The sequence below is a fragment of the Camelus dromedarius genome, chromosome 2 (assembly GCF_036321535.1).
Source record: "Camelus dromedarius isolate mCamDro1 chromosome 2, mCamDro1.pat, whole genome shotgun sequence".
In the NCBI taxonomy this organism is placed as follows: Eukaryota; Metazoa; Chordata; class Mammalia; order Artiodactyla; family Camelidae; genus Camelus; species Camelus dromedarius.
This window is the reverse complement of record NC_087437.1, coordinates 23,213,523-23,285,611: the sequence shown is the minus strand read 5'-3', so window position 1 is coordinate 23,285,611 and position 72,089 is coordinate 23,213,523. Positions and strand designations below refer to the sequence as shown.

The window sequence follows — 72,089 nt, the reverse complement described above, 5'->3', positions numbered from 1 at the left end:
CTTACTCTGCACCAAGAGAAGGTGAACTGATTTTTTTTTTCTTTAAGCCACTTCTGAGGTCTTCCAAGAGATTCCTGCTGAATTCCTCTCTCGGGGCTCCATGGTTCCAGATGAATGTCTTTCCATTCCTAGAGGTCACTATCCCCTGAGCTTCTTGCTGTACTTCTGCCCTGGTTTTCTGCTGAGTTATGCTCACCTCACCAGGCAGCTCTATTGAGCAAGACTCAAGAAAACCCTACATCAGTTCTTTTCCCTCGTTTTCCATTTTGTCTGCATCGGGTTTATAGGAAACACTGCATCCCTTGTTCCAACAAAGTTTTCAAATGCATGAGAGATGCATTAGAAATGCATTTCAAACATTAGAGAACCCACCTTTCACCTACTAAAAATAGAAACTTTAACCTGCATATATTAACCACCACCAGGCCCCACTGCTTAGCACACACCTAGACCAGAGGAGATACACAACAAACTTCCTTCACACAACAAACTGACTACAGGATACATAATCTTATAAAATTAAATGTTATTGAATTTCTACAAAAAAGATTTGGCTACTGATCTATCATTAAGATAATTTGGGTTGTTTTCTAATAGTCAATTTTTTTATACTAATAAACACTCACATTGTTAGTTTTGTCAACTGGCCATCTGTTTGTGACATAGTTCAGGCATCTGAAGTATTATCTGAGGCAATGTGTCAACGTGGAGCTCATTTTGTCTATTTCGAGCTAAAATCCATAAACTTGAACTAATTTGAATCAAACTTTCCCACTAACTGGTCAAAGAAACTGGATAAAGGATTTATGTATTTATTTATTTTTATTCATCTATTTTGTTAAATATATTAACTAATATTTGTCTCCCGTAATTAGTCCTATATTACATCAGTTATCTACCACTGATCTAAAACTTAAAGAACTGGAGAATTGCGGTTCTAAAAGGTATTTAGACAACTTTGATATCAAAAGAAATACTGGTATAGAGAAGTCAAATAGTAGTTAGCAGAACTGGAAAAACTTAGCTATCTCAACTTTAGCCCAGTTTCCTTATTACAGTGTCCTGATTAATATGTAAAACATATACATACTAATGTTTACTTGGGAAATTGCTCAGAAGATAAAATAGAATTTTGCAACATTAATTAGATGGAGCCTAGAAGACTTCAGCAATAATTAAAGAAGCCCAGTTCTAGAAGCCAAAAAAAGACCAATAACCCAAAGGTCAAGAGCAAACAAATGATGGCTCATGGTTGAGATGGAGATAAAGAGATTGGTTGCGGATTATGAAAAAGAAATAGCTTTAAATGAAAATCAACCAAGAAAAACAGAGAGGATTGCAGGGCAGGGAAATGTTACAAGCTCTATCTCCAGAAATTTTAATAAATGAAATAAAGTAAAAAGCTGAAGAAAGAAGATACTAGACTGTTCTAGCTGCATTTCATGTATAATTAAAATATGTAAATACTATATAAATGGGGTTTTTCTAAACATTTGTAATTTTTCTAATATTTTATTATTTTCAAAAATTCCCTATTGCTCTATAATAAATAGGTCACATGTACACGTTTCAATACCAGAAAAGGAAGCCTATGGTAGGATTTTATTCCACAGTTAACCTTGGAAAGAAGAACATTAACAACAGGGGGTGGGCTATCAAAATCACAGGAAACAGGATTGAACTACAGAAAATTTAGGCTGAAAGCCAAAGATCCACATTCTAGCCCCAAGATGCTGGTAAGTACCCGTGCGACTTAATTTAATTATAGTAACTCTGTTCCTCAATTTATTCATGAATAGACCAGGGGGCTGGCAGAGATGCCTAAGGGCCCCTATGATTTTATCTTTCAATGATTTTGCTAATTGTAACTAGAGTAATATATGCCACATTAGCCAGTGTTAAAACTTATTAACAAAATACTCATTTCAACCTTTCTTAATAGGACAGTTTCAAGTATAGATTTAATGTATTTAAAGCTTTTCCCCAATATATTTTCTACATTTGAGAAATGTGCTATGTTTGACATGTCCATGTTGAAAATAGCTTATAGTGACTTGGTAAGTTCAAGGGAACTTCCCCCTTTTCATTTCCAATTCTCCTTTGTCCTCACCATTCTCTGCTTATCTTCCTCACCTTGACAAAGAATTTAACTTCTGTCTCATGCAGTTGATCTATTTGCTCCCTCCTCCAAGATTTCCTTAATATTCCTTAATAATAATTTCCTTAATAATTTCCTTAATAAAATATATTTTATTTTCAAAGTTCTGCTATTAGTTTTACAGTTTTTTAAATGTCTAAATAAGTTTAAAAAATGTTGAAAAAGCCTATGAAGTGTAACTTTCAGGAATTTATTTTCCAACTTGCAAATGACACTGGATAGGATCTATTTCATTGGGCAGTTCTAAAGGCTAAATGTGTATGCATGGAAAAGAACATAGCCCAGTGAATAACACTCAACAATAGATGTGGTTTTTCCTATTCTTTAAGAAGTCAGACAGAAATCCAGTTCTAAAATATGAGATCAGTACCGTATCACTGAATTCCCAGAAATTTAGAAAAAGATAGCTCACAGTGTCAGTGTTCTTCCTGAAAGATGACCCCCAGACCTATGAAGATACAATTCTCATAACTTTTCATATTATATTATTCCCTTCTCCATGATAAGTTTTTATTTGACCTTACTCTCTCATATAAAGAAGAATTAGAAGTAAGGATAAACATCTTGCCTGTTTCTGGGCTAATTACTTCATTATCTGGGCTTTCTTCATTATCCAGCTGATCTTTAATAACAAAGCAAGACAAATCTTGAGGCTGTTTAGCTTAAGCTAATTACTAAGCACTCCTTCATCTGGTTCTTGCTCAGAGGAGGCCAGTAACTGGGACACAGAGCATTAGCTTTTCTTTGGCAGCCACTGCCAGCCACACCAGCTACTAACTGACAAGCCCAAATCTGGTGGGGGAAGGATTTTACCTGACTAGTTAAGCTGAGCCTCAGGACTTCTTAAAAGCAAGCTCCTGCTGTGATTTCTTACAGTAAGCCCAGGATTTAACCAAAATGCCAGAGATTGTCACTCACAGGGACTGTAAAAAGATTCAGTGTGCTGGGAATTTTCCACTTCTTAGCCTGTGCAAGTGACAGTGTTCCAAGTTGCCCACAGTTGCCTACAGTTACTCAGGTTGATAATTAACATTTCAGCTATGGTTAATTAAAAAAAAAAATAACCAGAAAATGAAAAATTTATTAGCATGACACCAATGGACCAACCTGCTCATGAAGAAAGAAAATTTGGTTGAATCTTTTTGCATGAAGTAATGAAAACATTCCCGGCCTCCAAAATTACACTAGAAACAACACATGCAGATGAAAATAGACGAATCCACAATGATAATTTGCATTTTACACACTTTCACACAAATGTCCCAGAGGCCTCCAAAAACATAAGTTAAATTTCATGGATCTCCTCCAAGGACACATTTATGATTGTTTATGAAAACAGAGTAGGAAATTGAGACATAAGTCTGGAGTGAGCAAAAAACTAGTTAGGTCCACTGAGCACATGAAAGAAAAAACTCAGTTTCAAGCCCTAAGCACTAAACCACATAAATATCTCACCCACTGGTAAAGATAAGAAGGAAAAAAATATATTAAATTCATTTGCAGATTCTTTTTATAAGCTGCAAACCTACATTTCAAAGTCATGCTAAAGGTGCATTATTTATAAAATAAAATCAAGCAGGAAAAAACCTCTTCTAATAGTGTGATCATCTTTTTTATCTATTTCTCTTTCACTTTCTTTCAACAGATACCAAATTGAGCCATCACCATACATAAGGCACTAAGCTGTGCTGATACAAAGTATAAAATGCAGTACAGTCTTTTGAAGACTTTGTCATCCTTTGTAAAGAACGGCACTCAGGTCTGGAAGGTAAAAACACCTCCATATCAGACTACGGTGAAGTGTGAAATCTATGAAAGGATTGGTATTAACATTATTCAAAAGAGAGAGAAAGTCCTGTGGCAGATGGCATTTCAGGGAGGGCTCTTCGAAGGTAAAGATAACTGAACAGACCCTTGTATAATATGAGATAAAGAAAGGGGTAAAGAGTCCAGGGAGTGGTCCTGTTAAGGGGTAAAACCAGGCTCGGGTAGAAATGAAAAATGCATGCTCACAAAACAATAAAAAGACCAGCAAGGAAGATCGGTAAAATGGGCTGAGCAGTTTGAAGTCTGATTAAGCCAGAAACGTGAATTTTACATTACAAAATATACTTTCCCAATTACTTATTTCTCAAAGAGATAGAAAGCAAATTCTTGCTTTTACCATTTTTTCAAATAAATAGCCTAAAGGGTCAAACTCTTCCCTTGAATGTTTCTTTGTGCAGAACACGGTATTTCAAATCGATTGTTTCACCACCTGTTTATGGGTTTTTGTAATGCAGCCATTTCATTTCTCACATTATTCCTCATTCAAGAAAGCCAGGAGAACCCATTAAATCCTAGGTGTCCTTAGGAATTAAATCCAAGAATATGAATTTACCTGTCCACAATGTTCTGCAAGTTCTAGCCCCAAATAGGCTGCGAGCCCAGAAGCAGCCCTTGAAAGTGGCTAAGAACTAAGATTCCAGAGTCACTCACACTGGAGGTGAGTCCACACTGTCAATCATTACCTGTACAACCTCTGGCAAATCACTTAACCTTTTTAAGGCTCAATCTCACTGTCTGTAAAATGGGGTAGATAGTCCTTCATTCTTAAAGTTGTTTGCTCATTGATGTATTCTTTTTCAACAAATACTTATCAAACATCTACTGTTTGTAAGGGACTCTCCTAGGTGCTGGGGACACCCTAGTGAATAAGACAGACAAGGATGCTTGGAAGGTTTAAATAGGATAATATCTAGCCATCATTTGGCAGAATACCTAGAAAACAATGATTAATCAATAAATGTTAATTATTAAAACTATTACGAACAGTTTGACACATAGCTTATGAATTTGAGCAAGTCTCTTTACTGCCCTGAGATTCAGATTTCTTATTTTTAAATCAAGAAAATTAGAACGTGGGACTTCTAAAACTCTTCCTAGCTTCCTCATGCTGTGAGTGTATAGCTGATAAGCTCTCTTGAGTCTTCTGAGAGACACCAGAAAAGGAAAAGAGGGTAAAAAAAGGAAAAACAAACAATCCCTGACTCATAGAAGTAGAAAATTATAAGTCAATGCTATAGTTTTTTGTACATATTTCCTTTTATATACAAAGGTGCATGCTACTATTAAATCAGAATAAATCAATCCACAAAGATTGAGAACCATAGTGTAAGCAATACAGTCACATTTAGCAGGCTTTTCTTCATTATTACTGTTTCATTTTTATTTAAAAAATTGGGTAGATGAAGAATAACTTCTTGGAAGTCTCTACATGACAGATAGCCAGATTGGGGGACAGTTGGCCCAATTACAGGTTCTAGATTAACAGCCAGTTCCTATCCAATCAACGTTCATATATGGCACACTGTACCAAGTGAATGGTAATGTTGCCAGTTTGGTGGTCTTGTATGGAGACGTTTGAAATGTCAAGGACAACAGGACTTAAGTGAAGAGTATTCTTTTATTCTGCAAATGAAAGTTTAGTAAAACATTCAGAAAATCTGTTTCAAGTCACCCCCTTAATTGATTTGTCACTTGGTGAAAATGTGTTGTTATTCATTCAGCATTAGACCTCGAATCAGTAGCATAGACATTAATTTATGATCCGAAAAATGAAGATTCAAGAGGACTACATGCATGATCACCTTGCTTTTAGAATGTGAAGTAAGTACAATAATAAAAATAGTAATAATAGAAGCTACCATTGCCTGAGGAATGTTAAGCCAGGAAGTTTACTTATAGAATTTTACTTAATCCCCACAGTAACCCATTGAGCTAGATATTATTCAGTTTGTGTTTCAGATGAAGAAGTGACTCAGAGAGTTTCAGTGTTTTTCCCAAGGTCACACAGCAAGTAAACAGCAGATGGAGCCTGAAAATTGTCACTTCTCTTTGTTTGTGACAGATGCCAGAAGACTATGCTGGAAATCTTTAGGTATAAAAGTGATTCAAAGAATATAAATGAGTCATCCCTGGACTTCTTAGCACAGAGACCTTCATTTTCTGCATTTACATTTCAAAAGACTACATGATAAAGAAATCATTTGCTATTGCTAGATAAGTGCTTCTTCAAGCAAGAAATTCAGAGCCCATTAAAAAAAGGAAAAGAAAGAAAATGCACTAGCTCTCATTTCCTCCCTACGTTAGACAAGCCTCAAAAGACACTTAAATTTCTGGCATTAAAATCAGACTGCCCGGTATTATGGCAATCTCCAAGAGTTTGCATTTTAAATGGCACAGTTGCTTCTTTGACATGAATCAAGATATTCCATAAGTTTATAAGAAATGAAAGGCCTTGTTTTACTTGTGTCCATATTGTTCATAATTTTCTGGTATATTCTGGAATGTGCATATTTCTTTTTTTCTATTTCCCCCACTAGAAATTACTTCTCTTGGAGCAGAGAGTTTTGTCTTCTTCAGCAACCTCAGTGCCCAGAAGAGGTCTTGGCATAGTAGGCATTCAGTGTCTATTTGTTCATTAATTAATGAATGAATAAATAAGCATGACTGAAAGTGGGCTGAAGAAAAAGGTGATCCAATTTATTTTTAGGGTCTTGAAACTGTCACACAACTCTTGAGCCAAATTCCTCTGAACCAGTCATCTCACCTGCTAATCTGAAAAGTCTGTATTTTCATAATATCTAGGATGAATATAATATTATTTAAAGTATTTCATTCTTTATGAAATCAGAGAAGCTAGAAGTCTAAAAGATTTATTATTATCTAGACTACATCAAGGAAAAAAAAAAAAGAACTCCTCCAGTTCTAGTTTTTCCTACTTCAAAGCATTACCTTTATAGGTTTATACATAATACATGCAAAACAAGTTTTCAAAAACAAGTGGAAACAGCTAAGCACCCAAATAGCTTAATCAATCCCTGGGAAGATTTCTTATTTTTCAACTCATCCTGTTTTTTTTTTTTTTTTTTTTTTTAAGTCATATGACCACACCTGCGGGCAAGGAGTAGGCTGGAACATGTAGCCTTTGTCTGGGAACATTTCTGGTGAAAATTCCACTGTAAGGAAGGGGTATAAATTTTTGGTTCTTGTTTTTGATGGGTGACAAGCCCTCTGCCACAGTGAGACTGGGGAGGGTATGCTGCTGGGTTACAGGTGACTATGTACAACAGACTTGTCCCTTGTCCTCTTTGAGTCTCTGTCCTTGGAATGACCCACTTTGGGCTCTCTTCTGTCTTGCGGTCAGCCCTGCAGGACAGACTCTTCCCCTGCACAGGGGCCTACAGTTGTCCAGCTGCCCTATCTGCGACTGGGTGAATGAGTTCAAATCAAATAGGGCAGGTGGAATAAGAAGCCCATTTTGGCCTCAAATTCAAGTTCATTCTTCCACCAGCTTTACCAACAATACACTTAATATTTTTCTAAGTTTCTATTTGACAGGTAGGTAGATAAACAGACATATATAGTGCATATTGGCTCAAAACTAGTAGCAGAGAAGGGGCAAGAGCCCCACAAAGCCCCATAATTATGTTAAGGAACACTCACATTTATCTTAAGTTAATTTTTCCTGAAATGATGGAATGATAGTGGTTCTTTGAGCTGGCTGAAATTTCTTAACAGAATTAACTAGCAAAAAAAATTATGAATATTTTAGAAAACAAAACTATTAAATCCTTAAAGTTCTAAATAATCGGAGTTTTTGAAATTTAAATAGGCTTCTGAAGTTTGTAAACTTAAAGGCTCAAATGGAAAATAAATGTTTAATGGTCAAATATTTGGATTCCTTTGAATTCAATGCCAGCCGTTGTTCCGTCTCCTTGGTGGATTTCCAAACAGGCCTCACCCGACTCTCCAAACTTCAAGGACTTACCTCTACAGAGTCCATCAGCCCCTACCTATGTGTGGATCACACACTTAACTTATTTTGCTGTCATGCTTCAGTATCAAAGTCAGTACTGGGTGGTCTTTCAAAGTGCTTTGGGTGGGAGTTTAAGGAGAAAAAGGCAAAACTCTCTAAGGAAGCACTTGTGTGGCCTGGCATCAAAGACAGAGGATGATTGCAAAGAGAACCAAGCAACCAATATTTCCTGGTGATCCATTCAAATGCAGCCACAGCGTTTGCACAATAAGCCTTAGCCTCAGTGGTGCAGAGAGTCCCCTCGGCTCCTGGGCGGGCTGGCGCACCAACCCTCTTTAATTGGCTGAGGAGGAACCGGCTTGCTCCAACCCAAATATGAATGAGGTATTATGTGTGAATAAGAAAAAACATTTTAAGGCATGTGTGGCCTCTTCTGTCTCCTGGCTGTTGTACAATCAATGTTTCGTTCATAGACACAGAATCACAAGTAAAATCTTATTAGTGGTTTTTAACTTCTCTGTCAGTATGGAGCCATTTGTAACAATCGTTTAGCAGCTATTTTCTTCTATTTTTCTTTCCTGCATTAACAATGCTTAAAACTAATTGAATAAAAGTCTAAATAAAATCCCATTCTATTTGCCTTCTGACAGGAGAACCTTCAAATATATTATAAAAGCAATGTCTGTATATTTAAGATTGGATAGAATATACTAACACCAAATTGTGGGTTAATCAAAAAAATTTAGTTAGAAAGATGTGCTGGTATTTGGTGTTATTTCAACAGTATGACACTGTGAAAAAAAGATTAAAAAAGGAGGGAGATAGTGTATTACTTATATATTCCAATCTAACTACCATTTTATTGTAATTTCTAGATTTCTAATGAAAAATCAGGAAAACTCAAAAATTGTCCTGTTAATTGATTTCTATCAATCTTCATATCCAACAAATTTAGCAGAAAAACTAAAACTGAACAAAAACTTAGTGCATTGTGGAGTTCCCCAGATCACCTACTTTTAAAGAGTGGTAAAATTTTATAACCATCACTTTAGGGGGTCTCTTTTCTGCTTTGTAAATCCCTGTGTGATACAATCATGTGAGGAGTCAAGTCACATTTATTTCTTGATCCCTAGAAATGATGATTAAAGTCTTTTGCTGAGAAAAAATAAATAAATGTACTCTGGACCACACAGTCTTAAGTTTAAAGACCCTCCCTCTATTGTGGTCAGTCCCTTCTGGTCAAGGCTTACAGAGGGACACTGTTAGAGCCACCACACCCTGTTCTTCTGGTCCCTTAGAGAGCAAAAGCTTGTTAAACTTTGTAGTACCTCTTTCTTTGAAAGTCTTCTCAATGACAGACATGGGGAGGAAAGGTGACTTCAGACTTGGGATCTCCCACCCCTTCCTACCAAATTAGAGGCTAGACCAGTTGTCCTCCCATCAAAAACTTATAAAACCTCAAAAAACTAAAAATGGACTTACCATATGATCTAGCAGTCCCACTCCTGGGCATATATCTGGAGGGAACTCTAATTCAAAAAGATACATGCACCTCAGTGTTCATAGCAGCACTATTTACAATAGCCAAGACATGGAAACAATCTAAATGTCCATCAACAGATGACCTGATAAAGAAGTTGTGGTATGTTTATACAATGGAATACTACTCTGCCATAAAAAATAATAAAATAATGCCATTTGCAGCTATATGGATGGACCTGGATATCGTCATTCTAAGAGAAGTAAGCCTGAAAAAGAAAGAAAAATTCCATATGATATCACTCTTATGTGAAATCTAAAAAAAAAAAAAAAAAAAAAAGACACTATGAACTCATCTACAAAAGAAACAGACTCGCAGACATAGTAAACAATCTTATGGTTACCAGGCAAAGAGGGTGGGAAGGGATAAATTTTGGAGTTTCAGATTTACAAATGTTAACCACTATATATAAAAATAGATTAAAAAAACCAACTTTCTTCTGTATAGCACAGGGAACTATATTCAATGTCTTGTAATAACCTTTAGTGAAAAAGAGTGAAAACGAATATATATACGTATATGCATGACTGGGACATTGTGCTGTACACATTGACACATTATAACTGACTATACTTCAATTAAAAAATATATATATATATTTATATATATATATATAAATATATATATATAAATATATATATATATTAAAGCTCAGAAAAGAGCAACTGTCTCTGGTTTAAAAGTTCCATAGCATATAAACTAGCAGAGTCCCAGAAATTGCCAGTGTTCGGGGACAGGCAGAGGGAGATGCTATAGCTGAGAGACGTGCTCAGGAGCTGGGGAAGGGGAGAGGTCAGCCTGCATCCCAACCACATTGCTTGGTAAGAGCAATTAAATGTCCATTAATCAAGTGAAAATGGTTGAATTTAAATCATCTTGCCGGTAACTCGTCCAAGAGGACTGACCACTGGGCCAAAAGACCTCATCAGCAAGTCCCTATAGAGACAGTCAACTCATGAAGAAGGAAGGGAGCTGGAAAAGGCATGAGTCAGACCCCTGTATCCTCCTCCAGAGGTCATCCAAGGAGGGTCTTCATGGGTCCTTGGAAGGAACTGCAAGGTGCCCCAGTAAGAGCTGGCATTTGGATGTTGGTTGCACAGAACCAAAGAGCTGTCAGGCACTGTTAGATTGAGAATAGGTAACAAGCAAAGTGGAGGAGGGCAGCCAGCTCACCAGGAGTAATTACAGAGGGAGCAGTATCTGTTTTCCCCTCGCTGCTTCCCACACTGCCTCCAGAGGAAAAGGGAAGAAGGTTGGGGTTGTGAGGGAGCAGAACATGCCCGCCATCTCATCCCAAGTCACTGGAGCCTCTGATCTAACCCCCTTGGAATGGCTGAAGGCACTGGGATTGAAGTTAAGCTGGAAATGTTAAACTGAATACTATTTTTATTGAAAAGGCTAGTCTCCAATATATAAAGAACTCTTAAGAAAAAAAAAGTTGGCAAAATAGACCCTTAAATATATGAAATGATAATCACAAAATTTATAATAAAATCTGATTTCTCATGCATCAGACTGACAAAAATATAAAAGCTAAACAATAAACTCATTAGCAGGGTTGTAGGAAAAGGGGCAAGACCGACACTGCTGGTGGGACTGCAGAATGCTATCCCTTTCTGTAGAAAAACATTGGACACTATTTCAAACATCTCTCTATGCATTCACCCATCAATTCAGCTACACTTCTAGGAAATGACCCCAAAATAAATATTAAACCACTTATATACCAGGTTATTCACTCTAGTATTATTTGTAGTAACAAGATATTAGAAGCAACACAACTGTTTATAGTTAATTATAGTTCATCTGCACAATGAACTACTGCTCAGCCACAAAAAGGAATGAGGAGACAGAGACAGGACCAAATGAGGGAAGAATGACTCCAAGGATAAAGTCAGGGATGCAGAGGCAGAGAGAGTGGAGCTAAGAATGGGGTCTGAACCCGTGGACCCAGCGGACAAAGCATCAAGGCTTATTCTCAGGCCCTGAAACCCAGTGGAATTTGCCTTGCTGGGCTGTGAACTTGCTTTAGACCAGTATCCCCTTTATTCTTCACATTTTGTTCCTTTTCAGAATAGAACTGTCTATCCTAAGCCTGTCCCAATATTGCACTTTGGAGGCAGATAACTTGTTTTCTACTTTTGCAAGTCTATAGATGGAGAGAAATTTTGCCCTAGAACGAAAGTCCTAGTCAGTTTAGGTTGCTATAATAGAATAACATACACTGTGTGGCTTAAATAGCAACTGTTTATTTCTCAGAGTTCTGGAGGCCAAGAAGTCCAGGGTCAAGAAGCCAACATACTTAGCGTATGATGAAGGCCCCCTTCTGGGTTGTAGACCACTAACTTCTCATTTTAACCTCACATGACAGAAAAGATAAGGGAGCTCTCTGAGGTCCCTGTTATCAGGGCATTAATTTCATCCATGAATTCTCCACCCTTGTGACCTAATCACCTCCCAAAGGCTTCACCTCCTAATTGGGAATTAGGATTTCAGCATATGAATTTTGGATGAGCACAAACACTCAGTTCATTGCAATGGACCATATCCAAGGTCTTACCCATACCTGATTTAGATGAATTAAAAAACAGAATCTGAAACTTTCTCAAGTTGATTCCATGTAGATAAGATTTTTAGAGTTGATGCTAGAATGGGTTAAGTCTTTTGGGGACATAGGATGAGGTGAATGTATTTTGCACATTGCAATGACATGAATTTTGGTGGTTCAGAGTAGACTACTGTGGGTTGAACAACGTCACCCAAAAAGTCATGTCCACCTGGAGCTTCAGAACGAGGCCTGATTTGGGAATAAGTTCCTTGCAGATGTAATTAGTTAGCTTGAGACCATTATGGATTAGGGTGGGCCCCAAAACCAACATGACTGGTTCCCTTCTAAGAAGGCAGAGATGAAGAGATACACCAGGAAGAAAGTCACGCGAGGACAGTGGAAGAGACTGGAGCAATGTGACCACCAGACACGGAGTGCCGAAGATTGCTGGCAGCCACCGGAAGCTAAGAGGGAAAGAAGGATCCTCCTCTAGATCCTCCAGAGGGAGCAAGGCCCTGCTGCTTCCCTGATTTCAGGCTTCTGGCCCCCAGAACTGTGATAAAATACATTTTTGTTGTTTGGAAAAAATAGAATGAGGACTATCTCTATGAACAAATATGGTTATATTTTCAAGTCAAAATAAAGAAAGATGCAAAAGAATATATAGCAGTTCTACCTTTGGTGAAAATAAAGGTGAAAATTATACACGAACACATACGCGTGCACACACACACACATATATATATATGAAAGATATACCATAAACTATAGAAATGATTACATGTGGAGCATTAGTAAAAATGAGATGGAAGGAACAGGGATGGGATTGTGGTTTCTCCAGGTATATCTCTGGATATTTTTTTTGATATTTGAACCATGTGAGTGTTTTACATATTCAATAAATAGAATTAAATCAAAACAATAAAAAAGATTCTAAAATCGATTATAAGTAGAAATAAGTAAATCTAACTTTTATCAAAGTGATAACCAAATCACAACAAAAAATTCAAGTAATTTTGGTACACAGTATCTGACTATACACGTCCAAAAAAAAAAAAATTGGCCAATTGAGAGAATTTAAATATAAGCTAGATGTCAAGAAAATATTATAGAATTATTTTTAATTTTCCATGTGTGAAAAATTTCCTCATTTCCACAACAATTCCAAAAATGTAATTATTACTCATTTTCTTAGGGTGATAATGGTATGTAGTATTCTTATTTTTAGAGATGCATTTTATGTGTTTCAGGAAAACAATGCCTTAATGCCTACAACTTACTTTTAAATAGTATATATTTATATATAGAGAGAGAAAGAGACAGAGAATTATGTATATTTTTATACAATTAGTATGCATATATAATTAATAAAGATAAATGAAAACTACATGGTAATCACTGTATTCTTTATACTTTATACTTTTGATGAGTTTTGAATATTTCCGAGCAGAGAGTTGGGAAAAAATGTAGACTCTAATTTTTATAACCTGCGCTGAGACTATTTAACAATAGAAAGCTACTGAAGAATTCTGGAATCAGGTAGGGACCATAACACTCAAAGCCAGATACTCAGAGAAAAAAAGATTTTATCAACTGGGCACAGTTAGTGGCAGTTACTGGAAAACTAAATCTAATCCTCCTTTGTACCTCCAAAGAGTGGGGCTGTTCACTGTATTTACTACATGTGGACTACTCATCCTTTCAGGGGCCTCTATGGTATCAAGTTAAAATTTTATCGAATAATTTCCTTTGTGCTGGGGATTACACTCATCCCCGGGACTAAATGATTCTAGAGAAAGGGAGGAGTCCTAGTTCCTAGCAGCCGAGTCTAACTTAACTTGTCAGTGGAAGAAGGAACAATGCAGTGCCATTAAGACACTGTAAAACTATCGTCGTAATTCATTTTCTGATGAAGCTAACACAGCGGAAATGGACCGCCTCGGAAAGTGAAAACTCAGAAAACGGAAGGGGGTGTGTCTGTCCTGAGCCGGCGGCGCGCCTGCCGCCTTTTTACTTGGCCTGCTCTGAGTTCTAACCAAGGGCGGGGCTGACACCTGTGGCTGCCTCCCTCCCCACCCCCACCCCCACTCCTGGAACAGCTGGCTTGCAGCAGATCAAGCCAAGGGAAGACTTTGGAAAGAAAGTAGAAGATAAGGGGGAGGGTGCGGGGAACCAGGATGTTTATACCCTTCTCCCTGGCTGGGCGGATCTCCCACAGCAGCTGAGCCTCCTCAGTGGATCCAGCCTCCACCAGGTAGGCTTCCGGGGTTCCAGCTCCGACTGCCGGTGCAGAGCCCCCAGGATCTACTCAGACCACTTCCCTCTTTCCCTCCAACTCAGGGGCTGCTGAAGCCCTCTACTGCTCCCAGGTTCAGGGCTGTCTCCCCGTTCTCTGCTGGCATCTCAATTCATCTATTTCCTGTTTTAAGTTATCCATTTAAAACATCTCTATGTTTTAATTATATGGAATTATTTTTTCCTACTGGGACCCTGACTGACTTAGGATTTGAGAAGGAAAAAGAGGTAAGAAAAGAATGAATTTTGACACAGTCATACATGAAGACATACACAGTAAGTAGAAAACGGCAAACATCCTAACAGAGCATTAACCAATAGACACCAGTCTCTTCCACAGAACATATAACCTATTATTTTTAACTTTGGAGCCTGATTTTGTTGCCAGATCTAACCACTAATAGCTATGTAACCCTAGGTAAGTTATTTAACATCTCTGTGCCTCAGTTTCTTCATCTGCAAAATGGGGGTTATAATAGTATCTACTGCTTACTGAGTTATAACATGAACAAAGTAAGCAGCACTCAATAAATATCCTTTAAATCATTTATTTATTTATATGTTTACCTTTACATAGCAAACTTGTGAACTGACTACTATGTGCTCTGTTACCTTTTCCATACAATTTTTTTCATGTCAGGTCACAGCTTTCAAAGTACTTTCATATGTATGGCTTCAACCCAACAATCAAGTTGATGCAGACAGAATAGGCTTTATCATTCCAGTTTTACCGATGATGAAACTGAATCTACCAGAGATCATCAGCAAGAAAGAAGCAAGATCAAAACCTAAGCCTTCTGATTGCTGGTTCTGAATTTTTCTGTGATGTCACTAATGAGAATCATTCTTGGGATCCTACCCTGCTTACCTTGAACACGTTTTCTAACCTTGTATAGCAAAAATAACATGTATAGTGTAAAAGACATTTTAAAGCCAATCATTAGAAATATTCCTGTAGGTAGTCTTGTTGAGACTGATATAGTATTGTTTTTAATAGAAAAGATAACCTACACATATATGCAATATCAGGAAAAAAGAAAACAGATTGGACAGAGTGATCAATTACAAAATTAATGAAGTAGATAACAAAAATTAAGAGATGATTACTCTACAATTTGAAATCATGTCTTTAACAGTGAATTATAAGGATCTATAGGGAAGATTGACAGCTCAAGGCAACATCACACTGAAAGGACCTAGAAGGAAAAGAGAAATGTAGGTGGGAGATAATTCATTAGCTCTGTTACCTCAGGTTAATTCAGTGTAATGAGCTATTTTAATTCATCATTGTTTCCAAGGAAACTACGGTTGACTCATCTCATAGTTTAATATCTTGGAATCACATATGCTATTTTATACCTGACATGAACATAATGGTTCTCACTCTACAATTCATCTATGGGCTTAACTCCCACATAGTATACACCTTGATAGCAGTATCCATTTTCAGTAAAACTCTGAATTTAACCTGCATAATTACCTAATATTTTTGGTCTTTTAGTATTATTTTCAGTGATCCAATGTCAAAAATAAAAACATATTCATCAACCAGGTGGCAAGATTATACTTATTTGCCTTTTCTTCCCATACTGACATAAAATATATCATTAAGAAAAACTAAAATGTAGTTTGAATCATGCGTTATCAGCCCATGCCAGACAGCACGTGTGTAAGAGCAAAGGCAAAGTTTGAAGATTTTCAAACTGGACCACATGAAAACAATATCATTTCTTTATTATATTTGCCCCAAATGCACCCAAATTATTAAGTAAAAGCTTTTTGAACGTTTAAGACATGAGATATCTGAAATCTTGTAAAAGCTGATATTCATGATGTGAAATAATTCATTTAGCTATTGAAGGTATTTAATGCCTGGCCAGACACTCCTTTACTATGACCATGGACACAATGGTCTCTGGCTTCAAGAGATAACCTTCATGGAATCGGAAAGAGGGCTGGAGGGCTTTGCAATGGTAAGGCCCAGGTGATAGAGTCAGGGCACAAAAGGGCACAAACATCATCAGCTATGCCCAAGGAGGGCAACCCAGGCAAAATGTCACTGCTTACAGAATTGTGCTTGAAGAAGACATATTTCCATTTGGTACCGATGCATGTCACACCTCTCCCCAGCTCTCTCCACTGAATTAATCTGGCTCCCTATTGCCCATGAGATAGGATCCAAAGTTTGTGGTATGGTTCCACCACACATAACACACTGAACTACTGGCAGTTCCTCAAATATACCATAATTTTGCATAACAACATGACTTTAAATATGCTGCTCCCAGCAACTAGAAACACCTTTCCTCTATGATGACTTCTTCCATATGTCTCACTATGCAACATAAGCATTGCCTTCTCTATGAAACTTTCACCTGATTACAGCAAGTGTTTACTTCCTCTATGCGTCTGTGCATATTCCTGAAACAGCACTTACGTTGCATTATGATTATGGATTCATTACTCTTACACTAGAGTGTGACCTCCCTGAAGGCAGAGATTATTGCATTTATCTTCTTGGCTCCAGTGATTGGCATAATGCTCTGCCAATAACAAAAAATAACTTTTTTATTGAATTGTTAATGATTCCAACAGTTGGAAACAACATCAATAAATTAGTTAAATAAATAACCATGTATCTGGAGACTAAAATATTTTGTAGCTTTCAAATAGAATCAACTAGTTATGAATACTGGCAAGCAAAGATCACCAAAATACAGAACAAATGTTTAAACATAATATTAAGTGAAAATAGCAAGTTACATATAGTGTGATCCAATTTTTTAAGATTTTGTTAAGAGAGTGTGTGTGTGTGTATATATATAAAATGTGTATATTATGTGAATTCTAAAAATATTCTGAAAACCATATATACCAAACTCTTAAAGATGATAATGCCTAAAAGGCAGAATTATGAAACACAGGCCTTATGTTTATAACTCTCTGTTGTTTTAAGTTTTTTAATAACGAAAAGGTAATTAATTTTGAAAGAAGAAAGTAACAATAAGGATAAATATATACAAAATTAGGCTTCATCATTAGATGAAACCTCAGACCCAGTAAAGTGAATGTCCAACTCAACTATTCTTGAATCAGACAATCTTGGAAGCTCGAGTGCCATTTAATAGCGTCTCCTTGTAAATGGAAAAAGAACGGTAGTGGTGAAAGCACAGCAAGAGGTCTATAAATGTCCCCCGAAAGCATTTTATACATTTTAAGCTGAGCTAGAGAACATTAGGGTGGGGAGCTGAAGCTGTCTTCAAATTCTTGAAGAGTTATTTTATGGCAGGGGTATTTAAATATGTCCCATTTTGGCCTGGGGGTTTTACTAAAGTGAGTATGTGAAACTTACAGCGAGAAAAATTTAGATTTGGTATAAAAGGAGACCTTTTCTATGGTCATAATTCTACAAAGATAGAAACAATCGGCTGCATGGCTTCCTCATATTCACAATTTCTGAAGTTATTCAGATACAATCTGGGAAAAACACATGTTGGAGAACTTGTGCAGAAACTCACAGTCTGCTTGAAAGGGGAGTTACATACCCTCTAGGCTCCCTTCCAGCACTGAGATTATGCTATTGTGAGACCAGAAGTTTCTGAAAGGGTTTTAAATTATTAGGACATGAAAAGCGTTTCTACTAAAAGTTATTCCTCTTATGAAATTTGGTTCAGATTACACAGCAAAATGAAAAGGAAGTCTGGAGACACAGTTCTGTTCCAAACTTTCCAGTAAATTCATTCATTCATAAATTCAAAATTTATTGAGTGTCCGCTATGTGTCAAGAGTGTACATGGGAAAAATAAAGGAAAAAAGGCATAGTCCAAGTAGTTTGTCCTCTGATGAGGATAAAAAATGTAACTATTATAATAAAAGGTAACTTGTAAATCAATAAAGGTACACACTCTGCTCTGTGGTGATCAGAGGAGAGGAAGGACCCTATCAAGGAGTTCTGAGAGGCGCAAGGGTAGAGGTATGCAGAGGCAGGCAAGGGCGAGAAAAACACGTAGACCTGAGGAAATGTAAACAGTTTAATACGGCCAGCGCTTAGAATCCACATAATTGAAGATGAAACTAAACGAATCAAAGTCAGATTAGGATGGATTTTGAATACCATTTTAAGAAATGTGGGCTTTTCTTTGAGGACAATTGGAGTCATAGAAAGAACTGTAATCAAGAAACTAATATCAGGTTTGTACTTTAGAAAGAACCACCTGTCAGCTAAATGAAGGAAGAGATAGTGGAAATTTTGATAAGAACAGAAAGGCAGTTAAGGAGTGGCCAAGGGAATAGAGACAAAAGAAAAAGAAAGGAGAGCCAATAAGAAGATAGAATCAAACAGTTTGAGTGACTAATTGGAAAGTAGCAAAATTAAGTAGGACTACAAGGAGTCTGGGCTTTGTAACAGGTGAGACTAGCCAAGATAAGGAAGGCAAAAAGAAAAAAATAAAAGTTCTTCCTGAGGAAAAGTTAGAAAACGCATACACACACACACACACACACACACACACACACACACACACACACAACAACAACAATGAACATTAACCACACAAAAACTCCTCCTGTTGGAGTTATTAAGAGAACTAACAAAGATGTCCTGGACACACTCGGAGATGCTGTTTTGGAACTCGATTTAAAGATCTGAGCTGGAGACACATATGTGGGAGTCCTCAGAACACAGATGTTAGAGGAATCAATGGCTAGAGATGATACTGGCAGAAAAAGAGACTATAACCAGACGTGGAGCATGGACTGAAATCTGTAGTCCTCATCTACGTAGGAGAAAGGAGAGGTAATGGCTAATGGGTCAGATACCACGACTAACCTTACAACTGAAAGTAACTTGCACTGCAAGACAAATCATAAGAAGCATATTTTTAAGAACTTCATTGAGAGAGAAAGAAAAACTCATCAGCAGCTAAAACAAATTGAAAGTGGGAATCTAAATGGTACATAGAAAACTGAAGCTATCTTCACTCCAAGGAAATTTGCTTAAAGCGACTGACAGGGCACTTGGCTTTTAATATCCGCTCAAGGTGCAAGGAGCAAAAAACAAAACCTAGGGCCAGCCCAATTTGGGTATTCTAGTAGACACTCCTATAAAAGCTGAGTTCTCCGGTATTCCATCCTCAGAATGACGATAAACAAAAACAATTGATCACCTCCTGAAAAAAAGCAGGCAGGAAGGAAATTTTCCATCTTCAACTTTGATGCAAAGTGGAGAAAGAGGAAAAAAAATACTCTCTTTAAGAATTCATAAGCACAACCTCGGCCTTGCTGATAATACCTAGGTGTTCCAGAGACCCCATGCTGAGGATTTAGTTTCAGATTGTTCCCAATCCCAGAAAATGAGGAGAAGCAAGTACAATCCTTTTTGGTAGAATGCACTCATCTTGGCCTTAAAGAAATCCTACTGACAAACTTCAAGAAATGAGATTAGCAACAAAAATCAAGAATGAATAAGGAAAACATATAATTATGTGAGAGCCAGAAGAAACAATGGGCAGCAGAATCAGACCTACAATACTTCATATGTTGGAATTACCAGGCACAGAACAGAAAATAGGTACAATGAAAATGGCTAAATAAGTAAAATGTTTTGAAATGGGATAAAAGAGCAAAACTCTAAAAAATGACCAGACACATTTAAAAAAAAAGAGTCAAACAAATCTTCTAGAAGCTCAACTAAAAAAATTCACTAGAGAAATTCAAATAAAGTTGACAGATTAAGTAAATGCATCTAATATCTCTCCCTTCTGAAACCTTGTGACAAGGTCCATATACCCACAAGGATGGTGAGTCCAAGAGAAGAAATGCTATCAAGATTTTGGAAAATCTGGAAAAACTGGGAAAATAGCCCAACAAATGGTAACAGCCAGAGTTGAGCCAAAAAAAAAAAAAAAAAAAAAAAAGCTGTATTTTAAATGGGAAGTGGGAAAAAAATGGAAAACTAATTCATTTTATACTTCAGAAATCCCCAAAGTGTCAAAAAATGAGTGATACCAGCTACCACTGGGAGTGAGGTGCTGCTGGAGGTATAAAACACTAATGATTTGTTGAGATATGTTAAGTAATTACTTATATTCTCCAGATTCCCTTCCCTATTTCACATAAGTGCCTTCCTTTATAAGACTGCTGAATCTCTTATCTTGGAATATTAGACATGCATATGAAGGACAGATTGGGAATTGCCAAAGAGGGAGGTGTTGGTGGGTAGGGGATAGGTGAAATGGGTGAAGGAGGTTAAAAAGTACAAGCTTCCAGCTATAAAGCAAATAAGTCATGGGGATGTAATTTACAGCATGATGACTGTAGTTAAAACACTATACTGTATATTTGAAAGTTGCTAAGAGAGTAAATATCACAAGTTCTCATCCAAAAAAATTAATTAATTAACTAATAAAAAACACAGAGAATTAAGCAAATTTAAACATGCCACTTGCCAGGAGATACCACCTTTTCCAAAACCCTTTCCCGTTCCCCACTTGAAACACTACACCTCTTACACAGCCTGCCTCCCAGAATGCTGGTAACCAGGTCTTTACTCTCCAGAAAAAGCTGGAAAATCTAACAACCTTAAATGAAAGACCTAAAATTCTGATATCAGAAGTGTCCCAAATGAAAGTCCCTAACATATCACCCTCCAATGAAGCTTATTGTCAACATTTCATCCTTCTTGACCATGTGCAGAGAACCAGCAATCAGTACACAACTTGGGAAAGCCTCTAACACAAGAGGTAGAGACAAAAGCAAATATACAGGAAGGAGTACCCTGATGGAGCAGAGAGGATGCATGGGAAGAAAACTTTAATATCCTTCAATAAATAGGAAAGATGATAAACCATAAAATAAGAATACGATGCTAAATGTAAAATGGAATGTAAAATGATTAAATATAAAAATGTAAAATGTAAAAAGAAATGTTCAGGGGAATTAAAAAAAAAGCTCTTGTGATTAGAAACATAATAGCAGAAATGAAACACTTTATAGATGTGCTGAAAGATGGAGTCAAATTAAAGTCTGAGCCAAAAAGAAAGACCAGTGCAGATGTAGCTTCCAGATGATGGAAGTTCCAAAAAGAGAGAACAGAGGAAACTGAGAGGGGAGGTAATCATCAAAATTCATTTGGGAGTATTTCCCACAACTGAGAGATATGAGTTTCTACAAAGACCTTTTAATAGCTAAATTCTCAATTCTTATCATAAGAAGCCAACAAATAATTTCTAAACTGACCAGTGATAAGGATGCACTGTAATCCTATTATTTAGAAATACAGAGACAAGTGCTGTATAATCAAGCCACTCAAGACAGTGGTTCTCTTGCTTTCTGTGCATCCCCTGCTGAACCAGTCCCTGCTTCACCTACACCCTACTCACCTGACTGACCTTCCCTCTTAATCACAGAGCCTAATCAGGAATTGCCTACTTACCTGCCCCCCTCCCCGCCCCCCTCCCCTGCCCCACCTAGTTTGTTCTAATCTTTGGATCAGAATGGCTCCACTAAACTTTGACAGTTTATCAAAAGGGCTATGAGCAATATGCCCCTCTACTGGTTTCCCTGGTAACCGATGAGCCAACCTGACATCAATTCCCCCAATAACTGGTAACCTTCCTCTCCCAGTGGGAGCAAAGACTGCTGCCATGCCCTGCCTCTCATCCACCGTACACAATGGAATGCAACTCCTGGACCTTGCTTTGGACATGTAAGGCCCCCCGTCCATCAAACCACTGACTAATCTGTTGCTGACTCTGGGTTCTTTCTTCTGGGCAGGCACAGGGCTTGCAGGCCTGCAGGGTGCAGCCCAACAAATGTGAAAATAATCAGATAAAAGAATCAAAATAACTGTTTTTGAGAATAGGGAAATGATCAGGGAGAGGCCCTAGGGACAGCTGTTTTTCATGGTTTGTGGAATTATTTGATTCTTTATGCACATTTATTAATTAGATAAAAATAAAAATGCAGAATATTACATAACCTTGAATGGCTAGGTTTAATGGCAGATTCAACCCATACAGATGAAAAAAGAACTAATTAACTAGAAAAAATTATTTGAATGTAGTACAGAGAGATAGGGATAGAAAATATGAGGAGGTTAAGACAAGGAGAAGGTATGTGAAGGTCTATTATATGTCTAGTTAGAGTCCTAGGAGAACAGAGAGGGGCTGAGGGAGAGGCAGGTTTTGATGCATTATGACAGTTTTCTGGAACTAACAGAAGACTCCAAAGCTTAGATTTAGAAATCTCAAAGAAAGGTCAGAGAGAAACCAGAAGGCAAGAGTGTCATGGAATCTAAAGAAATATATATATATATATATATATATATTTTTTTTTTAGACTAAGCCCTGGATCCACAATTCTGGATATTTTTCTATCCTGTCAGTATATCTTGACTGAAAAGTATAAACGTATTTGGTTAGATTCTTAAGAAACATGATTTACTATGCAAAACATCTCAAAGTTGAGAATCACATGTATAGACACACATAAAGTTGACAGTTTGGAGGCTAATGCTACTGGTAAACTCAACTGGAATCGATCAAGCTGATTTCTGACTATAGGCATTGCTTCATAGCTAGAAAGGAAAAAACATTTCCCTTTTGACAGTCTCCCTAGGATATGTTTGCTGAGATATAATGGAAAAGAAACTTTAAACATATTCGAGCTTGGCCCACATGAGGCCATAGCTAATTGAAGAATGGAAGCATCAGGGAATCAGGCCTTTGTTTTGCTTACACAATAAAAACCAGTCTAACTCATTCAACATATTAAATTAGTCATTTTGGCATCATGTAGACAAAAACCCTGGTTATCTAATTAGGGAGTTAATTTCCTTTTCTCTTTCCTTAGCAACCTGGTTTCTGTCTGTTGATCACCCACTCATGATTAGTTTCTACTTGGATGATCAGGTATAATTTAGGCTGTGCAAGTATCATTTCAAAATGGTTAACCCTGCATCAGACGGCAGTGAAATTCTCTTGCCCTCAAAATTTTATATGATTTAAAAAGTTAATGGGCATGGCTGTTAGAATTATGTGAAAGGTACAGGCAACAAAGAAACACAGATTAAAAAAAAAAACTGATTCATTTCTTAATTTAAAGTAGTTCTTTTGCAGTTGCCACAAGTCAATAAAACACTGCCTTAATTGGCAGCAAATGCTGCTTGTTAAAACTACCACAAACTATAGTAAAATGCAAAACATCACAATACCTGTACTAACGCAAGCAGATGTCAGGTGGGGATGGAAAATGGGAATAAGATCTGTGAACAAGCGACAAGTCTCTCTTGGAAGGAGGTTGCTAATTAAACACACTAAGTCCGCACCTTGGCAATATGATAGTTTAACGAACACTTCTTCAGTGGATATTTGATAGGGTACAGAGGCTCACTGGTGCCTTTATTTCACAACTTTTGGCTTGTCACATCTAAGTGGTGAAAGAATAGTTTTTTCATTTGCAGGAGAATATTATAAACATCACTCTCCTAAATGTTCTTCTGGAATGACCTCAGTATTACACTGGGTACCACAAATATCTCCTATTGACTTTTTAGGATAGCATCTTTTTTGGGGGGTTACCCTTCTTTTCTCATATGCTGAAAAAACCTGTATAACTTCCTTCAGGTATCTCATTGTTTATTTCTCCCTCTTCAAATCAATATGTTAAGTGTGGATGGGAGAAAACAACCCATCTTAATTCTTCTTGCTTCAGCCAGGTTCCTCCATGATGCAGAAGAGTTCACTAAATTAAACGGAAAGCTAAGAAGCACAGCAGTCTGTCTGGGGAATGCCATGTGACAGCCCCCGAGGGAACGGCAATAGGCATGAATAATGTCTATTCAATTCGAAGCTGCAGTTGAAGTAAATGGATTGTTAATGAATTTTGCTATTTATCTTTGTTTTGTTTTGGCCTCAGTCGATGAAGATAAGCAGTCAAGATGATGAGCAGTGGGTCCTGGCTGATTCTATTGAAAATCCAATTAAAAGGGTCTTCTCATCTTAGATTATATTGGAATTCTAAAACACAAGGATGCTTCCATTAGGTAGGACAACCGTAATTCAAAGCAGTGCTAGGAAGAGAAGTGGTGTTTAATTGCTTGTCAATAGGCTATTGTTTAATGTCATTCACCTCAAATCAAACTTGCCTAAAGACAAATGTTCCTGCTTTTATTAGCTGTACTCTGCGACACAGCATTCAAATAAACTAAGGACTAATAAATCAAAGTGAAGGGATTTGAACCACAGCATCTACTCTTTCTGGGCATCCATGATGTACAAATGATTACTTCTTATTAAAATCCCCAATAAATAAAAGAACATTGCTTGAAGGCATGAAAATAAATTGTTTGCCATTACTCTGAACACATCACCATTTTTAGTATTATTTTACATGTGGAAAACTAGAACTCCTCTAGACTCTCATAATTTCCAGTATTTACATTGAACCAGGTATATTATAATAATACGTGTGTCTTTGACACAAACGTTTTCCCTTAGAAATCGTATTTTATTTACTTTTGCATTCCCATTTGAAACTGTTAACATAAGCAGTTACTTAATGTGGGAAGACAGAGTGAATGGATGAATGAATGCACGGAGAGCTGGGAGTCTTGGAGGTCTGCCTGTCAGTGTCAGAAAGTCAGGCCAGGCAGACTAGCATTTGCTCCTCACTTCTGACGTAGCATCTCACTTTAGTTCTTATTTTCCCTCTTGTTTCCATGCTCCTTCACCCTCTCTTCATTTCTTCAGGCAAACGAGAGTTTATGAGCACCTATTAGGGCTATGCTAATTGTACTCACTGTTTCTTCCTCAGTAAACTTCCTTCCTGACATAGATGATGAGACAGCACAAATATGAATATTAATGTTATATCCTAAAAGTAATGCAAATGAAGTTGTATGACAGCCTCCATCTTTTCAATGACACCATTAATTTACCACATTTCCTTAATCCTAAAACAGTATTGATTTTTAAGGTGTATCAATTTAGGAACAGCATTTTGAGAGACATTATAGTAAAATGTTCACTACTCAACAACAGTATATACTTATCTTTAAAATTCCATGCCAGTTTGTCCATTAATAGCCACGTTTAAGCCATGACACGTTCTAAGTCTAAAGATAGCTCTGATGAATTTTGACCATCAGTGAATAAGCAGAGCATCACCGTGATAAGCAGTGAACATGATCCTAATCACTTTAGCAATCTTAGAAACAACAGTGTAATTTTGAAACACATCTGATAATCCTAGAGGTATTCTCCATTCACTATTTGGCTGAACTCATAGTTACTTGTTTTGTTTTCGTATGGCTGTTAATTAAATGACTGATCGTCCCTCAGGACTCAAAAATTGGTCCCAGGAACCTCATCTAGTTCTGAAAAGTCTATGATCAATTCCAAGAGTTTTGGCAACACTACTGTTCTGAATTACAAGGGATGGCAAAAGACAAGTCATCACCTAGATCCGCAGTAACTTTTCATTACAATGCTCCCTAGGGGTATAATCGTTTTGAGGACATTTTAAATAACAAATGCAGGTACAAATTTAAAATTCAAGCAGCTCTGATGGTACTGAGACAAATAACTCTTCTGTTGTTGTCTGATGAAACAGCAGTCAGATAACAGATGCCTTCAATTCTTGGCCATGTTACCGTGAGCTCAGAAATGACAATGACTTTAGAATTTACTTCACGGCCCAGCAGCATATAAGCATCTTTTGACATCAGTTATATGTTGACATCAATCAAAAGATGTTTCCCAATTTTGGCAACGTTAAAATTAAATTATTATTATTTTTTTAGAATTGAAATAAATATGATCCATAACTTGTGATTTAATAAAACTACATTCCCATTTTTATACCTGCGTAATACACTGGACACATTTCACATTTTTTGATGCACCCAGGTTGTTGCTGTACTAGACCAACAGAGTTGCACCTCTCTGATTTTGGCAAAAGTATCGATCTTCTACATAAAATCATTAGGAATCTTTCTAAGAGACCTCCCAGGGCAAGGAGGAAGGCTCAGTCTGAGTTGCTTCTTGCTCATGTAAATGCTGTACGTAAGTCAGACGTATACACACACAAAACAGGTGAAATTCCCAAGCAGCTGAACTTTGACTTGCTGATAACAACTTTCCAACTTAACTCAAGGTCTAAGTATAAAGGCAGCAGATAAATAAAAGAGAAGTTAAACATTCTGAAAATGGGTACAGGGAGTCTATGGATGCCACTAAGGACAACCACAACAAAAAGAGACCATACAAGGGACATCTCGTTCAGAAGCTGATAAATACAGGTTCAGATCTGCTCTTTTAAGGTAACAAAATAATATCCTAGGGAAAATATTTACAAGGGTTATTTGAAAATGGGATAGGTTCTGTGGCTAAAGTGGACTGTTGATAATAATTGGCAACTATTTGGAAAAGAAGAGAAGCAGTAATTGAAGCCCTAAAAACATGAATTGCTATTAAAAATAATTACCAAAAATTAAATTGGAACTTGTGTTCAAGCTTAACAAATTTTGCACATGCAGCCATCAGTCTCTTTATCAAGCACATGCTCCTTGTCTAATGTGACTAGGTCCAGCTAGCTCTGTATTGGGCACCTTGGACCACCCTTACCCTAGCCTTGTTCTCAATCACCAATCCTAAAGCACTTTGAATCCTACAATCTAATTTGTTCTGCATCTCTGCAGTTTCCGACTATATGATTTTTCTTCCCATTTATGGCCTTGCTTCTGCCTTCAGACTACAGATTCACTCCTATGCTCTTGTTGTCCAAGGCATCTATTAACGTCAATTATATTTTTTCTGTATCTATATGGTCTTCAACAGCCCTGGGTGATGACCTGCATATTTGAACCCTCTGTCTCACTGCACCTCTCCATGGGCACTGCTCTCTTCTGTTTTGGATGGACCTTCAGTGAGACCCATCTCAATGGAGTTAATAGGGGATCACTATTTCCTACAATGATGAGAATAAGATTGAGTAGTAAAAGCAAAGTTTAAATACAATAGGAAAACCTCTAAGATAAAAGAAGCTGTTCTCAAAATTTCATATATTTTCTTAATAATGTCTAGAGTATAACTCATGAATAAAGACTAAGTTCCCAAAATTTTAAAGGCATAAAAAGTGCCAGACTATGAAATATTTATCCAATATCAATCCTATCTCTGTATCATCTGCCATCATAAAATCAACAGAATGCATGGATTCTACAAAATAAATCATTCATTTAAAATTATATTGAATTAAATTTATATATAAACACACAGAGATAAACATGGCTAAGATTACTTAGCTATATTGACCTAGTATGAACAAATAAATAAAATAACTGTATATCAACAATTATAAAAGTATATGCTTAGAGAGCAAATCTTATGCAACTCTAAATAATGTTAATTGCTTGGATTTGAAATTATTAGAACAAAATAGGTTTAACTTTTTTTCTATGAAAGAATTAACTTTATTTTGAAATTTATACCATAAGTAAGTACCCCAACAGGTTTCAAACGACACCTTCAATACCTTGATTTGAAGCCTGGACTCCTTAGTCAAAAATAGCAAAATAAATCTCCAGGAGAGAAAACTCCCTTCAATTTTAGAAACTCTTATTTTGCATAAACTGCTTGTACAACATTAGTCTTAATAAGCATAGATTTTAATTTCATTCAAAATGGCATTTGTAGGAAATGCAAATATATGTTGGAAAGAGTTATCAAGCTTATAGCTTGGGCAAGTAAAAGAAAACTAAGGTTAAGTATTCTGCTCTGCTCTCAAAATAATTCCACGGGGACTAAAGTTAATTTGAAACAAAATCTGGAGGTTTGCACAGACTTGGAGAAACTGATTTCTGTAACTAGTATCACCCACCACTAGTGGCCAAGAGTCCAGATGGGTTCTAAAGTTAAACATGCTTATTCTGAGCCGTTAGTGCCGTTGCCAGACCACTAAAAATTCAGAGATAATCAGCCATTTGTTGGGAACCTCAGGCACAAACCTGTGGTTGGAGAGAGAAACAGAGAAACACATATTTCCAAATATTATCTCATAGTTATTCAGCTGCAGGTCTGGAATCACTTGATTACCTCTGAACTGAGTAAACCCTGAAGTGCTCTTATCAAATGACCACGGTGCAAAATAGGGAAGCATCCATCATCGCTCTCGCCTCTGATTTGTTTCTCATCATCCCAAAATAGAATGGGAAATGTTGCTGCATTTTAAACTAATCCATTAATAATTGATTATTATAGATAGGAATAGGGGGACTGTGTACATGTATATAAAAGGGGAATATACGTATTCCCTGAGATGGGGGAGCTGACTCTGTCATCCGACCCCCTCCACCAGGAAACATTCTCTCTTTGAACACCATGGGGGATGCCGCAGGCTGGGGATGGAGCCTGTTCCTGAATCGTCTATGAATGGTCTTGAACTGAGGAGTTTAAGTTTCAGGGAAAAAAGCCTACAATGGCGTACAAAAGGAAGGAAAATCCCATCCATTTGAAAAGAGTATAAAAGGCATATCACAATAGACCTACAGGAATAGGAAAGCTTTTAGCAGTTCAACAAGGATGAAATAGCATGCTTATCATAGGGAACAACAGAGCCGGAGAGGTTTAAGTTTAGGAAATAAGCATCCAGATGCCAGAGAGTAATAACAGCCCCCTCCAACTTCTAAGAACTGCATGCCAGGTACAGCCAATATTCCACACAGTTACACCTAATAACTCGTCTAATTTCTGCAATAATACTACGGACAAAACAGTATTAACATCACCATCATTTTACAGATGAAGAAATTAAGGCACAAGGTATTTTCCATAACTTGCCTCAGAGAACACCACTAACAAATGCAGGAGCTGGAATGTGAGCTGAGGCTGAGTGATTGTGGGGCCCATGTTCCTAACCACTAGGCTGTACTATCCCATGAGCAAACAGAAGGCCTTAAACCAGCTAAGTAGATTCAGGGTATATCATGGGGTCCTTGTTCGCCCCCTAGACTGAAGAGTTTGTACAGGCATGTCTCCGGCCGTGTGAGTTTCTGTAATACATGAGTTGAAAAGAACATGATTGAACAATCAGGGAGCAAGACTGGCACTACTCCAGCAGCTGCTGGACAGAATGTTACTGTGACTGGAAAGAAGCACCTTGCTCAGTAGAAAAATGCTATTGAGTAAACAGAGTAGGAACTCACACCTGCTTGGTGTGCAGTAAATGGAAGCTCAGCTGGCGTCCTTTCTTCTGTTTCCTGCTGGAGGTTGTAAACAGCACCGGCACTCATTTTGATTGTTCAGAGTTTGTTGATTCTTGTCTGATCTTACATGCTCTTCAGAATTTTCCCAGGGATGTTCCATTCCGCTTTAGGTTTGCCCGCTTTGATCAACCAGTGTATTATTTTTAGGTTTCCCCAAATATTACTATGGCCATTTTTTAAGATCTTTATTATCAAAATTCTTGAAGGAAATATAATTTGGTTATTGCTGGTCTCCTATAACTTCCTCCCTCAATTGCCCCCACCTCCTGCACAATTAAAACAATTAGTTTCAGGACACAATTTTTGAAAACGTGGATTGTTTTTAGTAATATTACTGGCATGTGCTAGCAAAAGAGATTTAATTCAAAATTCAGTATGTAATGTGGGAGCATTAAAGGTTTCTGAGCAGGTAAGTATTATATGAGGAATCGTGAATTAGAAAGATTAAACATCCTGTGCAGATGCTCTGCAGTGAGGAAAAAAGAAGAAACAGAGAAAAATAAGGATGAGTGAAAGATGCCTGCATTTGGAATCTATGTGTCTGGGAGAATAGCAGTGACATTAATAACCCCAACCATGAAGACATAAGGACAAATGTGATAAAAACAACATCTCAACTAACCATATTTTAAAAATACACGTAATTCTCCTGTCATGAAATTTCATTTTCTGTAACAAATTCCAATGTCACATTGTTTCCCCAAGGGGACACATTGCAGCCTGAAAAACTGCTTATAAGAAACAATTAGAATCAGCCTCTTAATAATTTAGCTGTTCCCATAGGCACCCTGTTTCTCTGTTTTCGAAGAGGCTGCACCTAAAGCTATGAATAGACAATTATGTGCAATGCCTATTTTAAAGTACCTCATGGTTAAACTCACCTCTTGCTGTGTTACCATGGAATTTAACTCTTAATAATAAAGCATAAAAGCAGTACTACAATCACACTTAAAAACTGATCTACTTATTGAAAATCTCTGTATCTCTTTGACTGATATTACTCCCCACAATATATTTTCAATAATCAAAATTAGAATTAATTCCAATTAATTCTAATTGGAGATCAAATATTAATCCTAAGGCATTTTCTCACAGCCACAGACCTTTGAAAATTAAAATTAATTATCTCATTATATCAATAACAAATCAAAGGTAAAATCTTCCATTATCAGAACAGGGTCTTTTCTATACAAGATATAATTATCAATCTATTTTCCAAGACAGAAGCGTATTCCTGGCTATGTATAAATGTGCTTTTCTCATAATTGATAAATTATGGATTAGCCTCAACTCACCTTCTGTAGATCGACAAATGTGTGGAAATCCTCAAAATGCAATAATCAATTGGAATATGTCTGAATAGTCTGAAGTTATCTCTTGACAAATTTCTTTGTTTTCTTCCAGGTTAGTTATGATGTGTGCAACCTCAGTTTGTGTCTATAGCAGACGTTTCCTATGAGGTAAGAACAGATTGCAGCATCAATGCATTGCCCAAGTTTATTTTGAATTCTAAACTTTATTCTTAAATCTTAACAAAATTATTACATTTGGTAAGGCTTATTTTACTATTTTCCAAGGCAGGAATAAATTTGATTACTCTGATAAATATCAGCTGAAAAGATTGAATAAGATTTTAATAAATGATCTGAATAGATAGATATGTGAGTAGTTTTTCCATATAAGCAAAATGTCATTGAATAATTGACAATTCAACAAAGGTTTAATGATCATTGAGGTCTTTTTTTGTTTTCAGGATTCTTTCTACTATGTCCAAATCTCTATTTACACTGAGAAAGTATACCTAGTTGCTTAACCATCTTTATTCATTTCTTCTTCCCATGGCCATAAATGCATTGTTTTATTCCAGAGTTTTATTTAGGTTCATATAAGAGATCTGTAGGATTATAGCAATATCACCTATCTCACATTCAATGAAGATAACTGTTTCCCCTAAAATAAAAAAGCTGGTGTGTGTGCCCCCCCTTCACACACACACGCCAGCTTTTTCATGTTAGAGTAAATACCACACCAAAAGATAGCTCAAGGATGACTACAAAATATGACTCTACCATAATAAGACATCAGAGTAGCCCTGGGCATACACCTACTGTAGAAAAACAGAGCTATTTTGATAAAGGGCTGTTTGAAGCAAATTGACTCTGAAGTGTTTGCTCCCTGGGGGCCAGGGCAGACTTGCCTGGTTCTCTTGGCTGCCACTGAGCCTACTTTTGGAAACAACACCTGATAAATAACCAGTCACCTGCCTTAAAGTCCCTTTGCCTTAAACAGAATTTAATCCCCTAAAATGATGGTTTTCTACTTTAGATGCATATCGAGTATCTGGGGAAATATATCTTGTTTTGGGAGTTATCCAAAACCCAATCAAATAAAAATTTCAAGATGGAAGTTGAAGCAGAATTCGGGGTGTTGTAAGAGTTGAGTTCTCTGTGGTTGAGAATCACTGCCCTAAGTCTATAAGGCCATATGTGCCCTATTCTCCTGGTCCAACTCATCTTGCTGAGTCTCAATCCTGCTTCAGTGAGATGCCCAAAGCCAACCCAAACCACCTGTTACTTGGTTTGCTGCTCCCAAGATACCAGATTGGGGCTGATGGTTGTGTTTTGATAAATACTTGTTAAAAATTAAGGATAGAGAATTTAGGGAAAGAATTAAAACATAGTCACAGAATAAAAGGACTGAAAGTAAGTTATTCTGAAACAAAGCAAGCAAACAAACAATGAAGAGTTCATGTATAATGTACAAGAGAACAGAACTAAGCCTTATTTGGGAAGCACACCATACATAGGATAGAAACCTAAATCTTTACCCAGTTGTGAGTAAGGCTCCCCCGATCCAGATATCCATCTCTAACCATCCCTGAAGAGGCTATTTAACGCAAGACTTTGTAAAGACAGATATTGATTGACAGTGACTGAATGTGTTCAGTGGGACGAGAACAACACAGAGTCTGCTTCTGGATAAACACATACACAACCTATACATGTGATGCATTTTTGTTATTAACTATGAGTTTCTCCTCTCTAACTAGTTGGTGACCTCCTTAACCTCATGAAAGCAAAGTAATTGCTTCTCATGAGCCAACTCCCATAGGTAGGCTGGAAATGACAACCTCCAGGATGAGCAGAGGAGGATTGTTGAGATGTGGTGGGATCCACAGGAAACAAAGCCCCCCATGGAATCAGCAGTCCCTGTTACAGGTGAGGGGAGAGTGTACGTTGGCACCCAGCAATGTGCTTACTGACCCTGTCCTAGCCCTGTATGGAAAACCAACACCCATGCTCCCAACCTCACTATTCTGGGTTGTTTTCCCCATCCCCTTTATCTGGTCCTACTTAATTTACTGATCCCTTTTCTATAGTCAGGAGTTCTAACACTCCTCACCATCTCACTATGAGCAGACATTTCCTCATATTTTATCTTTTAGGCTCACTGAAAAAAATTCTTAGTTATCTCCTTATTGTTAAGAGTTTAGACTCTAAGTAAACAGCCCTTAATGACTGTTTTATTTTGGGAGATGGGGGAGGGAAAGGAACTGTAGGGGAGGCAAGTTCTAAGAATTTTTGATCTTAATTTAAAAGACCTGAAGAGTGTCCCTTTCTCTTTTTTTCTAATATATTTTGGAAAATGTTTGCCACCAATAACATATTTTCCAGAAATAGCCTTGTTTTTCTTTTTGTAAAGCACTATCTCCCTGTCTTCTTCTCTCCCTACTTGGAGCTGACCTGCCATGGTGGGAAGGGATTTCTATTCTGCTTTGGGTCTGAGTGGAAAAAAGCAACTTCCAATTCAAATCTAAGTGAAAAACACACCTCCACCAGCAGCTAGGGACCCTGTGCAGACCTCCTTCTACTTAGACTACACTAAAATTATTGTGGAAATCGTGACCTGAACTCCTCCAGCATGTTTATTCAGCTATTTCGTAAGTAATAGTTAGTTTCATCCAACATAATTTTTGTCAGTATTAACATATTTCTCAGTCCCACACATAAAATCTATGAGACAGAAAAGCTGATTAAAAATACAATAGAATGGCTGTATTTTAGAAAGTGTCTGTAAATTTAATATAGAACCTACAATGAAAAACTAGGGCATACTATTTGGTACCTAAATATTCTGTATCCTGTTTCTTAAAGGATTTTTTTTCTAATGTTATTAAATTCATACAAACATGCTGTCCAAGTAAAGAATGTCATCTTCCATATTCTGGATAGAATTTAGAAGAGTTTTAAATAAATTTATGATACGAAATGAAGCTATCTTTGATTAATTAAGATGCTACGATGATGGAAATATTTTAAAGATCTAGTCTTATTGAAAAAGCAGACAAAACTGTAGCAATACTGATCAATGAAAAATGAAAAAACAGCAAATTAAATAGCATTAGGAACAAGAAATGAGTTAATCACTGTAGATTAAGTAGAGATCTCTTCAATCATAAAATAGTAGTGAGAGAAACATTATCCCAATAAATCTGAAAAAAAAAATAGATTAAGAAATAGTTTCCTGGTAAATTATACCTTACCAAAATAAAATAAGAAAGAGAAAACTTGAATTGACCTGCAATCATTTAAAGTTTGTTAAAAATGTATTTCTCATGAATTTCTGTTTAATGAAAGGCACTGTTGAGAGAATAAAAGACAAGTCATAGAAAACAAGAATGAAAAAGGAAGTCAAAGAACAGAAAATATTTGTATAAATATAATCTAAAGACCTCAAACTCAGAACATTACATATGCGTGTATATATATGTGTGTATATATGTATGTATGTGTAGTTACATTTTCCTGTAACTTTTGAGAGAAAAAAAAAAACAAACATCCAATAGAAAATAGGCAAAGTATTTGAATGAGTAGTTCAGAAAAGAGGATATCCAAATGGCCGATAAACACACAAAGGTATTTTCAGTTTCTTTAGTGATAAGGGAAATGCAAATTAAAACTTCAGTGAGATAGCACTACTCATTCACTGAGATGGTCAAAATTAAAAGACTAACAATACTAAGTGATGACAAGAATGTGAAGCAACTGGAACTCATGTACAGCTGGTGAGACTGTAAACTGGTTCAGCTTCTGTGGAAAACTGGCAGTATCCACTAAAGATTCCTTATGCATTCCCCATGGCTCAGAAATTCTACTTCTGGGCATATGCTCAACTGAAGTGTGTGCGTGTATGGTGGTCTTTATGTGTATGTGTATAAAAATACTAAAAGAACATTTATAGTAGACTGTAAGAACCATATACTAGAACAACCCAAATATCCATTAACATTAAAATAGATGAATAAATTATATTAAAAGGGCTTTGTTAGTGTTGAAATAGTCACAACATCATTGGTGACTAGCTTCCTTCCAAGTGACATAACAGCAAAGCAAATATGAAACACACATCATTTCCCTGAAGCGCTAGCATGTTGAAATCCAAAATATCACTATAGTTTCCTATTTGGAAGGAAAAGAACATAGCTTGAGTGATGAACGAATCAAATGGGATATCAGATGCCCAAAAAAACCCTATAATATATTCACACGAGGGAATATTAAAAAATTATGAAAAAGAATGAACTACAGCTCATTCAGTAATATGTATTTCATAAAAGTAACAGTGAGCAAAAGAAGCCACGGGCAAAAGAGTTCATCGTATATGATGTCACTTATATAAAGTTCAAAGCTAATCGATGGTGCTTTAAAGAAACTTTTTGTTCAACTTTGAGCACGCGCACTTGAATGTACACGCTGAACAACGCTATGCTCTGGAATTCCATACAACGCATTCTGGATTTGTTTGAAACCAGACTTCCAGGTAGCAGTAAAGTGAAACCTGGGAGTGGCCACTTGCAAAGAAGAGTTTACAAACTACCTTGTAAGCCACCCAGAGACCTGAACTCCAAAAGTTGCCTGATTTTGTACTTTCTCCTTTTTAAATCTGTATCAAGCTCTTCCAGTTTTCACACAGAGAAACTGCATTTGTACTTGAATGGTGTCTCTTCTTTGCCTAGCAAGCAAGTAAATTTAGCTTTATTTTAGATTATTATTTAGCAGTCTTTACTTTTTTTTAACTTAATGGTTGGCAGAAGTCAGGATACCGGAGGCACATAAAGGGAAGTCACACGGTGAGCTTGTGAGGTGCTGATAATATTCTAGTTTTCAATCTGTGGTGGTTACATAGCTGTGTTAATTCTATGGAAATTTTTTGGGCTCTGCATTTATAATTTTAGTGTATGTTATGATTCAACAAAAGTCACTTTAAGAAATAAGAACTGTGTAGCAGTTAAAGATGTTCTGAACAGAACAAAACAAAAACTACCTCTCAAAAGCACACCAGGCTGAGATGATTTATGGGCAAGTTCCATTAAACTTTTAAGGAACAAGTAGTTCCTAACCTTGCTTCAAAGAAAAAAACTATAAAGACTCTGCCCTTATTCATTTTATTTCCAGGTTAGTATAACCTTGATAGCAAAAACTAGACTACGTTAGGAAAGCAATTTATGAACAGATCTCACATATGAATATGACACCAAAATCTTTTTAAAAAATCTAAATTTAGCAGAAAAATGAACAAACCAGGAACACAGAAGTATTAGAGACGAAAAAAAAAAAAACAGTGAAAATTCATCTATCCAGAATCAGAATTTAGGTTCAGTACGTTTCATATATGTACCATATAATTCATATATGTAACCTCATATAATTTAGATATTCATGAATATAGTATTAGAATCTCAGAAACATCTAAAGATACATGGAAATCTTGCATTAATACTTTTCTTTAAAAAAGATCTGATTTCTCCATTACCCAATTAACCTTTTTCCTAAGAAGCAATGTGGATTAAGAGCATGGAGGGAGTGGGGCAATGCCTGGTTACTCTGTTTATCTATTCGCCATACTCCTGAAGGGAGCAAAGCCTGCCAATGAGGCTGGCTGCTCCAAATCAGAGGGAACACCTGCCTGTGCCCGGCACAGCGGTCCTCAGAGTGTGGCCGCCAGACCAGCAGCATCAGTACCACCTGGGACTTGTTAGAAATGGTATTTTCAGGCCCCAAGTAAGACTTGACTAAATCAGGAACTGAGCTGGGGCCCCAGTCATGTTTAACAAGCTCTCTGGAGATTCTGACACAATTTAAGGTCTAAGAACCACTGACCTGGAGTAACAGTCTCTGTTGCAAACAGGCAAGTTCTGTTTCTGCTGCCATATCTTCTTTCTTTCTGTTTAGTCCAGGAAACAAAACAACCGTAAAGGAAGAAAGTAGCAAAAGGAGGTGTGTCCCCCTACCAAAGCAGGATAACTTTCCAACAGAAATGGAGAGAACAGAACTCATGTCCAGCTTTTCTAACCATAGTGTGAAATAGGAAAACAACTTACGAAAATGTATTTTGAGTTACTTGGCTTCAGGCTTTTTGAGTATCAACTTTTACTATTTTTTAATTACATTCTATATATAGTAACCGTAGAAAATAAGATAATATAGATAAGGACACAAAATAAAACTATAAGCCTATAATCTCATCATCTACAGACAATATCTTTTAAATGACTTATAAATTAATTTAATAATGTTTTAATAAATGACAGGGCAAGCTATACATCATTACTCTTGTTTCATAATTGTCCTAAGTGTATTTATTATGATCCTTTGGTGATCACTCTTTCAGGTTTTAAATAAAAGCTGGTAACATACAATACCTTGATTCTGGGCTTCTGGACTCCTGAACTGGGCAAAGAACACATTTCCATTGTTTTAAGCCACCCAACTTGTGGTAATTTGTTATAAGAGCCCTCAAAAACTAATCTAGTGATGAAATTATTTTGTCTTTCAAACAGACATCAAATTGATCCAGTACCATTTATTGAAACACCATACTTCGCCCACAACTCTGCACTGTCACCTTTGTAAGGAATCAGGCAACTAAAAATTTGGGTCTGTTTCAGGATTCTCTATTCTGTTTCATTGATCTGTACCATATCATCTTAATTACTATTGTTTTATAAGAGCTATTTTTCTCCTGGAAATTTAAGTCCTTTAGCCTTGTTTTTCTCCAAGATTATCTTGTTTTTTTTCTTATGATATTCATTTCAATATAAATTTTACAATCAGCAATTTCAATAAAAAATCCTCAATTGAGAGAAGATTGGCATCTTTACAATATGAAGACTTTCAACTCATCAACAGGATATATCCTTTCATTAAGTTATATATACATTAACTGCTTTTAACAAAGTTTTGTGGATTTCAGTATAAACAGTTTGTACATTTCTTTTGGCCTAATTGTTCTATTTTTGGTCCTTTGTGATATTATCATGATGTCATTTTTAGAAATGCTCATTCTCTACTTATTGCCTAAATATACAGAAATACAAAATATTTTTACATATTGATCTTGTATCCAGTGACTTTGCTATTTTCCTTATGTAATTTTCATCCAAGATAAACTTGGATTCTCTTGAATTTCTATGACTATGATCGTGTCATCCCACAGAGTGACAGTTTTATTTCTTCATTCTCAATCTGTACAGTTTCTACTTTTTCTTGCTTTATTGTATTGGCCAGAAATCCATGAAGAGGATAAATAAAAGTGGCAATGGTGGGCAAACTTATTTTGTTTCAGCCTTTTCCCCAGCTCAAGTCTGGTATGAACCAGAATGTCTGCTCACTGAGTTCCTCTGAGTCTTCCCAGTGGAGGAAGAGGATGAGGAAGGAGGTGCAGGGAAGGTCTGCCTTGATGGGTTGTATTCTACCATTGCATTGCTCTCATCTGGTCAGAGCAGATATTCAAGTCAGACTCAGGACTCTCTGAAGATTCCTCAGCACTGATAATCTCCTCTGTCATCTCTGTAGGCAGGCAGTGCCTCCTTGGTTTGTCTACAATTCTACACAGATTTCCTCTGCTTAGCTCTCATCCTCATTCACCTTCCAGGAAGCCCTCTCGGTTCCAGCCCCTGTAAGATGGCTCTACACCAGCCCCCTTCCCATGCTTGCACCACAGGAAGTATCCATGCAGCCTTTGCCCCTTCAAACCATGGAAGGGCCAAAGGGGCCATCTCTTCTTACTCTCTCATGAAAACCACCAGCCAGCCTGTCTCTCCCTTCAGGCTTTTCTGGTTGTAGATCTAACATGGATATCTAAACCTCATCAACTCCAGAGGACACAGGTCAACAGTCTGAGTGGTTTCTTTGAAGTCTTTCTCACTAGGCCTGAATTAAGCTGGGTGTATGCTGCCCCCTTCACCGGCGACATCAAGGGAACAGAAGATGCAGCAGTACTCCCGACTCTCTCAGAAGACTCTCTCTCCTTGCTTTATTTAAAATGAGTATTGAGCTAAGGATAACAAACCTATTTCCGACCAGCTTTCCTCTACTTCTCCCCACCTTCACTTGGAATACTTTTTTTTGTTTTTGAAAAATCTTCAGACACTAAGATGGAAAAAATCAGTTTTATTCTTGTATTTTGAGCACATGTAAACACTGGCCCATTTATACATTGACAAGTTTGTATTTTGGGTTTTATTTAAAAAAGCTCTTAATAATTAAGAATATCTAACCCTGTGTCATAATTGTCACCATTTTCCCAATTTAACATGGCATCTGTTTTTATTATCTGCGTTATGAAAAACTCATGGAGTAATTTAGACGAAAACATTGTGTACAAAATCTTGTATTTGGTTGCTACTTACTCAACAAAACAAATTATGTGAGAAAATTTATAAAATAAAATAGACTAGTGTCATATGATGCTCTGTCTAAAGCTAAAAACCATCATATTAAACCACTATATCTTGGACTTTAACTCTTCCCTCCAAGTACTCAGGACCTATGTACATTTCTGAAGACTTGTATCCTTCCTGTCCTGCTCTGGGTACAGAAAGCTTCGCTTTGGTGTTAAGCACTGTTTTTCTAAGGTAGAACATTGCCTAAATTGCCTTACTTCTTAGCCTGTAATAACAATGCTTGGACCTTACACTGACAGAGTATTCATTAGACATACTACACTGGTCAGGGCTAAAAACAAAACAAAACAAAACTTTTCTTCAGGTTTTGTTGGTTAACTGTGGAAGAAGGGTTCCATTTCCATGGCAGTTATGTAAACAACATCTCTCTTGCATAACAATGCTCTTACTCTGAAAAGATTTAGCTGGCCCACATGCCTAGGCTGCATGAAGATACGTAATTAGCCCTTCGAATGTTGCAAATCAAGACAACTCTGCGTGTTCTTCTCCATAGAGAATTAATATTATTCTGCAAATTAGTCTTTTACCTTCCAGCAGGGTCCAAGTTGAAATGTTACTTCAGAAGTCTTTTGAAGGGGGAGGTAAACCAAATCTTCCATCCTTTGCTTCTTAACTTTTAAAATATACATTAAAGCAACAGAATAAACTCTTAGTCTTTTTTTTTTTCTTTTTTTACCTATTGGGTTTCCTCACACACTAATTAGGTCAATCCTCTGATGGTACAAAACTTAAAAGACTTCCTCACTTTTATCAGTCTACTTTATTTTTAGAGAAAAACATTTTCTAAATTGCATTAGTGTAAAAATTGGGAAGTGATTCATTCATTGTAACACGGTTATCCATATTTCTCATTTCAAATAATCATGTCTTTTAGGTCACGAAAAAATGCAAGGATGAATATTTCCTCTGTTGATACTGTACTTTCAAAAAAATAAAATAATACCTCTAACACAAATACAAAGATGTCTACTTTCAGACTCTGTGTCTCTTCTGGCTCTTGCTGTTTACTATTCTCTCTTCAGTCTTCAAACATCAGAGTTTCTGAAGCCCGATAACTTGCCCTTTTCCATGCTGAGTGGTCTATACGCTCAGTCTCTAGGTGACTTCATCCTCCCCATGGACTTAGTTAAATCTCTTGCATTTATATCTCAGGACAGATGCCTCTGAGGTTCACACAGACACAGGCAATCACAATTTCTCTGTTCATTGACGTTTACCACCAATCTCAATTGCTTCATTCCCAAAACCGAACCCCAGTTTTGGCTGCACTAATCTGGTCCTCCTCAAAGATTCTTCATCTCGGCAAGAAACTTTGTCTTTGTTGGCTGCTGGAACCAATACCCTAGACTGGGTGGCTTACACAACAGTTATTTCTCACAGTTCTAGAGACTTGGAAGTCCGAGATCAAGGTGCCTACAGACTCAGAGTCCGGTGAGGACCCACTTCCTTGTTTGCCTTATTACTCTATCCTCACATGTCAGAGAGAGAGAACATCTCTCTTCTGTCTTCTTATAAGGGCACTAATCTCATTCATGAGGGCGCTATTCTCAAGATCTAATTACCTCACAAGGGTCCCATCTCCTAATGCCACTGCACAGGTATCTGAACAACCTATAAATTCGGGTGTGTGGAGAACACAAACATTCAGTCCATAGCAAACTTGGAATCATCCTTGATACCTCTTCTTCTCTTTCTATATAGATTCAGTCACCTCCTAAAAAAGCTCCCAAGTGTGCCCACTTCTCTCCAACAAACACTGCCACCCTAGTGTAAGTGACTTTGATTACTTACTGGGAGACTAATAGAATGATACCTTCCTAAATGTCCTGTTGGCACCACTGTATTATTCTACATACTCTAGCCTTTGTTGGTATTTTAAAATTTAAGTCCAATCATGTAATCCTTAGATTTATCTAAACACCTTTGGAGCTCCCTATTTTTCTTAGAATAAAGCTAGAATATACTTAAGCTCCCTATGATCTGACCCCTGGTCTCTCTCACTGGTCTGATTTGACCTGCTTACCTTTCTTACTGTGTTACCTTTTCTTTCCTTGTTGAGAGCACTTCCATCACTATCCCACCTCAGGGCTTTCATACATGTCATCACCCGGACCCAGTGCTCTGTTTTCTCCTCACACTCCCTTTACCTAATTGATGTCACAAAGATGTGACACTCAAGTCCCCTCAAGGAGGAATTTGTTTTCTCAGTGGCTGGGAGTACCATTGACAGACAGTTTCAACTGTTAGCCTGTTCAGGAATTGCCTCAGCAGCAGGGAACTTTCTTGCCCAAGGTCACACCGTTTTGGAGAGGCCCACAACGAATGACTGATGGAAGTGGAACAGAACGGAACAACTCTGATGGGACAGTGTAGCTTCCAATCTCCCTGTGAGGTTGGCTGAGACCTGCATCACAGCTTGACTTCTCCCTCCGCTGAATCCTGTTCCTTTCCCTTCCTTCCACAAATGTGGGTCCTGACTCTCTCTAGTAAACAATCTGCCCAATAATCACAGCCTGCTTCCAGTCACTCCTCCTCCAGACGTCTGCTTAGATGTCACTTCCTGAAGGAAGCTATGTACTAGTTTTTCAGGGTTGCCAAAACAAATACCCACAAACTCGGTGACTCCTAACAGCAAAAATGTATCCTCTCATATGTCTGGAGATTAGAACACTGAAATCAGTGTTCTGGCTCGGCTATGCTCCTCTGAGTGCTCTGGGGGAGGATCCTTCCCACCTCTAAAAGCTTCTAGTGGTAGCTGGCAATCCCCTGCATTCCTTGGCTTATAGATGCATTACTCCAGTCTCTGCCTTCATCTTCACATGGCCTCCTCCCCTGTGTGTCTGTGTTTCTGTGTACAAATCTCCCTCTTCTTATAAGGACACCAGTCATACTAGATTTAGGGCCCACCCAAACCAGGTATGACCTCATCTTACCTTGATGACTGCAAAGTTTCTATCTCTAAATAAGATTGCATTCACTGGTTCCAAGGGTTAGGGCTTCACCAGATCTTTTTGGAGACACAACTGAACTCATGAGCTGTATTACTGAGGACATATTTGGATGTAAGCAACATAAATTGTAGTAAATATCTGTCATTCTTTCTTGTGACAGAACATCTTTGAACAGTTTCCTGCTATTAAGGTATTTTCCTAATACTCACCATGCAAGTCCAGCATCTGTGTTCTCAGCCTTCTTTGCAGTACAGATGAAGACATGTGACTTCTGTCATCAGACACTCCTGTCAAACACAGAATTGGAAGCCAGTGGTGTAAAGAAGCATTCTCTGTAAAGGATCTATTTTGGGAAGTGACAGAGACATCCAATTTCCAGAGGCGGGAGAGTCAGAGTCTAGGTACTGTCAACTGCAAACCCACATTGTGTGTTTCCAAGGGCAGTAGCTGAGGTCCCTTCAGTAGACCAGTTATGGATGGTAATTCTGGGCACTGATCCTGGATGTGTAGCTTCTAAGCATGGCTCTCTGGCCAGCCCAGAGAGTCAGTAAGTTTTATAATATCTTTTTGAAACTGCCTTTCTTCTTAAACTAGTGGGAACATGTATGATGTGCAACTAAGCCCCTAACTTATATAGAAATGCAACTTGAGTTAGTTTAGATAAAAGTAGAAATGGAAAAGAAAAAGGAAAGGTAATGAAAGTAAATTTATTGGTTAAAACCTCTGTAAGGATTTAGGAGTAAAGTCAGAATCTGATACTTGATATGCTCTCAGGACTTCCGTTTATTTTATCCCATCTCTCTTATCTCTGCTTTTCTCTGTGTGACAAGTTCATTCTTTCAGGTTGATTACCTGCACTAGAACCAGAACCACCAGCAGCCCCTGTGCTCTGATCCTGCATTTTAACAGTAGAAAGAAAAGAACTTCTCTTCACCAGTTCCAGTTTTACAGATCCAGGCAAAGGCTTTTGATCACCCAACTTGAACTATGCCTGCCCAGTCCCATGGCTAAGTCAGCATGGTCAGGAAATTGAGTTACTATTAATTCATTCCAATTACTGCAGCCAGAGAGGTAGATCATCCACCTCCCTTCAAGAGCACATGTCAGAGCGCAGAAGAGGGAGAAAGGAGCAGATTCCCCCAGGGAGGTAAGTCTGCAAGGGAGTAGAGAGAGGACAAACAGTGTAAACACATCCATTGGAAAAATGATTACGAACCCGACCGTTACCTCAGTTTGCATCTACTATAAATGTTTTCTGTGCTTACAGATAAAGGTTTATCTGTGCTTACAAATAACAAGTACTACCCCTTTAGGACTTAACTGTAGTTAAACAGGGCATTCTATACATTCATTAGAATATGGGCTCCATCTAGACACAAAACCCCCGCTATATGTTGCTATATTCCCAGTGTCTTGGGGATGTAGCAAACTGGATATAGGGAAATAATGACCTTTGTTAAGCAACCAAATAAATAAATGACATCTGACTCACTGAATGCATCTAGGATATGGTATTAGAGTAACGAAGAGGTAGCATGAATTTACAAAAGATACTTGTGACTCTTCACCCAGTTTGTATTTTATTTCATTTTATATTGAGAGACAGTACAGCGATTAAAAAAAACTTTAAATTAAATTATTTCTACCTCTTACTGGTTACATTCCCTTAAACATGTAACTTCTCTATGATCTGAGTTTCCAATCTATACAAAAAAGATAACATTAGGACCAATGTCATAGGATCCTTGTAACAAATTAGTGTGATATTGAGTGGTACACAGTTTTCACCCAATAAATGTTTACTTTTGACATTATATTCATGAGATCCAACTGTCAACTAGGTGTTTGTACAATCTTAATACCATAATCACATCAATATGCCTCTGCCTTGTGTTCATTCTATAAGCGGTGCTCTTGCTTTGTTCCAAGTACATCTGTACTCTCTTGAAAGAAACTTAGTCTCTTTCTTGAAAGAAAAAGAAAGTAAATCTTCCATAAGCAAAGACAAAGAAGCAAAATATGTTTTAACCTCTAGTCAACTTTGGGATTGGAAGTGGAAAACAATCAAAGAATTTCTTAAATAAAGATCAGATTAGTTTGTCTTATTAGTGTCATCTCCTTCCTTGTAGCTTTAAAACAGAGATTCTCAGGTGGGGCTTTCATTGCCATGAAAGGTGGAAGAAGACCATTGGGAACTGAGAGAAATTTGTTCAGAAAAAAATTAGGCATAGACTTCCATTTCCCATTCTCAAAGTGAGAAAGTAGCAATATACAGTCTCAAACTGGAATCCCCCAAATTACTTCCATAACAACAAAGTTTACAGATATAATTAGCCTATCTATAATCATCACTTATTATTTGATAATCATAATACAGCTTTTGACAAACTAGTGTGTCCTAATTCCAAGAGAGGGAACAGACAATGAATGAAGAGTTGATGATTACTAGTCCAACATATTAATGTGAACTAATCAGTGAGCTTTCGCAAGCCCAACACAATTGATCCCCGAGTAGATTCGCCTTCTCCCCTTACTGCTCTGAGGAAAGAAAACAAACACACAAAAAACAATCCTGGAATTCTAGCCCCAAATTCTCCTCTTTTTCCTGAAAAGAAACAGGTTGGTAAATCCAGATATATCTGTATAAGAGATAAACATACAGGAAATGTGTCATTAGTTTGTAATTTTGCAATTAGTCTGTGATATTTTCCATCTGAAGGACATACAAAAAATAGAGACAGGGCTAGAGATTTGTTCAAGTTATTGTTTTTTGAACTATCATTTTAGGAATCTGAAAGGGGCTTTAGGGTTCATCTTAGAAGGGTACCGTCTGTTCTTATTATCATTTCTCTCCAACAAAGACTATATTGTTTCATATGAAAGTATAATCTTGTCAGAAAATGAGTTACAAAATGTTAATTTCTGATCTACCTCCCATCTTATGATGCAATTTTATCTCTAAGCCAAATACATAACTAACAAATGACTTTGCAAAATGAAAACATTGCCTTGTGAAATCACTATTTTATGGGCATTCAAAAGCAAGCAGATTGCATTTGTTTTGTTGAACATTTTTTAAGGGTAATAATTCTACATACTTCTTTAGAAAGATGAAAAACACTCTTCTCTACCCTGTCATCTGAATATGTACTTACTTCTTCTTATTGCAATGTCTTCAAGTTCATAATCATAAAATAATTTTTTCTTGTTTTTTAGAGACTGTAGCTCTGCCATCTGGCAAAGGCACTCACTCATCCATGTGGTTGTTCATTTATTCAGCAATATAATTTTAGCACCAGTGATCCTATATGCCAAATATCAACTTGCTCACTGATGAGTAAAAACACACCTGGATCCGGTTCTCACAGATATCGTATGCCTGGTCTATCCTTACCACTTAGTTCTCGACTCATCCATTCAGAGACACCCAATTAGTCATATACCAAAGGTCTGTCATTCACAATCTGTCATAACTAACACTGCCTTATTGACTTTACTAAGGAAATCACCATCAGAACATACCAAGTTCATTCACTTGTTTGCATGATTATTGTTTACATCCCTGAGCTACAATATAAGTTCCATGATAGCAAGTGGCCTGTCCTATCTCATTTATTGTCGGGTCCCCCCAGTAGCATGAAGGAAAATTGACATACAGTGGAAGCAATAAATATTTAGTGAATAAAATTAAAAAGTTCTAACTGGGGAGATTGACATTTATCAAATAATGATACATATATGCAAAAGCTCAGCCGTGATAAATGCTACACGAGAGTCGGTATGGTTTAGTGCGCCGTAGGAAGGTTTGACCTATTCTAACCCAAGGAAAGTCATAACCAAGCTCAGCATGTCATATAAGGCAATTTCAGCTGGGTAAGGAGGGCGATATCCATCTCTCCAAGCTCAGAGAATGTACAGACTCTATTACAGTGAATGAAAGAAAGGTGGCCAGTGTAGTTGGAATGAATAGTAAGAGATGAGAAGTGGGTGTAACTAGCTCAGTGGCTTTTCACTTTTTGTGACCACGACCCTCAGTGAGAAACCCATTTTGTTTCAAGAACCAGTGCACATACACACACACTTATATATAGAGATAGAGAAATAATGGTAACAGTTATTATCCACCAAACAATTTTATGACGCACCAATGTGGCACATGCCCAGTTTGTAAAATACTGGACTAGACTAGCCATATGAAGGACTCTTTCCTTTATCCAAAGAGGCCAAGAAGAGACTTGCTAAGATATGCATTTATCAGATCAGGGTAGGGGATGGGTTTCTGGAGGCTGGTCAATACTCCATACAAGAGATAAGAGCAACAGAGACCAGGAGATAGGAGGGCAAAAGAACAAAAGAAAAATCTGATAAATATTTAGGAGCTACAAATCAGTTCAACTTGGCCATGCATTGTGCATGAAGAGGGGGTATTAAGGACAACTCATATATTTCTGTCCTGCACAGCTGCATGGGTGATGGTGCCATTCAGTGAAGTTGGAAACTCTGGGAGAAGACCAAATGTAGTAGGTAAAAAGACATGTTCTGTTTGACTTGTGTTGAATTTGAGGTGTCTTTGAGACATCTGAGGGATAGTTTTGAACAAACAGTTGGGTATACAGATCTGTAGTTCAAAGGCAAAGTCTGGACCAGAGATTAAGATTTTTCAGTTTATCTAAAACTGAAACCACAGATGTGGATGATGTCACACGGAGAAGTGAGTCAGGAGAGGAAAGAGCAAAGGACAGAGCCTGATGAAATCCCAACATTTAAAATTTAAATGCTATGTGGAGGAAGATGAGTTTGTGAAGGAGAATGAGGGGTGACCACACAGGTTTACAGGTAAAAAACACAAAAGAATGGTATAGTATCAGGGAATCCAAGGAAAGAACTAATATCGAGAATCTTCAATTCTGTATTTACTATACTGAGTACTTGCAACCTGGCTGCTTATTTTGTGTTATTCTCAATGTTGCTGTTATCGTCATCGCTGTGTTGCTTAGAAGACAGGGTTAGTATCCATGCATGTGGACTCCCTACTGCTTTTTCCTGTCGTCTCCTTCCTGATTTCACTGCCTTTCTGCAACCAGTTTAGATCATATTCTCCATCATTATAATCATTTACTTGCCAATTTCTTTAATTTTCCTGATTTTCTATCCTTCTGTGACACTTTCCTAGGGAACCTTCAATTGCTCCTATATAATACTGAAGGAAACCAACAATCATCCAGATTACTGCCTTTATAAATTCATGGATATTTACTATCTACCGACCTTCATGCTAAATAGCAATTCTTCCTTTTGCCCCACTGAAGTATGTTTCTAATTTTCTACAGAAACCATGTTAAACTTTCAACATTTTATGCTAATCCCACCACTTGCTCCCTCTTAATCTTAGGAAATGACTCTACTTCTTGAGTTACAGGGAAAACAACAACAAATCATGAAATCACTGAACAGAAAAGTGTTCAACATCCCATCGACAATTGTATAAGCAACACTTAGAGACTGCAGAAGACAAGACTTAAAAATGTGGGCTTTGGATCCAGGTGGCTGGTGACTTCTGGCAAATCACTTAAACTTTTTGTGCCTCAGCTTCCTCATCTGTGAAATGGGCACAATCCTAACATTGAACCTAAAAGGGGATTGAATTGTTAAATGATCTAGTGCAGTGTTTCTCAAACTTGGGCAAGTATCAGACTCACCCAGAAGGCTTATTATAACACAAATGGAGCCATATTCCCAGAGTTGGATCAGTTGGCCTACCATTAAGCCCCAGAATTTGCATTTCTAACAATTCCTAGGTGATGCAGCCCAGCATTAGCAACCATAGTTTTGGAACCACTGATCTAGTACGTGAGAAGCACTTAGAAATGTGTCACATAATAAACACTCCAAACCTTTTCCCCTTGACACATATCATTTCCTCCCTTTATCTTCAGACAGCGGGAAAGCTTCTGTCCTGCATACAGCTAATCCATAGCCTGTTCTCTGCTCAGGCAACTTGATCAACTGATTATTCTCTATTAATCCTTTCTCTTCATCCTCTCCCTCTCTGCGTATGTCTTCTTATTTGAATTAGTAAACTAGAACTTAAGCACGTTTCTTCTACATTAAAAAAAAAAAATCAATGTCAATACCTTGACTTCTTTTCATAACCATCCTAACCCCCTTTCCCTCACTGAGCCTAACATTTCAAAAAGAGTTATTTTCACCAGTTTCTCAATTCTTACTGGTTCCCCAGCCAACCGCTTTGTGGATTTATTTCCGCACTGGTCCCCTATATTGCTCAAAAACTATTAGCACTAACCTCACTGTAGCTAAAGGCAATCAGTGTGCATCTCCCCTGGAAGCCACTGGCATTGCTGACCACGCCCTCCTTCCTGAAACCGCCTCTTCTCTTTTCACCTTAAATCCACACTCCCGCTCCAGGATCTTCTCCTGTGGTTCAACTACCAGGTCTTCATCTCTTTTACAAATTTCTCTTTTCCGTGCTTCTTTTTAAAATCCTGGTTCATTTTGCTCTGTTTATTTGTTTCCTTGTTTGCATTAAATCTTATTCAGGAACTTTTTCTCTTCCGACTCTTCACTCTCCCTGAGCAAACTCTGTTGAGGAAATAATAATGATCCGAAGGCAGAATTCATTATATAAAATAAAGAAAATGTATCAGAGATACTGAGTAGAAATAAAATATCTGAACTTGGTACATTCGAAGGCATACATATGTCATCAAGATCTCAAGAAACAAACAAATGGGGAAATACAGAATGATTATTTTGACCATAGAAAAAAGATGAGACAAGAAATAAGAGTTTGCAAGCAAGGCTTTCCTGTTCAACCGGGAATCCCTTTGAAACAGAGGCTACCCTTTACGCTAATAATGTACGATGGAAAATAAAAAGCCCACATCAATGAAACAAATAATTATCAGAGGTAAGGAAACTCAAGGTCTAATTGGCTTCACCTTGGGAGGTCTCAGGAGGAGTAGAGTTTGGATCATGTAAAAATGAGTTAAACTGACCCAGGATACTTGGGAGCTTCTAAAGGCTGCATATTTATTATTTTTCATAAAATTTTATTTTATAGCCAGTGTCAATAAATTGTATACGTGCATATTGGCCTTAGGTCTTATGTTCTCCTACTAAACTTCATCACCCGGGAGAACTCTGGGACTGAAAAATAGCACAGTTCATTGGCCAGATGACTGCCCTAAGTAAGGTTATGCTGCACTGTTTTCTTTACGTCTGAAGGTTGGGTCTCATCGCTCATTCACAGCCCAGATACTGCATGTTTTCCAACGTGTATACATTCTGTTTGAATGTTTCAGGCATTTCTAACTCAATATTTACAAAGCTGAACGCAGCATCTTTCCCTAAACCTGCTTTTCTACTTTTGTGTCCTGTTTTAGTGAATAAAAACTCCCCCAATCCAGTTACTAGTGACAGAAAATTAGATATGATTTTTCTTTCTTGTTTCTCCCTCATCTTATTGATCAGTATCATATTCCATTGGGTCTACCTCCTATATATTTCTTAAGTCAAGCCAGCCACTATTTCCAAATTACTTGTTCAGACCACTCTCATCCTTCCTGTGAAAGCGGGAGATGTGTTAGGTGATACTGTCTGCTGTGAACTGATGTCAGCCTAACTGGTCCCACGTAATGCTTACTTTTGGGTGGATAATAATAGTTGTCAAAGAGTTTCAGATAGCAAAGATTAACCAAGCCCTCATGACCTTGCTGTTAATGTTTAATAAGAACAAATCTCAGGCCAAATTCTAACAAATCTATCGACACTTATTAGACAGATAGATTTTGGTAAAAATTCAATCCTTGCCTCTAGTTGGCATCACACAAACAGAAATCCTCTTAAACCAATGCCTGGATGTTGGATCAACCAGAGCTCAAACCGCAGGCACCATCCTTAAGGAAAATAGATTTCAGACCCAGTAAATTCATGCACCTGTTCTGGTAATGTGGGAGAATGTAAACAATATTTCAGTCATTCTACATGTCTTGAAATACATATCTAATGACAATCTCTTTCTGTAATTCATCACGCTAATTGACAGGTCTCCAGTTACATCAATAAACATTATTTCTGACTTTCAGTATGTCCCTTAGCAAAGAAGTGGTTGTTGACAGTGACGGGATTAGAGGGGGGCTTTTGGTAGCTGCCCCTTTCTGATAGAATGAGGGTTCACCTCCCCTTGACTGCGCACCCTCAATGTTGTGTCGGATAACCAGACCAAGAATTGGATCCTAAACTAATGGGTACATATATAATATCATACTGACTATCCTAAAATCTTTCAAGTGATTTATACTTATCATAATAATGTTTTCAGTCTTCTCTACAGCCTTAAAGTACTTCATAGAATGAAACTATGATCATATTTGTTTCTTAAAATTTATCAATGGCTTCCCACTGCTCTTATGATAAAACAAACATTTCCTGAAATAGCCTCATCTGACACCTTTCTATCACCTCTTTCTATCTGACACTTAAAGATATCATGTTTTTATCCAACTTTAGGCGTCTCCATATGTCTTCCATTTGCCCAAAAAACTCTTTCCTCCTCCTTCACCTGGCCTAATCATATTCAGCCTTCTAGGGTGAGTTAAATAAATCTCTTCTTTCAAAAAATCTTTATTGATGACCATTTCCAACAAGATTATGTTCCCACATAAGTCTGTGAAACACCCATCGTAGCACTAATCACACTAACTAGAACCCCTCATCTCCACTTTGACCTGCTTATGTGCATCATTCATTAGATGGAATGGGATCGCTCTTATCACTCCTAGCACAGTGCCCTGCACAAAGTCGTTCTCAAATGATGTAACAGACTTTCTTCTTCATTCCCCATAACATCACCAGTTTTTAGGCTTTGCCTATAGGGTAGTTCATTGCTGGAAAGATTCATGGAACTATTTAGTTCCATAAATCAACTTACGTAGGAAAACAGTTACAGGCAAAAGTATACTATTTGTAAGATCTTTTCATTCAAAACATGTGGCATATAATGCACATTGTCCTAATTTGGTGTTTATACAGTTCCTTTCCCAAATTTTATAAAATCCTCTTCCAAATTTATAAGAACACTCCTATTCTTGAGGATCTCCCCAAACCTCAGTTTAGAAAGGCTAAAAATAATTCATTTATGAATGTCAAATACAATGCTGCACTGCTGTATTACCTATACAACTCCAAGGAACAGCTTGACTTTTTTTCCCCTCTAAGGTCACCGTTATGATTCGGGGTATTCGTATATAGTTTTATTTGTGGTTTCATTATAGCAATTTGTGCCTTTAGAGTACAAAATATTTTAGACTTAAGAGTTTAGCTATGGAAGAATAGAGATTCATACATTAGATCATTGTCAGCTACCTCTCCGTGGTTGGCTGAAAACTTAACAATAGTAGGTTAGCAGGCATTTGAGCATTGATAGTAGAAAAGATCAGGAAAACAGGGGGGAAGGTATAGCTCAGTGGTAGAGCACCTGCTTAGCATGCATGAGGTCCAGGGTTCAATCCTCAGAACCTCCATTAAAATAAATAAATTAAACAAACAAACAAACCTAAGTACTTCCCCCCAACTCTTCCACCCCCCAAAAAAGATGAGGAAAACATAAATTATACTTACACAGTTATAAGCACTCCCTGGCTCCCAGCATCCTTTTGTAGTGAAAACTTTTTCACTGCTGAAGTGCTCACCCTCATTTTGTTCAAGATATGAACTGGCTCAGCTACAAGACCAGGTCGTGTGACAAATTTGACATCAATGAAATGCACTGTAGTGACAGTGTCTTTGGGCTTCACTTCCCTCTGTTACTCCAGACATACTGAGGGACCACAGTGCCTGGGTCTCTGGGCTCTGGATCTCACAGGAACATTTGTGAAATCATTTTTTAAAATAATTACTCACAAAGCCCCCCTCCAGACAGCTTGGACCCACTTGAGTGCCTGGACTCTCTTCTTCCTTAGGGTGGCTGATTTACCCAATGGCCATTCGGGCTGTTCAGGCTGCCAACTGAAGACCTTCTTCCCCAACTGGACAAAGAGTACATCTTCATGTTTATCTGTCCTGAAAAGAGAGGTAATGTAACTTAAGGATTATGTGCAAACAGGAATTCTCACCTACCATTAAAAAAAAAGTTTAAAAATACCATATTATTGCCAAAGAACTGAAACTATTTTTTCCATTGCTTATGGAAAAACTGGAGACATTGAAAAAATCAAGTTGATGGGGGGACCCACCTTTGGGAGGCAGCCCAGAAGAACAGCATAAGAGGCAGGTCTGAAAACACAGCAGGCAGAGACACAGAAAAGAAAAATCCACAGCATGTGCAGGTGCAGATTTATCCCGCAGACAGTGATGATTACACTTTGGAGCCCTTCTATCTCTGACCCCTGGGAGTGCAGAGAGTTACTGGAAGTTGTGGAAGGTTCTAGATAGGGAGAGAAACCTGGGAGGCAATCAGGAAGGAACTATGAAACTAAGTTACTTTGAGAAATCTCAGGTGAGATGGATCCGAATCGCCAAAGCTCCAGCAACAGTTCATTCTAAACTGTGACGCTGGAACTTCACTTTGAGTTTGTACTCAAATACTATGAAGTATTTCTAAGAGAAACTTCACCTCAATTTACATTCGTTTCAGGCTTCACAGAATGGAATCTTCCCTGAGCACAGGTAATGACCATATTTCTCTGACAGACAGAAAAAGCTGAAGAAGTGTCCTTTTATTTGCTTTGGGCTCCCATGACTAATATTTTCATTTCTAGCTTGGACCTCATGGTCTGGGTTTGGGGGCTACCACTAGGTAAAGTGGCTTTCTCCATTATTTCATTACAACAATTAACAGAAAAGATGAAAAGATTCTGTAAACTTCCTTGGGTTGCGTGAAATGTTCTTTGCTTTTGTTCCCTTGCAGTCAGTCCTAATAATGTCATTTTAGAGAAACATAATTATTTTCGCATTTTATTCTTATAATAGATGAGATGTGAAATGAACTTCATGGATGATAAACACCCCAATGGCTACTAAGTTTTATACTGTAGAAACAAGAATTGAGCTGCTGCTACACAAAATTCACAATAAAATTTTAGTGTAGATACTGGATATGAAGATAATAAAGTATCCTGAGTAATGAAGCTCATTAGTCCTAAAATGAGATAGGCCCATCATGTGAATTTATGTACCTGTGAACAAAAAAGGAAATGAGTTTATTTCCACACACAATTAGAGCTATGTGCCAAAGTTTTAACTGTTAAAATAAATTATACCTGGAGAAAAACAAAGTAAGGTGCCATGATTATAGAAACAAAGGGTGTCACAAGTGTAAATAGTTGTATGAAATGTCTTGTGGAATACAAAAACAGAGATGTCACTGCATTTTCCAAGTGGTGAAAAATACAAAATAGAGACGAATGAACTTCAAAAGATACAGGGACAAGGATCTGGCATGTTTTAAAAAGAAATTAAAATAAATGTTTATTTGAAAATAGTTCTAAACAAGAAAGGACCTGATAAATAAACAAATTAAGGAAGGAAAGAAGGAAAGGAGGGAAGGAAGGGAGGGAGGAGAGAGAGAGAGAGAGAGAGAGAGAGAAAGAAAGAAAGAAAGAAAGAAAGAAAGAAAGAAAGAAAGAAAGAAAGAAAGAAAGAAAGAAAGGAAGGAAGGAAGGAAGGAAGGAAGGAAGGAAGGAAGGAAGGAAGGAAGGAAGGAAGGAAGAAAGAAAAAGAAAGAAAGAAAGAAAGAAAGAAAGAAAGAAAGAAAGAAAGAAAGAAAGAAAGAAAAATTCTAGAGTGTTTCATTAGGTGATAACTAAGTAGGGAAATAAACCTGAACTCTGCGAAGAGAGCAACAGAGTCTACAGAATACAGTTATCAGTAGTAATACTAAGTGGCTTATTTTGTGTAGCCAAGAGCAATGTGTATCAGCATTCATATTCCCTTGTCTACATGACCACATTCTTCTTACATCTAAATAAATTCCATTAGATAAAAGCAAAATGCAAATATTATTGCCAATGTTTTAATTTTGGTAGATGTGTCTGCTGAAAGTAGCAAAGAGCACAGTTATTTCTCAAAAGGGCTGCAGTTGATCTTCAAGTCCCTGTCTACTACTGGGAAAAGTCTATTTCAAAAAGAATTCAAAAATGCATTAACTTAAATGTATGTTACAGCATCTTCATATTGTCTGAAGATTTTCACTTCAGTTCTCCTAATTCTCATTTCATAAGAAAATTTGTGCAAGATGAATATACTTATTGTGGATAAGTCATAAGATGTCAGCTATAATCCTCCTTCAGTTGTCCAGTTGGTAACTGAATTATAGTTTCTCTGACACACACCAAAAAAATGCTCACATTGTTCACATCCATCAGGACAGCACACAGCCTGGCGCACAATCTCCAGAGCACTGGGTTTGAAACACACACCAGAACATGATTATATAGTGGTATTGAATACTCACTTTTAAAATGCTGTGTCACTGAAAATTGTTTTCCTAATACCTGAATAAACTATATGAAATCTATCATGTTCCTTGAGGAATCCATGTCATCAATCAGAGTAGCAGGTAAAAAACAGCTTCTAAGTTTGGGTCTTTTTTTAAAGACGATCATTCTTGCCTCAGTGTTAGCTCTTAAACATTACTCTGTTTTCTTTCAGTACTTTTTATTTAGTTAGAGGCAGGGGGGAAAAGCAACTTCATCCTGATTTCAAAACAGGAGCAGTTAATTATTTTACTTAATTTGCTCAAAAAACTAACATTTTCCTTCTTACTTCCACTGGAAACAGGATTCAATATAAACTTGCTTTTATATTGAAATGCAAATAATTCTGCTGTCACGTGTTCACTCAACCACATGCCCACTGTCCCCACTGGAAACTGGTGATATTAAATAGAAGTCGAAGTTTCCCTTCACATGACTTATCTTAACATGAACCGATTCCATACACTAATCTTACGTTGTTTTTTAAATAAAATTTTATTTTAGAACAGTTTTAAATTTACAGAAAAAATTTAAGATATTGTACCCAGTTTCCCCTACACTATATCACATTGCATTATATTACATCAACAAACTAAAATTAATGAACAAATAAATTTCAATACTATATTGTTAACAAAATACATACTTTACTCAAATTTCTATAGTTTTTTTTTATTGAAATATAGTTGGTTTATAGTGTGTTCATTTCTGGTGTATAGCTTAGTGATTCAGTTTTACATATGCATATATTCCTTTTCATATTCTTTTTCATTACAGGCTATTACAAGATATGAGTATAGTTCCCTGTGCTATACAGTAGGACCTTGTTGTCTATCTATTTTATATATAGTTGTTAGTATCTGCAAATCCCGAACTCCCAATTTATCCCTCCCCCAACCTTTCCCCGCTGGTAACCATTAGTTTGTTTACTATGTCTGTGAGTCTCTTTCTGTTTTGTAAATAAGTTATTTGTGTCATTTTTTAAAATATTCCACAATTAAGTGCTATCATATGGTATTTTTTCTTCCTTGTTCTGGCTTACTTCACTTAGTATGACAATCTCCAGGTTCATCCATGTTGCTGCAAATGGCACTTTTTTATGGCTGAGTAGTATTTCATTTTCTAAATATAACACAACTTCTTTATCCAGTCATCTGTTGATGGACATTTAGGTTGCTTCCATGCCTTGGCTATTCTATATAGTGAACATTGAGGTGCAGGTGTCTTTTTGAATTAGAGTTTTTTCTAGATATATGCCCAGGAGAGGGATTACTGGATCATATGGGAAGTCTATTTTTAGTTTTTTTTAAGGAATCCCTATACTGTTTTCCATAATGGCTGCACCAAACTACATTCCCACTAACAGTGTAGGAGGGTTCCCTTTTCTCCACACCCTCTCTAGCATTTATCGTTTGTGGATTTTTTAATCATGGCCATTCTAACTGGTGTAAAGTGATACCTCATTATAGTATTGATTTGCATTTCTCTGATAATTAGCTATGCTGAACATTTTTTCATGTGCCTATTGGCCATGTGTATGTCTTCACTGGAGAAATGTTTGTTTAGGTCTTCTGCCCATTTTTGATTGGGCTGTTGGTTTTTTTTGTGTTATTGAGTTGTATGAGCTATTTATATATTCTGGAAATTAAGCCCTGGTCAGTCTCATTATTTGCAAATATTTTCTCCTATTCTGTAGGTGTTTTTTATTTTGTTTATAGTTTCTTTTGCTGTGCAAAAGCTTGTAAGTTTAATTAGATCCATTTGTTTATTTTACTTTTATTTTTATTGCTTGGGTAGATTGTCCTAGGAGAACATTGCTGAGAATTATGTTAGAGAATGTTTTGCTTATGTTTTTTTCTAGGAGGTTTATAGTGTCTTGTCTTATATTTAAGTCTTTAGGTCATTTTTCTTTTTGGTGTTTTTGAGTTTATTTTTGAGAATTTTTGTTGTTGTCATTTACTTTGTGATGTGAGGGAGTGTTCTAACTTCATTGATTTACATGTGGCTGTCCAGCTTTCCCAACACCACTTGCTGAAGAGGATATATTTTTTCTCCATTGTATATTCTTGCCTCCTTTGTCAAATTAATTGAGTGTAGGTGTGTCTATAGTTGTTTTTTTTAAACCTACTGTCCTTTTTATCCCCCTGGGATCCTATCCAAGACGCTACATTACATTCAGTCTTCATGTCTTTTTAGGCTCCTCTTGACTGTGACAGCTTTTCAGACTTTTCTTTGTTTTGATGACCTTGACAGTTTTGAAGAAGTACTAGTCAGATATTTTGCATAATGTTCTTCAACTAGGATTTGTCTGATTTTTTTTTTTTCACAATCAGACAAGGGTTATGGACTTTGAGTAGGAAGATCCCAGGGGTCAAGTGCCATTTCTATCACACAATGTCAAAGTTCCATCCTATCAATGTGACTTATCACTGTTAACCTTGATGACTTGGTTAAAGTCTCACATTAATTTTTTCCTTTTTTGATATTCTATTCTTGATTCTATCAATTAGTAGTGTTAATAATGGCAGTCAAAACTGATCAGTTAGCTTTGATCTATTCCTTGAAATCTTAAATGTAATTGATTGTTTCTCAACTATTTGAAGTAACGCTCAAAAGAAATTTTTTTGAGCCAAATAAAATCCTTTAAATAATCAGGACACTTGGACAATTTATGATTGTCAGGATAATCCATATTGATTTTTTAAATTGCCATCCATATTGATTTTTTTTCTAATTATCTTTGTTTTTGTATACATACACGTTTCCTCTCTATGAAAAGGAAAATGGGTAAAAACATACAACAAAATTTCCAGTTGCATTAAAGGAGTGATAAATTATCAGAGGACAAGATAAAGTTTTTAAGAAATAATAATAATCATGAGGTAGGAAAGAACTTCTTTAAAAAAGATCTAATTAAGAATCAATAAGTAAAGCAATTGTAAGTTTGGTTCTTTAAATGTTAAAAACTTCTGAACAACCAAAAAAATTGCTTTATTAAGAAAGTTAAAATTCAAATGACAGATTGGGAGAAAATATTTGCAGGATGTAAAATACTATAAAAATATTAATAATCAGGTTATTTTAAATTATTACTACAAATTAAACAGAAAAGGTAAAATCTCAATAGGAAAATGAAAAAAGGATAAATTCAAAGGCATCTAGCAGATGGCAAAACACAAATGACTAATACATATATGTAAAAATGATTACTTGTAATATAAAAAAATGCAAATTAAACCAATAATGAGATACTATTTCCACCCTTTGGACTGGCAAATATTTAAATATCAAATAAAATGAAGTGAAGAAATGATTATTCCAAAACACCCCTTGTGAAAATATAAATAAATACAGCATTTTAACACAACAATTTAGCAATATATACTTACATTTTCAGTGAGCCTGCTCTTTAGCTTAGTAATTCCATGCCTTACTATCCAACCTCAACTGCATCTATGTATCACAATCTGTTTAGGAGTATTATCGTAGGAGAATTATCTGTAACAACAGACAATACGAAACACCTTAAGTGACAATTAATTAATAAATACACCCATATTTTACAATGATAAGTAGCGGTAAAACAAAAGAATGAAATAGGACTATCTACCACTATAATAAATGAAAAAGGAGAGTTACAAAGTGATGCACAGAGTATATTCCCACTCATGCAGGGGACATACACACACACACACACACACACACCCATTCTAAGGCATACTTATTTTAGTATAAGTCTTACACTAGATGGCAAATCAGAGTTTAACTGAAGGTTTTCTTTCTTAGTGGTTCATAAAATAATGGTGTTTTTTACATTTGATATCTTAGATGTCAGGAAATATAGTATGTATATCTGTATAAACACATACTATTTAAGCACAACAGAAAGACCTGCATAGGTAAATAATTTTTATATTTATTACAGTAAAAAACTTTAAACATTTTGCTGTATCTATAAAAGATAAACTTTGAGGTTTCTTTATTTTTTCATTATTTTGAGCTTTTATTTTGATCAATCCCTTCTTTCCTGTTACTGCACTTTTTGTTGTTCTTTTTGTCATTTTTTATGATCAGTTAGAAGTCCATTTTCTCACATTTTCCTGTGGGTTTTCTCATTTTTTGTGTACACTTAAGGCTATAAATGCAAACAAAAACTTTGTTTTGTATATTTCGATTTGAAGTCTTCTCATTTACATTACTTTTTATATTGCTTGCTAGTTTAATTTTATTTCCTCTATGACTGAATATTATTTATGTCTTTGTTAAGTTTAAATTATGTAAGGTTTCCTCTGTTTTTGTTTTAAAAAGGGTCAATTTTTAATAATGCATTTTATCTCTTAATTGTGGTTATATATAGATAGATAAATTAGATTACATATTAGATATATGTAACATCCTTTATTTGGAGTATATAAACATGTTTGCATTTTAACTTATATAATATTACATATGTATATATTTATAATTAAATGTGTTGAATATATTATTTAGTTGCTGTATGTTTTAATCTATTTTTTGCTTTTGACATCAGCCTAATCCTGAAAGATATATAATTAATTTAATTTAATTTTTTAAGTCTTGCATTACTAACAGTTTTTGCTTTGACTCAATTGAGCTGCTATGTAGTTTCATGAACAGAAATTTTTTTATTGTAATATTTTCTTTTAATTTGGACATTTCATTAAATTCTACTCCTCAGTATTGTCGTTGCCACTAACCTAAAGTTCCATCTTTTGTGGTAATAATATTGCTACTTCCTTTTTGTGCCTTGGCCTGGTCTCTCTTTGACCAGATCTTCATTTTCAATCTCTTTCAACATGTCATTTGAAGAATGCTTCCTATAAATTGCAAGTAGCTATGAGGTTTTACCCTAACCTTATTGTTCCTGTCTTCTAAACAAATCATTCAGCATGTTCACATTTAGTGTAAGCATTGAAATATTTGATTTTACCATCTTCATCCTATTTAATTTATGCAATTCATTTTACTTTATTATTTCATTTTTTTCCTTTTCTTTGTAGATACTTATAATGTTTTACCCCTTGTTCATTTGGATGTTCTTCGTGTGTAGTTATCTTTCTTTTCCCCAAATTCATGTATTTCCACCATCGGAAGGCTATTTCCTTGCCACTCAGACTACTGCCAATAAGATGAAATCCCTAGAATGCATGTTCCCCACCCTCCTTCCTGTCCCAGCTTTTGCTGATAACTGAGGACTTCAGTTTCAGTTTTTCCCCTTGCAGTATCTCTCTTCTGTTTCAAGCTTTATTTATCTCAACTTCCACATGCACGGTCACTTTATCATTTTCGACTTAGAATTAACTATACAGATTGCAAGATTCATTGCTCACCACCGTTTCCTTTCCACTTCATCTTCTGCTATCAGAGGTCCATGTCTTGATTCATTTGTCTTGTACAGTCTTTTCTCTAGTACTGTACATACAGGTGGTGCTTGGTGATCTATTTTCAGAACTCTTGCATAGCTTCAAATATCTTTCTTTTCACTGTGATGGATAAAAAATATCTTGGAAGGATATAGAAGATTTACGTTGCAATTTTTTTTCTCTCAGCGGTCTACGTGCTACCACAATCTAGAGGATAAGCCCAAAGCCAGCAATCACAATTTTGTGAATCTCTCTTATAGAAATAAAAGCAACAAAACATGAAGAACAGAATATGTATTAGAATGTTTATTGTGGAATTGTTTATGGAGGCAGGGAAGAAGCTGGGAGCAAAAACTATACAGAATAATAGAGGCTTTGGTGAAAAATTATATTATATTTATACTATAAAATGTTATTCAGAATTTTAAAAATAAAAAAATGAGGCTCCACTGGCTCACTTGGAAAGATTTTAAATATGCATGTGTTAACTTTCAAAAGCTAAAGAAAGAAGTAGCACAACTTTATTTTTTATAATGACAAAAATGTCTGCATATGACTGTGTGTTTTGTGATTAAATGTTTAAATAAATATACAGAGGAGTATGGAAGAATATATACTAGATTATTCATATTGTTTAGGTGGCATGAGGAGAATTTTGAATAAGAAAAGGAAGGATTTACTACATAAATAAAATAAAATAAGCAAAAGTGAGATGATAAAAGCAGTTATTTGTGAGATGATCATGTATGTGTAAATTTCCAGGTATATGTGTATGTATCAGCAGGTAGATGTCTGCAAGTTTGCACATAAATTTGACAGAAAAGTCACCAAAATGTTCTGTTGGTTGGGATTTCAGGTAACCATTACTCTCTTCCTAATGGTATATCCTGTTAGGTATATACAATGAGCATTATGCATATAAAATAACTAGTATAGTTTAGCTGATTTCATCTTTGTTAAAAATGAAAGAAAAATCACATCAAATTACAAAAACATCTTTACATGTATGTTCATTATTATATTTAAATTATATGAAAGTAACACCTGAGCTCATAGAAAGTATAAAACTGAATTTACATAATGGTCCATCTATCAAGAATATGGTTCTAATGAACAATTTGGAGACTAGAGCGAATAGTCTACATAGTGTCACATTCACAAAGTTAGATATTCATCTTTGAGGTTTTATGAATCTATCCATTTTCTAAATATTTCTAATAATAGTTATATTTCACTCCAGCAGAAATATTTATCAAAATGTTTTTATAAGCATATTTCTTTGTTTTAAACATATTTCCTTTTAAATATTCTAAAATTACAGCTCTTTCAAATATCCCAGCTAAACTCTCCATAAAGCAGGCTAGAATTCTGTCATTAATATAAATTCAAACAGACTATTAATATTCATGGTTTGTATGTCTTTCTTTTCATTTTCCAGAATCCTGGCTCTTTGCATTCTATAGCTATAAATCTAGCTCCTGCAGGCTGTTCTTGGGTGGCAATATTCTACAACAGTCAGACTGGAGATTGGAGAACAGGAAGGCACTCAGTCTCTCTGGGTTGGAGTAAACAAGAAAAACGGAATAGGATGTGAAGCAGAGAAGTAACAGAAAATCGAATCACAGAGGTACTTCTAGTTTTCAAGACTACTTTGGTTTTTGCTTGAATGCAATGAGGAGCCGTCATGGTGTTCTTCATGGAAGAGTGACACGATCTGACACAGAGTTTACTTTCAATTTTTTTTACGGGGGAGGTAATTAGGTTTATTTACTTATTTATTTTTAGTGGAGGTACTGGGAATTGAACCTGGGGCCTCATGCATGCTAAGCATGTGCTCTATCACTGAGCTATACCCTCCCCCCAACAAGTGTGAAGACTCACTACTGTGTGGAGTAGGAACTGTAGGAGGCAAAGACAGAAGCAGAGAGACTCTGGGGCTCTGGCAATAACCCAGGTGGGAGGTGACGGTGGCTCACATCAGTGCAGGAGCAGAGGAGAGAGCAAGAAGTGGTTGGGTCCTGGATATAGTCTGAAGGGAGAGCTAAAAGAGATTCCTGACTGAGATGTGAGACAATGAAAGGAGCCGTAGATAAATCCAAGGTTTATGGCTTGAGCCACGGAGATGGGAAAACTATGGAAAAGCAAGTTTGTGGTGGGGAGTGGAGAATCTGGCTTTTAGCCTGACATGTTGTGTATGAGACTTTTGAAGTTCATGCACAAGTGTTTTTACTAACTGCAAGACTTCTTAGACACACTTATCCGTTAATGCTAGGTTGGAATCTAGCTTATACCTTGGAAATCACCTGGAAAAATTATTTTCTAGGCAAATTTCACAGTGGCCACTTGATAGTTACTTTCTATTGCTCTTCTGTGGTATCCGCTACTTAACCACAATATACATTTATATACCCTCTAGTGTCATGACAGAGCTAGAAAATACTTCATTCTTTCAACATTTTTCTAATTTTTCTAGTTTTTCACAGTTGCCTGCAGCAAAAGTCTCACTTTTGTTACGATTAGGCAATACAGTATATAGTTCATCATATCTTCAAATTATATCAATTTGGTCATGTCACTTAGACAAGTTCTAACTCATCAAACTTTCCATCAATATTTCATCTCTTGCTTTATTAAAAGAGTGGCTACCATGACCTGCTCTTCGCTGAAAGCTTTTCCTCTACATATAATTTCTAATATTTTTCCTTTGAAATGTTTTCAGGTTATTTCAAAGAAGATGCAGTCAGATTCTTGCTGGGGGAAAATCAGCATTTTCTAAACAATCCCAGAAACAATAACATACCTGAAAATAAGGTAGACACTTCCCTTATCCAAAGTGAGTGTGGTGGTTGTGAGAATGACAATTCTGAAGGCTACAGGCAGTGAGGACTTAGGCCCCCTGGAGGCTCCAATTAATCAAGGGCAGTTCTGATGCTGTGCTTGACAAAGAGAGATGATTGAGTCTCTTCACAAGACCCCATAAATTTCAAGGGTAACCACTTCCAGTCAACCCTAAACTTATCGGCATTGAATGACTGACAAGAACAGTGAAAACTCTTCAAACCAAACCAAAGATGATTCCTTTGGATCATGAGAAACTGAGTATTATTTTCTAATTGACTGTGGCTCAAGATATATTCACTATAGCGTTGCTATTCTCAGCAATGAAAGGAATAGTAACAGTGTTATTACTTTATATTGATAGCTACCATTTATTGAGCATGCATTAACTGAGAGAAACTGTAATAAATGTTTTATTTTTATTTCATTTAATCCTAGCACTACTCCATGGGGCAGCAGTTTGATTCCCACATTTTAGAAATGAATAAATGAGGCTAAGAGAAGAAAGTAATGGTAGATCTGGGACAGAAGGCAGGTCCATTTGATTCTAAACCCAGTGTACTTAAGCCCCATGCAATGCTTGCCACTGTTGATTGAGCTGACGCTGATGATACATAATCCTTGGAAGACAGATAACTATCACTCACACATTACAAATCTGAAAACTTGGTTTTGGCAAAGGTTAACAATTGAGATAGCAAGCTGCAGAACTAGGATTCAAACACAGAATGGTCTGACTCCAGTATTTGTGTTCTTTTCACTATGTTGTGCTGCTAAGGAGAGGCAGACCCTCCAAGATTTTAAGAGTTAATCTTATAAAATAAGCTCATAAGAGGTGTAATAAAATTGTAGCAAAAACCATTTTAGGAAGCAGAGTGGCTCCCAGTTCACAAGCTGGCTACCATGCAGAGTGTTAGTGGTATTGATACATCAAACTCAACTATAAAGCTCCCACGGCAGCCAAGTCCTAATGATGGCAGCAGATGCATTGGGTTATGATACGCTGGCACTTTTAATCATGCAACAAGCTCTTCTTGCTCTGACTCATTGCTTACCAAGCAATATTCTAATTTTAATTTGGTTTCCCATGTGGCTTTCCTATGACAACACTCATTCCTCTGGTCTCTGTGACAATCGTATGCCTCATTTTAATTTAACTACTAGGCAACCTGGTACACTGATCAGTTTTCTTGTGAGTTTGTTAACATAAATCTGGAGTCAATTACTGATTAACCAGCATCAGGAGATGCTCTAGTGATCTGATCCTGAACTACACGGACTTCACCAGGGTAGAGCCATCATGAGAATCACTCTAAAGAGCCCCTCCCCCACCCCCCTGAAGCACACTGCTTGTGAATCTATTACCTCGATATGATCCTAAAACCACAGCAAACACAAATTAGTAACCTGTTATTGATTGCTGTGGATGTACAGACACGAGTGAGTATATTTCTTTTTTAATTTCTCTAACTGAGATTTGTTTCAGTGTTCTAACACCAGTAAATAAATGTTATATTTGGATTCCCAGAGATAAGTTTCATTTTTGTTATTCAGATATAAATATTTATAACGAATGCCTAATAAAATTCATAAGTCATTGCTGTTCTTTATATTAGTTTATTGAGTTAGGTATATTCCCCCATATCACGGTACATGTTTTCTGCTTGGTGATTCGCTATGGCATATATTACTATTTTTTTCTTATTTAGTTGTGAAAATTGAGGGAGAATAAGCATTCTCTTTGGCTACTATGGCCTTCCTCGCAATAATGCACAACTACATATGTATTTTTTTCAGGTAGGTTAGATTCTAGTACAAGGCAATCCATTTCATCAGGATTGGGTTAATAAGAAATGCAAAAATCCATGCCCACTTGTTTCAAACTGTCAAATATAAAATGATAAACTTTAATCAAGAGAAATATCATTCAGTAACATTATTAGGCAAAATGATTTCACTCTGCACCTGCTGGTGCTTCCTTTTTATAAACCAGGCCAGTGTTAATTTGATGCTTCACTAAATATTTTGAATAAACTGAAATATTTGCCAACCTCATCTTTCAGAAGCTAATTTATTAATACACTAAATAGTTTTCCCACTAACTAAAGGCATACTTACAGAAAGATGACATTCAATCTGCAACCTGAAAACACCAATTAATTAGAATATATCTAAGAGTACCATATACTTTCCCAGGTTTGTTTTCTTATTTTCCTAAGTTCTTATTAGAAATAAGATCCTACATATTAGTAGGAAATAGAGCATCAAGTTTCATACTATCCAATGAAGCCATTAGATTTCTGAAATACTGAATGAAATTCTGTAATATGTTCAAGAAAAATATGCTTTTTAGATGATTGAAACTATGCTGAATACTATATACCAAGTCACCCTATATCACTATAACAGGTGAAGTTTTATCTAGATAAAAATGAGCAAAGACAAAGATTTGGTATAAGAAAACTTGAAGAAAAGAAAAAGCACAATTATCTAAAATCTCTAACCTTCCTCCATTCCTTAGGGTTTAAAATTGGCATATATCATGGAAAACAATGGAAAAGAAAAAAAATGACAAGAAATGAAATAAACAGTAAATTGTAAAGCAGAAAAATGTCAAAGTTTTCTCTCTTGGTCAATACAAGCACTCCTAACCACTCAAGTCTGAACTGAACTCTTAGACATTAGGCATTCATGGAGATTTGTGTATAGCAGAGTTCCATGTCATTAAATCCAAATGCCTTTTCATTTTGTAAAGGTTAATACTTTGGGGGAAAAAAGTCTTTCTGTTCCTCCAGGACTTGAGAATGTTTGCTATGACAGTGTCAAAATGTTGCTTGAGGATAATACTTGGTGGGTGAAGTTTTTTTTTTTTTTTTTTTCTCCTCTAGGTATAAAGAAAGTCACAATATCGGGCATATCAATTCTTACAGCCTTCTTAGGAATCAGTGTATGAAGTGGTACATTCAGCCTCTAACACAAAAACCAAATTACTCACCAGACAAAGCATGGTTTTGAAAGAGCACAGACAATTTCTCTCACCATTTCTCAGAGCTTTCACATTATGGACTGTAAATTAACTTCCTAAAGAAATGCTTCTCGTACCTCAGCATCCTCTGAAGACACTGCAGTTTGCCAGTGCCTTCCTTACATAGAGCCCTGCCATCTGACCCAGGGCTCCAATGATCTGATCAGCCCAGGGTACAGTGACTGTTGTGCTTGTTCTATGAACGCAGTTCAAAACATGTGTGCTTTTGACAACCCTGTCATGTTCCTGACCACTGTGACCTTATGGTCAGGTCAGCTTCCCAGGTGTCATTAGCATGAATCACTGCTAAGCCAGTAAAATCCCCTTTGATCTACTTCAGGGAAGTAAAGAAACAAATAAAATGGTGAACTGTCCATTGACCATCAGTGTTATCAGTGCTTTAAAAATCAAACCACCCTGAGTCATCAAAGGGGAGAAGGCAGTACTTACCCCAGAACTGTGAATTCCCAGGATAGTCATTACGTGCAAAGGTGCTCTGCAGCTGCAGTTTCACGAGGTTTAGGCCTGAGTGCCAATAATAAAATTAACCGTGATGGCTACAGTAAGCTGCTTTCAGAGATGAAAGACCTTCCAAAAGGAAGTTCCTGCTATGGTTTGCACGGTCGACTACTGCTTAGCACATAAATACACAGAACACACAAAACCCAGGATCTTTTATTCTTTCTGCTTCTGTTCAAGAAAATGGGTGAAGGAAAAAGAAGAGAAGGCAGACCTGTTATGTTTCAGTGAGACAAAAAGAAAGACATGCTTTGCGTGTTACCATATTAAATTTTTAAACTTAATCATTTAAAAATAATTATGTCATTTTTATGCCTTGGAAGTGGCTTGATTATCTGTGTGAACGGAAAAGCGGCAAACATAAAAATTCCAAGCACTGGACAGTGACTGGTAATTTGCATCCAATATTCACACATTTATTCCATTCTCAAGCCCAGGTCCTCTTCTGCTTTGTTCACAAAAGTTGGGCAGTTTAAAGCTTACGAAAAAATTTTAAGGACAAAAGTTAATTTAAGTAAAGCAATTCAGATATATATTCTCTTTTATCGAACCATCAAATCCAAGCTAATATTGGTGATTTTCTGATGAAAATCTGAAATTTGGTTATTTTTTTTCTTTATTTAAAATGTATTTTTTCCTTCAAAGAAGATAAAAATCACAGTTTTAGTTCAGCAAGTAAGGATATATATTGCTTTGGAATGAAAGGTAACACGTAACATGTGTGCCAAGCTTAAAGAGCCTTCAGTAGCCTACAACTATAAATCTGGGGAAAAGAAAGTTACAAGCTCTGTTATTTCCAAAGTTCTCGAGTTTTAGGAATCAAGAAAATGGGCCAAAACTTTTTTTTTTATAATTAAAATCAACTGAGAATAACAGTGACAGATTTAGGAAGCAAATCAAGATCTCTCTACCTGTGAAATTCAGCACAGCAAAAATCATTTGGTCTATAATTTTCTATCTAATGCTTCCTATGCAACACCTGGTACAAACCCATTCTTATTAAGTGTATTGGCAGCCTCTTATTTATAAGCAAGAGATGATCCAAAAGTCCATTTATCCCTTAGAAACAATGCTACAAATGGTTAGGTTTCTTGGCAATCACACAAAATGTGTTTAAGCAAGTAGCTGAATTATTGCAGCTTTCCAATTTTAAAATAGATTCACATACATTCGCAATAATAAAACTAAATGAAACCAAAATACAAATGTTTAATAGTAATTTTTAAAATGTACCTTCAATTCCACTGTGAGCAGAGAAGTTTAACAAAAAGAGGAGGAGATAAAATAGGACATCCCTGGAGAGTCTGAAGTGCCATCCAGTGACTTTCAAAGGTGTTGGAGATGGTGGCACTGGGTTTTATTATGTATAACATTGCTTCACATATTAGGATATTCTAGTCCACCTCCAAGACTATTACTGCATTCTAAATATCATTGGGGCATTGTATTTTGGGTAGCTTTTTTTTTTTTTTGGTGGAATTGGGGATAAGGTGTGTTCAGTATGTCTCAGCTAACAAATTGAGGTACATAAAGGGAAAGAAACCCGAGAAGAAAAATAGAAAACAATAGTAAAATAAAAAAACAGTTATTTGGAAAGTCCTGGGAAAAAGGAGAGGGGAAAAAGAAAAGAGCAAGCTGAATGACCAGACAAATGTAACTGGTTTCTAAGGAGAGCTGTGTGTCCAGCCATTACGAGTTGACCCATTTTCTTCCCATTAACGCCATGTTGTGAACTTAGGTTTCTGAAATGCCATTCCAAACTCAGCCAATGGAACAAAAATAGAAACAAATGTTTGTTTTATAGACATGCTATATATTCACCTGACACACTAGAAAAGCTATGTTACATTTTTTTTTAGTATGAACTAGACTAGCTGAGGCTTCTTCATACGTTATTTAACAAGTACATACTGAGAACCTGCTACATGTTGGGTACTGTTCCAGGCACTTGGGATACATTAGTGAATAAAAATGACATCTCTTCAAGGTGACCCTCTTCTCTTGATTCCATGCCCTTCCCGCTCATCACTCAGCTCCTATAAAGAAGGTCTGCACATCCCTCTGTAACCAGCAGTACACTTTTCCTTCCGTGAGAATGTAATTTTGCAGGGAACTGGCTTTCCCCAAAGCCCTGCTTCATCAGCTTGAAATATAAATTGCAAATACTTGCCTTCCCTTTCAATGACCTAAACGAAATTTTCTGAAAAAGTCTTGGCTACCTCTATAGCCTTGCTTCAAGTTTTTCTTGAAATACTGCTGCGAGGCCAACAATTTCTCTTCTGGAAGTAATCACATCATTCCTTTATTGATTCAAGCACCTATGCTAACATTCATCGCGTGGTTTAGACTTTAAACTTCTGGGGCATAAGTATTTTCTGACCAGGCATCCAGTCACAGATGTTTCCACCTCGTCGCTCAGCCAATGCATTTTCATGACCCCATCGATTGAATTGACCGAGCATTTTCTTCAAATATTTTCCCCTGTTCTAAACAATTATACTTACACCCCAGTGAGAAAACTTGAACTTAGAGGTTAGTTCTCTCACCTTTATTCCAGCCTTCCTTTCTGAAGTAAGATTTTTCTTCACTTTTGAGGGGATTTGCCATCATATCTTTTTTTCTAAAACACAAAATAGAAGAAATTTATTTTAAAAATTGGAGAAAATATAGAACACACCAAGAGTGGGACAAAAGACCCACACGTGCTCTGAGTGCGATGGTACACTCAGCCCGCCCACTCAGCGATGCCAGCCGCCTCCACCGTGTCCCTGGATCTGCGGAGACATCACATGGCGTGTGAACCCCCGTGCAGACTCAGTACCCTTGGCGTTCACGGCCTGTGCTGGGGGTCGGTGGGTAGGGGAGGGATATCCTTTTGTAGTTCACCCATAATTCGAGATCATCTATATTTAAAATAAAACTTATAAAATGCTAACTTGTACAGTGGTATTAACTGCTGGAAGAGGCCCAAGGCAAAACAAATGCCAAGGTGCAATAGAGGCCACGGTGGCGTTTGGAAGGGAGGTTTTTATACCTCCAGCCTGACTGACTACCTGTACATATTTCTCATCAATTATGCACAATTACTAAATATTATGAGTAACAGGTCTCTAAAACGTAAATGAGACTAAAATAATACTGAGAGAACTCGGAGGCACAAAACCATGGAATAGTTTAGACAACCCGTCCTATAAATCTAAGAGTGGCTACCACAGACTACTGTCACTACTTTCAAATGCATTTGGAGCTTCCTTAACTGTAGCAATTGACTTTTGCAAAGGGAATATGTCAATTAAAAGCATATCACTATATTAATTTTTGTAAGTATCAGGTAAATGGATTGCACTGAGAGGTGGCATATTTTACACATTTTAGAAGTTATCTGCAGTAGTAAAAGCTGCTTCTTCTGTTTTGGTTCCTAATCTTTCTTCTCCTTTCCCCCCACTTCTTTAATTTCTTATACAGTTTCTAGTCTCTCAGAAGAAAGTCATTCAGCAATGCATACAGCATAATTGGAATTGCTCCAGATAATTCAACTTAAAAATATTTTTGCAGTTAAGTGCATTTTAAAATGCTAGCATTCATTTGTAAAACAGAAGTCCAGAACTTTTCAAAATGATTGAAATTTGAAACCATCATCATCATCTAACTCCACACAAACCCATTTATCTTACCTGGGAGGCGTCAGGATATCAGATCAAAAAATAAAAAATGATGAAATGAGCTAAATGTATTCTAGAAATTCAGTACAAGATCAGGATGCTTATGCAATTTAGGGAATGCAGTCCAATCACTGCTCCAAATAAGAGAAACCTCTGTATTGTAATACAACCTTTCCTAAAGCATTAATGCAAATTGTAGAATTATTTTCATTTCAAGTTAATAGGATCAGTTTGAAATATTTTTGTAAATGGTGGAAATGACCTAGGAAATAATTCTCTAAATGCCACAAACATTCACAATTAAGTATAAGTTAGCTACAGCTATATTACTAGTACTTTGTCCCCCTACTTTGAGTGACGTCAACCACCTAGTAAGTACCCATATAGGACCCGAAAGACAAGTTTCAAATGATACCTGATACTCAAAGCCACCGTGTGAGGTCTTCTTTTTTGATTTGCTTCTAGATTAATTTTTACCAATTCTGGTGTCCCTGATTCTAATCTGTTAGTTCAAATGCCATTGTCACTCAGTCCTGCTTCCTTCCTCCTAATTCCTTTCTCATTTTGATAGTTAGCACTCTGCATTATGCTCTCCCTAGGAATGCATAAGTTTTAAGTAACTATTCAATATTTTTAACATTTGATGCAGTATGAGCCTCAACCTACCAGAATAGACACTGGTCATAAACACCAGGTATTTTCATACCAGTGCACACCTGCTCAGGGTGCCCCATCTCCGGCATATTTGGATCTAATCTCTCTGGCAGGGGTTCTGTTTTTCTCTCTCTATGGCCCCAGCATGTGTCTCTGATATGCTGTTTCTGTTGCAGTTCCTAGTCTTCAGGGACTTAGGCCCCATGATCAAGGCACTCCTACCTGAATTAATCCTCAGTCCCTTTTAAAGGACAGGGGGTGGAAGGGTGGCAGCAAGGGTTAGGGAACAATGAGCCAAAACATAGTCCCTTTTTATTACTTATGAGGTTCTTCACTTAAATGTTTCCTAGATATTGCCTTTCAATCTATGATTATTATCTGTCAGTCCCTATTGAGCAGCTGTACGGTCAGCAATAACTGAAATGCCAAAAGCGGTTCTTGGGCATTACAGGTCCTTCAGGCAACCCCAAACTGGAGAATAAGCACACACATGGCTATGACACTCTATAAGAACAAGAAATTTCTGTGGGGTTTTATCCTATTCTTTTCTGTCACACAGACCTAATTCAAAATAATGTAGCATGATGTATGGAATTCATCTAATAAATCATATCTCATCAACACATACCAGTTGGATTAAAATGAAAGGAAAGCAAATAATTTATTCCACTGGCCAACCCTATTAAATTATTAAAAGCGACTCCATTAAGACTTTATAGAAAAGAGAAAGAAGACACTTCCACCAACTAAAAAGGGGAAAGGAAAGAAATTAACATTTGTTTAATGAATAAAGTATGCCAAGAAGCATAAGGAATACTTCAATTATACATTATCTCATTAAGTTTTCACACAAATATTACAGGTAAGATGCTATTAAGTCCCTGAGTTTTATTCTCTTGTATCCACAGGTACTTTGCAATCCAGTGGCAGGAGCAAGGTAATTATCTGTAAATTGAAAAGATTCCTAATTTAGATAAGAAAACTGAGACTCTGAGTTAAGAAATATTAGTCAAGGTAGCAATCTTAGTCAAGGTAAATCTTTGTCAATTTGTAATAATTACTAATATTTATGGAGTACTTACTAAAAAGTCCAAATAATTTATGTGAATCCTCTCATTAATGTTCACAAAAATCTTTAAAAGCATTACTCTTATTTTACACATAAAAGAACTGAGGTTCAGAGACGATAAGCAACTATCTCAAGTCCACACAGC

The 72,089-nt window shown here is 36.7% G+C and overlaps 2 long non-coding RNA genes across 2 annotated transcripts; both read right to left on the bottom strand.

Moving 5' to 3' along the window:
- Positions 1–31,002: 31,002 nt before the first annotated feature.
- On the bottom strand, positions 31,003–52,686 carry LOC116152231 (uncharacterized). The gene is made up of 6 exons (XR_010377197.1): positions 52,553–52,686; positions 52,221–52,379; positions 48,604–48,899; positions 42,509–42,586; positions 36,764–36,827; positions 31,003–31,056 (listed from the first exon to the last, which is right to left on the bottom strand). It is a non-coding gene; the product is annotated as an uncharacterized LOC116152231 (long non-coding RNA).
- Positions 52,687–53,446: 760 nt separating this feature from the next.
- LOC135318807 (uncharacterized) lies at positions 53,447–66,696 on the bottom strand. Its single transcript, XR_010377199.1, has 4 exons — positions 66,491–66,696; positions 60,145–60,297; positions 58,183–58,291; positions 53,447–53,494 (listed from the first exon to the last, which is right to left on the bottom strand). It is a non-coding gene; the product is annotated as an uncharacterized LOC135318807 (long non-coding RNA).
- Between the last annotated feature and the right edge of the window lie 5,393 nt (positions 66,697–72,089).